This window comes from Solanum dulcamara, chromosome 8 (assembly GCF_947179165.1).
Source record: "Solanum dulcamara chromosome 8, daSolDulc1.2, whole genome shotgun sequence".
In the NCBI taxonomy this organism is placed as follows: Eukaryota; Viridiplantae; Streptophyta; class Magnoliopsida; order Solanales; family Solanaceae; genus Solanum; species Solanum dulcamara.
The window spans coordinates 3,892,015-3,964,103 of record NC_077244.1 but is presented as its reverse complement, the minus strand read 5'-3'; the positions used below and the strand labels follow the sequence as shown (position 1 = coordinate 3,964,103).

Below are 72,089 nucleotides of genomic sequence, written 5' to 3'. Positions count from 1 at the left end.
TGTTATTTCATCTTATTAGAAGCTCTTGTACCCGTTTAGACTAGTTCAAAGGGAAGATTTTCATAATATTTTGTAAAGGATTTTCATTGTATTTTCAAAGGTTTTTCGATTGAAAATCAAGGTTATGAAGTATTCAGTTTTATTTGAAGTGTTGTAGCATATTTTGAGTTTCCTTCGAAGTACCTATTTAAAATCAGGTAGTAAGGATTCTCCCCTTAAAATGTTAGAATAGGTAGTCGCATGGCTCGTTAGTTGGGTGACAATTTCTGCCGCTACACAATACGGTGGACACTTGGCATGAATCTACCTCCCCATTGAACAATATTTTCTCCGCTTTATATTTATTGTTTACTTTTTCTTTTTTACATATTTTTAAAAAGATGATAAATAAGATGAATAATTTTACTAATTTATCCTTTATTCACTTTTTTGAAAAAGAAACTTTTAGGAACCTAAAAAATATTAATTATAGAGATAAAATGAAAAAAAAAATTAATTTTATTCTGATTTGATAAAATGACTTGTCACTTTGAACATATCAAGAAAATACTTTTTTTTAATTTACCCTCAACATCAATTATTGTTTTCAAATAATTTATCAAAATTTAAGAATATACTTTAATTAATATGAATATTATAAAAAAATACTCATACTAAGTATTGTTTTGCAAAATTGAAAGTGGACAAATAAAATAATAGAAAAAGTATTTAATTTAAAATAACATAGAAGGTATCTAATTTCAGAGATGTGTAGTCAAATCTACGTGTGCCAACTGTCAAAACCTCATTTAATGATTAATTAATTACTATAAGTTAGAAAAAATGATTAATAATTTAATGTTGCATTACTCAAGGTGTTCACTCCTTCTACTTCTCCATGTCACTATCACTCATTAAATAGACTCAAAATTTTAAAAAGCAATGAGTTGTCATCAATTATAAATACTAGATGTGTTAGCGCATGTTTAATATATGTTATTTTTTTATTTTAATTTATGTGATATTAATAAAATATGGAGTCGATCATATTTTGATATTTTTTATGTTGTTAGTTAATATAATTTATAGTAGAGTTTACGCAATTTTCACATAATATATGTGACTTCACTTATTTTAATTTATCTCGTACAAATAAAATTTTGGGAGTAAGTCAAATATTTTCAGACACACCGCACATGATATTAAGTTGGTAATTATTGTCATTTATGATAGTTTTAACATAATTTTCACATAATGTATGTTACTCCCTTCATTCCAATTTATGTGGTTTAGATGAAATTTTGAGAGTTAATCAAATTTTTAAATTTTTTTAGATATTATAACTTGTTAATTATAATTATTATGATTTTTAATTTTTTTTGTAATTTCTAAATATATAAATTATTAAAATTTTCTTTTTAATAATTTAAAATAAAAATGACCAAATTACCCTTTCATGCAATTTTAATGGATAGAAGCACACATTTCGTTCGAGACTTCTTCTAGCCACATATTCTATACTATGAATGTTCATTTAAATACAAAACTTTTTGAAAGAAGCTTACCATCAAATAGTCAAAGCTATACAATTTATAAGTAGCTTTTTGAAAAATCCTTACATAGGAATAATTTTTCAGACTTACAATCAAACATATAACTAGTTCAAGCTTGTGGTATGGAAGACTAACAACAAATTTGTAGCACTTGGGAACAGAATGATACATAAATCATCACCAGAGCTAAAATGGATGTTCAATATTTGTACTTGTTTACTTTGTAAAATCAAAAGATAATTTATCATTATATTCTTAATTTATCCTTGTTACTCTCTCTGTTCCTTTTTACTTGTTACAATCCGCTTTACGAAAATCAATTTGACTAATTTTACAGCTAATTAATTGAATTAGAATAAGTCAATAATTAAAATTTTAAATTTAGATGTTCGAAAATTATATGAACAATATTAAGTTGCAATCTTTCGCATATTAATTTGATGAAAAATGCATCTTAAAATATTGATCACAACTCATGCAATTTGACTATTGAATAGCGAAATGTGACAAAGTAAAAGAAAATGGGGAAGTCATATCTCAATGCATTTTTCAAAGCATTAAATGTATTGTATTCAAAGAGTAATATAGTAAAATTATCAATTTATTTATTGATTCTTAAAGGCGATATCAAATCAATACTGAACAAATAAAAATGGACCGGGGAAGTATTAAGTTTATAAAAATGGCCTTGGAGAAAGATTATCTTGTTTGCCCATAAGTAAAAATTTAAGTTTACCAAAATTTTCACTTTAAGTGTTTGATCGTATGATAGTGAAGATCAAAACCTTCCGACCCCTTGTAATTGTGAATATAAATAAATAGATGAAATTAAGAAATAATTCAATTTTGCTTTTTTGCTAAAAATTTTGGAAAAAGTCTTCAAAGAGCCTTTGCATAGTTTATGAATTCTTACCGTTTGAACAAAGTTCAAAATTATTCATTTCGATAAATTGGGTGTAATTTCCTATTAATAAATACATTATGATCCAATCCCTAGTTTAAAAATTATTAGAATCAAGATAAGCTAGAATTACGATTAATTAAAACCATAACTCATAACCGTCTTTATATGTGTAAGCAAGGCATTCATTTAAAAAAAATTATATACTAGTAAGTTATTAGTCAACTTCCATATATGTATGTTACCTCTACGTGCACGTTTGACCATGACTTTTTTTAATTATTTTTAAAGTAAAAAATAATACTTGAAATTGTAAAATTGGCCATAAATATAAATTAAAGTTGTTTTAATTTTTTATAAGTAATTTTGGAATAAAAAAATATGAAAATACATTTTTAATTTTTAAATTCTAAAATTCGATTTTAAAATTTTATTGATCAAACGCCTCACGTTCTATCGAAACGTTTAAATTTGTCTTTCTTGTATGCTTATTATCTAATTGCTTCTGGTCAACTATCAACCTCTAGTCTAGATTCTAGAATTCTCCATTACTATCCATATTAGCATTGGGCTACTATTAATTTGCCATAACTCATTATACAATCAATTATCATGCATTTTATTTTTGAGATAACTATGCAAATTGGATTTATTAGATAAAATAATTATCTAAATTGAATTTAATCAAAATTATTTATTTATTCGAGATGAATTTACAGTCCAAATTGTTTATCTTCCTATTTCCTTGTTTTATTTATTAAACGACTGCTTCTTTATATATTTTGATGGTAAAAAAAGGATAGTCTGGTGCACTTAAGTTGTTGCTATGCGCAGGGTCCGAAGAAGGGTAAATAGTCTTTTCACTGAAATATCGTCTGTTATATATATACTCTAATGGTATCAATGAGTAAATGCGTAATGTTCTCTTTGATACCATCAGATTATATATATACTCCAATGATATCAAGCAGTAAACGCGAACTAACCGTTAATAATTCTAAAGTATTTAATAACTAAAGCTTGTAAAAAAATATAAAAAGAAAAAAACTAAATAAGGTAAAGAATATTTTTGCAAACAAACAAATTATTCTTAAAAATTATGTAATGAATATAATTTTAAATATAACCAACTAAACAAACAATAAAGACTACTTTAAATATAACTATTTCCATCATAATTTATCTTAAAATAACTTATTCAAATATAATTAATTTCAACATAACTCGTATTCAAATCAAATCAAACGTATAAGAGGTAGTTAAGGTCCCCTCCGTCGACATGTATGGCATTAGTCATAGGGGCAATTTGGACATTTTCCACATGACCATACTTCCACGTGTTACATACTCCTATTTTACAATGTGAACAAACATTATGAGTGTGGCCGACGAAATTAATGAACAACACATTCTATTCACACTATTGGATGTGGTTTTTCTCAAACTACGTAAATATGCTTTATGCATAAATGAATTATTGATGTAAGACAAAAATATAAAGGTATCTTTTATTATTATGATTTTGATTATACCCAAGTTATTTTTTTAAAGAAAATGTATAATAATTGAAAATCTCAAAACTTTCTATTCGTGATGGAATTGCATCAGAGATCTGCTCTTAGCATTTTTTATTTATCTTGATGAAGGACACATTGATGCGTCACATTCAAAAGAAGGTTTCATGATGCATGTTAATTTTTGATGACGTAGTACTAATTATAGATATGGAGACAGATGGTAAAATCTAAAGTTTATAATTTGAGCAAGACTAAGATAAAATAGTAGGAGTGCAATTCAATGGCGTGACTAATGAAGCAAACATGGATGTGAGGCTTGATTCACAAATTATGTCCAAGAAAGAAAATTTCAAGTACTTTGGGTAGGTAATTCAAGATAGTGGAGCGATTGATGATAATGTCACATATCGTATTAAAGCGCGATGAATAAAATAGAGTCCATTACTGATATTTTGTGTGATAGAAATGTGCCAAGGTTGAAAGCTAAATCTACATAATATTAGTTAGACCAATTTTGTTGTATGGACTGGAATTGGTTAGTCAAAAACGTTCACGTCATCAAGATGAAAGTAGCAAAAATGAAAATGTTGAGATCGATGTATGGACATATCAGGAGAGACAAAATTAAGAATGAAAATATTCGAGATGATAAGGTTGAAGTGACCTGTATAGTGGATAAGATGCAGGAAGAAAGATTGAGATGGTTCGGAGATTTGTAGAGGAGATACATGAATACCTTTAGTGAGAAGGTGTGAGAGGTTGGCCTTAGCGGGCCTGAGTAGAGAAAAAAATAGGCCCAAGAAGTATTAGAGAGAGTTTATTAAATAACGCATGACAACTTCAATTTATTGCGGACATACCCCTTGATAGGGTTGGGGGGGGGGGGTGAACTGTGAAGGTCAAGTATTAGAGTAAAGGGTCAATAGATTGTAGATCGTATTTCTTTTCCATCATAGGAGCATTAGTATTATTTTTAACTTGCTTATTCTTAAAATTTTAGTATTATCTAATTGTTTAGTTCGCTTCATTTATCTTATTATTTTGTTATTATTACAATATGTTGTTACTATTTTTTTTAATTCTTTCTTAAGTTGAGGGTCTAACAGAAATAATCTCTTTATCATTATAAATAAAATAAAATACATATAACATTATCCTTTTCAGACTCAGAGTATATTATATTTTTTAATTGTTCTTGTTGAACAATAACTTTAAATGTGGGAAAAATAATAATAATAGCTTTAAGATAATCATATAAAATATCTATTGCTTTGACTCTTATAGTAAATGATTAATGCATACTTATGGTCGTTTGGTAAAGTGTATTAGAAGAAATAATTGTGTATTAATAGTAATTTATTTGATATTTTTTTTAACATATGTATAACTAATGCTTGTATTAATTATACACTCTATTGTGTATTGATGAATGTATTCTTAATACATGGAAATACATAGTATTAGTAATGCAAGAAAATTTAATGCATACATTAGTATGGTTAAAGAATCAATTATTCTCAATTTTTTTATATCTTTTCCACCATATTTCTCAATTTTTTTACATCTTTTCCACGTCTTTATAAATAAATATTTTGTAAGAAAATTACATAATACATAATACTTTTAATACACAAAATCAAATAATACACAATAATAATAATAATATGAGCATAATTATTACAAATATTATGAATACACTTTATTTATCATTATTCTTATCATTATTCTTATGCATCTTCCCAAACTACCCCTTAAATCCAATGGGTATATACTTTAATACCAAAATCCAACAAGAGTACATGTCTTCTTCTAAACCAAAAACCCCAAAAAGAAAATATAATTGTCAGCAACAGCTCCCACTTTATTCACCTGTTCATTGACCCATCCATTGATATTATAATATATATGTATATATATCATCACCATTTTCTTTCATATACCTTATTAAAAACTAAAAAGTTAAAGACTTGGGGATCCAAGAATTTACACTTACTAGCTGATAAAGATTACAACTTTGGATTATCCCAAGAACCCCATTAGTCTCTTCTTTCTAATTTCTGTGTTGTAACTGAAAAAATTTAGAACTTTGGGGGTACCCCAAGAACCCCATTAATCTCAGATTTTTGTGTTCTAACTGAAAAATTAGAACTTGGGGTCAAGTGAAGAATCTTGAAAATGGGTAATTATAGAGTATGTGTGTGTTTTACACGAAAATTCAGGGTATCTGAGGCAGAGCCACCAGCAGATGTAAAAGAGGCATTCAAGAAATATGCTGATGGTGGTAACCAGATGAGTTCAGAGCAGTTGTTGAAGTTCTTGATTGAAGTTCAAGGAGAGACCCAATTGACTGGTGCTGATGCTGATGCTATTGTTCGACAGATCCTTCAGAAAAGACACCCCATTACTAAGTTAGCGCGCCAGGCTCTTGCACTTGATGATTTTCATCATTACCTCTTCTCTGCTGACATTAATCCCCCAATCAATTCAAAGGTACCTCCCTCCGTTTTGATTTGTTTGTTTGATTTTGACTTGACACGTTTAAGAATGTAAGAAAGGTCTTTGAATCTTGTTGTCTAAAAATGTACTAAAATGTCCTTTAATCTTGTCGTCTTAAATGTGTCATGAAAAGTTGGAGTTAAAAGTTGTCATAAAGGGAAAGAGGGAAGAGGATTCTTGCTTTTGTTGTGTTGATCTTTTGTCTTATTGAGAAAGATTTTAAGTTATGTGCACTGATAGTGTCAGTCTCAAATTGAAGTCTGATGTGATAACTTGAAAATAGAGCCAGTCAGTGACACTGTCAATGTATATAACTTGAATCATTTTGGGAAAGAACGTAAAGTTTGAGACTTTGAGTGAGATTTCCCTTTTTGGGTAAAAACTACTCTCGGCTCTCGCATAGATGAGCAACATAGTGAAATGAGATACTTGGTGTGAATTGCAGAATCTCGTGAATCATCGAGTCTTTGAACACAAGTTGTGCCCGAAGCCATTAGGCCGAGGGCACGTCTGCCCGCGTGTTACGCTTTGCGTTGCCCAAAAGAACACATTCTCGAAAGAATTTCCCTTCTTTGGTGTTGAAAATTACTACCTTTTACTAATTAAGCATTATCTGAAGTGTGTGCTTTTATACAATATTAACTTGCTAAGCTCTTATTCTTGGAGATTTCAATCACTATCTCTTCTCTGCTGACCTGAATCCCCCAATCAATTCCAAGGTAGTATTTCTTGCTATTGTTGTGTTGGATCTTTTGCCTTAATAAGAAAGAACTTAAGTTATTATGTGCACTGATAGGGCCAGTCAAATTGAAGTCTGATGTGATAGCTTGGAAATTAGAGCCAGTCCAATAGTCAATGGTATATTACTTGAATCCATTTGTGAAAGAATATTAAGTATTAGATTTTGAGTGAGATTTCCCTTTTGGATAAAAATGACTCTCGGTACTCGCATTGATGAAGAACTAGTGAAATGCAAAACTTGGTGTGAATTGCTGAATCCCGTGAATCATTGATTATTTGAATACAGGCACGTCTGTCTGGGCATTACGCTTTGCGTCGCCCAAAAAAACATTTTCAAAAGAATTTTCCTTTTTGGGTGTTGAAAATTACTATTCCCTCTGACCCATTTTATGTGACACCATTTCCTTTTTATTCCATACTAAAAAGAGTGTCACCTTACTATAATTAGAAACAATTTAACTTTTAAATTTCCCTTTTACCCTTAATGAAATGATTTACCGCCACACGAATATCTAAGGATTGTTTTAGACCACAAGTTTTCAAAGTCATCTTTTTTTTTTCTTAAGCACCGTGCCAAGTCAAACAGTGCCACATAAAATGGGACGGAGAGAGTACCTTTTTATTAATTAAGCATAATTTGAAGTGTGTGCTTTTTGTACAATGTTAAATTGCCAAGCTCTTATTCTTGTAGATTTCCATCACTATCTCTTCTCTGGTGACCTTTATTTGTCAATCAATTTTAAGTTACTCTTGCTCTTATTATCTCTGTCTTATTTGGAAATGCATAAAGTTGATGACTTAGAGTGACTTTTCCCTTTCCGGGTCTCTCAGAGGTTGAAATTTAGTCCTTTTACCAATTAAGCATTATTTGAAGTGCCTGCTTTCTACATATTATCCTTTTGGGAAATGGGCTAGCCAAAAAAGTTGGAACTTCGAAACCTGATTATTTCTACCGATGTGGAGAATGAACAACTTGTCCTTTTCTTTTTTGGATCTTTAATAAGAGTAAAGAGGCTTGCCTAACTACAATCAGGAAAGTGGAGACATTCTTCAATAACATGATTAATAGCTAGGTCGACACTTAGGTGTAGTTTTAAATGAACTACTGTGGACTGAATATAGCGGAATGGATATAGATGAATGCATATAGCCGAGTTCAATAATATTGGAAATGAGGCGTAGTTGATTGAATGATTGATGGTGATGTTTTTGTGCTTCTTGGAAGATCTTTAACTCGTTACATTTACCACTTTCAGGTTGTCCATGATATGAATGCTCCACTCTCCCATTATTTTATATTCACTGGACACAATTCTTACTTGACCGGGAATCAGCTGACGAGTGACTGCAGTGATGTTCCAATCATAAAGGCACTGAAAAAAGGTGTAAGGGTGATAGAGCTTGATATATGGCCAAATTCCGACAAGGATGACGTACACGTACTTCATGGAAGGTTTGTGCATCTCCTGCCCGTTGTAGCATTTTGTTGAAGCCTAGTTATTAGAGTGGTCTGTCTCCAAGCAAGTCTTCTCTTTTCCAGAATTAGTAGTCTAGACCCTCTGGCGAACTTAGAAGGTTTGGAAGATTGCATTGGAACTTTTCTTATTAAATGCACACCTTTCACCACACAAGTATTCAGACATTCTTATTGTGCGCGTAGAAGTTACATTTATGCTTAATTATGCTATGTTCTTGTGCTTGCATAAGTGGACTCAACTGTAAAGTCTAAAACTCATTAACTATAACGGCCCCACTACTCCAACGTCTCAGTGCACCTTCTCAAGCTCCAGGTACAAGCCTTGCAAGCTGCCTTTATCTCTTCTCTAATGATCCCTCTGTAATAGTATCTGATGGGATTGTGTTATGCTCCAAGCTCTTCTCAAGTTAAGAACCAGTGCTTCCTAATTCACTATATCAAATTTCTTCAGAAATTTCTTGCTCTTGGTATGAATGCAATTGTTCCAGATTATACTGCCTTCATTCTCCAATTATCGGCCTGTTTTCAAGTTTATCACTTCATTCATCTGCTTGCATGAATGTTGCTGACATAGATTTAATCTAGAGCATCAGGGAACCAAGTGAAACTAGTTGCTATCGTACTTCACTAGACTTACCCCAAAGCCAGATCAGACATGGCTTCCATTGTTTACTCTTCTGCTAGAAGCCAATCAAAATGAAGTTTTTGTATGGTCTTAGGTAATTAATTGTTTTATCTTCCTGGCATGTGGGCAAATAAAAGACGGATTATCATGGGGCTTAAATATACGACTGGAATAGGCTGTATATGTACATGTTTTGTCTGAAGATAGAAAAGGTGGCATTGTGTAAGTCATTGATTTTTGGAGATCCTATTACTTTCAGCTTACGCCAGTTCTCAATGAAAAGACATCAAGTTCTTCTAAAATCAATACTCTGCTCTAACCACCATGAAGGCTTTTTAATGCAATTAGGTTTTTTTATAATATAATATGAAACTGGAAGATGAAGGTACTCTCAACTTCAAATTGTACTAGAAATATTACTTAAAACAAGCCAAAAAATAAAATATACTTTAATTAACTCATACAGTAAACTATTACTAATCTTCTGAAAGTGAACAGAAATGTCTATAGACAACAACAACAACATACCCGGTGTAATCCCACAAGTGGGGTCTGGGGAGGGTAGAGTGTGCATAGACCTTACCCCTTCCTCATGGAGGTAAAGAGGCTGTTTCCGAAAGACCATCGGCTCAAGTTTATCAAATCAAAATGTTTATGAATGAGGAAATAAGGCAATGAAGAAAACATGGAAACCAATACAGGAAGAAAAACAAAGCATACAAAAAAAGAACAGTAACAACGTCTATAGACAGCTATAAAAAACGTTTGCATGCTTACAGAAGTTTCTGGGATGTACTCTGACTGGCACTACTCAATCTAGAGTCTTCCTTTGTGGGCTTTGAATAGAATTTTAATACATCATCTTGTACTTTTCTTGTGGAAGCAACAAAAATTCATGTGGGGTTTTGGATGATCTCACTGGCTGTAAGTGTAGGCTTAATTGAATGTTGATGGAATATAGTAGGTCTCTGTTTGGCTTGTCCTTTTGTTATGGCGTTATCTTTTGTGCTTTCCCAAACCTTGTACCCCTAGTAAAAGTAGTGTCTAAACCTTTACTCCTAGTGAAAGCCTTGTTGGTTATGCTAGTTTGTTGAGTAGATGTAGTGACTAGAAACTTTGCATAACAGGACCTTGAGAGTCCATAAACTTCTATAGAGTCGATCATTATATCGTACAACTGTACAAGTATTTTGCTATCTGCTACATATTCCGCCTTTTCCTTATTGTGCTAAACGTGAGTTATTATATCTGACAAATATAACGAGAAGCCTAGCTTTCTCTTATAATTCTTTTTCTTTGTTCATTTAGGTATTGAAATTAATTTTTTAAGCTAGGAGTTACTACAATGAGTTGAAGTGTAAAATTACTCTTCTATTAGAGTTTTACTGTTCTTGTGCTCAAAAGATGAAGCTCTGAATTTGTGTTGTGCTTAAGATTGGAGTTTTGGAGTTGAATGTACATGAAGATTATCAAATTACTAAATGACTTGTGCGAACTCCCCGCACTTAACACTTCCATTCCAAATCTGTGAGGACAAAAATGAGGAACAATAAGATGGCCCTTGTTGGTTGTAATCTATTAGATATTGCAGCATTTTCATTTACTAATTTTCTTGATTACTTCCCATAGAATTGTAAGTTGCTTTTTCGCAAATTGTAGGACAGTGACAACCCCTGTGGAATTAATAAGATGTCTCAAGTCAATAAAAGAGCATGCATTTTCTGCTTCTCCTTACCCTGTTGTAATAACGCTGGAAGATCATCTAACGCCTGAACTTCAAGCAAAAGTGGCTCAGGTGAATTTCTATTTCTTGCTTCTATGCCTTCTTTCGCTTCAGTTGTGCCATTACTCCTTTTATTGGTTATTGAGATGTTCCTTTTTAATGTTTTACTTGTAGATGCTGACTGAAACATTTGGAGAAATGCTCTTTGTTCCTGAATCTGATAGTCTAAAGGAATGCCCTTCACCAGAAGAACTAAAGCATCGTATTATTATTTCAACCAAACCTCCAAAAGAGTACCTTGAAGCCAGTGCTAGTGTTTGTAAAGACAGACGAAATGGCTCTCAGAGGTCAAAGGAGTCCGAGGATGATGTATGGGGTTCCGAACCTTCAAGCTTGACAGCTGATCAAGAAGAAAATGAAAAGGTCTGCTGGAATTAGGATTCTTCATCTTATTCTCCTTGTATGGTCTAACATGCAACTACTTATGATAGCGGTGATTTGGATTCATTTTCTGCAGAGCGACAGTGATAAAAGCTATGAAGATGACGATGACTCCACTCATAGAGGACAGGTGGCATCTGCTTATAAACGCCTTATTGCCATCCATGCTGGCAAACCTAAAGGTGGATTGAAGGAGGCATTGAAAATCGATCCTGATAAAGTAAGACGCCTAAGTTTAAGCGAACAGGCTCTCGAAAAGGCTGCTGAATCTCATGGAGCTGAAATTGTGAGGTTTGTATTTCAGCATAACAAAACAAAGACAGTTGAGGTTGGCTTTATTAAGCCGTCTGTGGACTTGTCATGGATTTATATCCTAATTATGCTGACTTGTTTACCAGGTTCACGCAAAGAAACATTCTAAGGGTGTACCCTAAAGGTACTAGATTTAACTCCTCCAACTACAAGCCACTAATAGGTTGGATGCATGGAGCTCAGATGGTTGCATTTAACATGCAGGTTTGGTTCTGAGTTTTCATTTTCTCACATTATACAAGTCTTCTTTTGTGGTTGATGCTTTTTACTATTTGTTCAATAACATCTCATTTCGTTAAAATGATGCTGATTCATGATCAGTGTTGTCAAAGGCTCTTAAAGCGCGCTTAAGACCGGAAGCGAGGCTCAAAATGTGTTGAGCGCTCGCGCTTAATGTGCAATTTAGTCCTATCATCAAGGTTCTTAGGCAGACTTTTCCTTGCCAATGAGCCTTTGACACTAAACAATTGAAATGTCACTTTATTGTATTTTTTTCCCATTTCTTTGTTCATATATTTACCACTCATGCTTATAATTATTAGTCTTGGACTAAACATATATATATATTTATGTTTTTTCTTCCTTTGTGCCCTTTTTTCTTTTGATAACACTCTTCTTGATAAAATATTAAGCTCATCACTCTGCTATTCTGCATTTAGTGCTATATAGTCGTATGAAATAAAACTTTGGTTCCTTAAATTGCATTTTGGGAGTTCTTAACCACACTTAGATAGCGCTTGATAGAACACAAGAACTGCAAAATCTGTGTCAAGTCAGTTGTGCTTCTTATCAGATATATGCTCGTTCGATATTCCATCTAGTTTTATTAGTATTCTTCACCCCCTTCTGATAAGAACGGTTAGGATCATTTCTGTTTTTCAGCATTATTGGCTGTCAAGACTTGAACTGTAGCATAGATCATAGTGCCTACTTAAGCATCTCCGAACTGGCATTATCCAACTAATTAAATACCTCTGCTTATTTTACTGTATTGTTTCTTTGATTCCTAAACGGATCATGCTAGCGATTATATCCTTCCCTAATGCTTTTTATGTATGTGTGCTATTTCAAACTTGCGATCAGCTTATCACATTTGAACAGATATTTACAAATTTTACTGAAGAGAATCACGTATTAACGACTGTGACAGGGATATGGTAGAGCATTATGGTTGATGCACGGGATGTTCAGGTCAAATGGAGGCTGTGGCTATGTTAAAAAGCCTGATTTCTTACTGAATGTTGGTCCTAATAATGAAGTTTTTGATCCGAAAGCAAAGTTGCCGGTTAAGAAAACTTTGAAGGTAAGCAAATGACACTGTAGATACAACCTTCTTTAATACGTGTGTGTACTTATGCTCTCATTATTGGACAGGTGAAAGTATATATGGGAGATGGATGGCATTTAGATTTTAAGCAAACTCACTTTGATTTGTATTCACCCCCGGACTTCTACACAAGGGTAAGCTGGTTGTGTTCTTTCTTCGACACCATTGTCTATCTAAGATGTCAGATTAATTAGAGGCAGATGCAGCCTTAGTTGAATCCAGTAATTCCGTCACGGAGTGAAAATTAGTAAAATTTCAATAAATACTGTATTTTGAATCCATAATTTCAAAAGTGCAATTGGATTCATGATAAGAACTTAGAGGTTGAACCCATCCAATCTAAATCTTGAATCTGCCTTTGTTTGCAGGTCGGGATAGCTGGAGTACCTGCTGATGAGATAATGAAGAAAACAAAGACTAAAGAGGACATATGGACGCCGGTTTGGGATGAAGAATTTACCTTCCCTCTGACTGTACCTGAATTAGCTTTGCTGAGAATTGAAGTACACGAATACGACATGTCAGAGAAGGACGATTTTGCAGGCCAAACATGTATACCTGTTTCGGAGTTGAAAGCTGGCATACATGCAGTTCCACTCTGTGACAGAAAAGGTGAGAAATATAATTCCGTGAGGCTACTCATGCGCTTTGAGTTTGTATGAGGGTTCTTTAGTGTTCTGTGCTTCTCGTGCTTTCGTGTTTTGGATGTTTGTAATAATGTCACAATGTTCTCTCCTTGGAGAAGCTTGTATTGCAAAAAAGATTTCCATGTGGCTTTGTAGTTTGTACAGTATACTCTACAAGTAGAACTAGGTTCAAGTTCCATTTGTTTTGTGATTTCTGTTGTCTTTGTGAACATGAGTTTAAAAGACAAAAAAATATAGCAGCTGCTAAAGGGTGGCACCCTCAAGTATTCCTCCAAATTTCGGGTTTGAAGGCGATATTTATGGTAGATACCTTGGTGATTTACCTAGTAACTGTGTTGGTGGGATGTAGCAGGTAACCCGAGGGGATGGAACATTTGAAGTACGAGCAGGCTAGTCGGGACACCATTATTGTTAAGAAAAGGTTGGAAGTTGTCAATTTTATGATAGTGGAGAACCTTGTGTTTGACATTTTTCTTTCATGTGTTCCTCTTAGATCTTAGTCAATCACACCTCATAAGGTGGCATGGTATGAACTGCCTAAATAAGAATTCCTAAACATTACACAACTAGTTAAGATATTATCGATCAAGAAGTATTGGATTCTCTTTTAGATAAGCCCCGAAAGAAAGAAGGCTTGAATACCACCAACAAACGCATATTATATTGAATTTACCGGATAGTCCATGTATTGGATCTATCACATAAATAATTGCATGCTATACAGTTCTTTTAGGGTCAAATAGGGACAAATGTACTTAAATAATTGCCCAGACAGACATAAGAGCAAAGCTTTTCTAATGTGGGAATCTCAATAAAAGAAAGACACCATCATTAGGAGATCTAATAGCATATCAAAAGGAGATTCAGCTTGGTATGTTGTGTTTTTTTGGGTTTCCTTACTAATTCTTTGGAACTTGTATTGTGGTTTTGACTAATTTGGATTGAGCCGCGTAAGACTCTCTTAAGAGGAAAACGTTCTAACAATTTTCTTTTTATATCCAAGGTTCGACTCCCTTAAGAGGAAAATGCTCTAACAATTCTTTTTTTTATATCCAAGGTTTGAATTTGAATTTTCTAACTAAGAATGAAAGGATGTTTAGACATTCATGTTCTATCACAATAGGATGTATGTACCATTTGTACATGAAAACTATTTATGACTTTGGAGAATCTAATGAAATATGATATAACAAGAGTTTATTGACACTGGCGTTTTAAATGGCGGGGTGTGAGGCGAGATATTTTATTTAACATGGGACAAGGCGTAAGCCGCGAAGCACATCGTGTAAGCCCTATGAATCTTTAAGTATTTCATTTATAAGATAGCAAAATAGTGCAATAACAAAAAAAAAATATTAGAAATACATTAATAGTTTTAAAACATGATTAAAGAAACACAGAGAAAATAAAAGTTCTAAAATGATTTTACAAATATAAATAATGCAATGATATGAAAATTATTATGAGATGTGAATCAACACTTACATTTTAACTTTCAAACAATAAAAGAATTACAATTTCTTAAAATATATTACTATCACACTATGCAATTAACCTCACTCAAAGTAAATAATAAGTTTTATTAGTATGATAATTAAAATATCACTTCTTCAAGAATAAATTAAGATTACTTCGAATAGAGAGGTAATAAAATATGATAATCTTGAGACGTTAAAACAAAAACATGACGATCAATGACATGTGAAGATGTAAAATTCGACTATATCTTTTATATTAAAAAAAACGTTAAGTGATGTTCATCCTTACGGTATTCTCAAATAACAAATATGCAATACTATGACTTGATGTTTGAGTTACTCTCAATTTTCTTATTTTTATAGATTAAAAAAAAGGTTAAGCATCATTTATTTATGAAGAATTATGAGAGTCAACAGTATCAAATACGGAATCTGACACATAATTTGTATAAGAAACGTTACGCGAACCCTGAGCGTTGGGTATTAAACATGTTTTGAGCGTACAATTAGGCGTTTAGGACATAATGCTCGCATAACTAAGTCTCACACGTGAGTCTCAAGGCGTTTTATCAGTGCTCCGCTCCGAGGTGAATCCCAAAATGACCGTTGTTTTCAGGACAATCTCGGACAGGATGTAAAAAAAATTTCGTCGCGCAAATAAAAGACGTAAATCCATAGGATGTACGCCTTAGAATTTGGGGCATAAGCCTCTAACATAGAAAGCATATGTGCCGTGTTAAATTTAATTTTATTATTTCAAAAATATTTTTGCTATAAATTGTGTGTTTTAGTATTGATGTAATGAAGTCTATACTATGTTGTGGTGCTTTTTAAAAAAAAATATATAAATAAAAAAACAACTCTCATAGAACGACTTACATAAATAAATTTTTAGATAATCATATCTAAAATTGATATGAAATATCATGAATATGAAAAGCAAAGAAAACATATTAATAAGAGGATAAATATTTCACTAAAACTTCAAAACGCCCTCTTAATATTCTTTTTCAATTGTTTGCAACAATTTGAAGTTTCCAAATAAAAGCAATATTTCTTGAAACTATTATAATAATAGTTTAAATATATTCTTTTAAATTTATTATATTTGGTGAAAAGTCACTCATTCTTTTTACCAGAAGAATTGAAGAGTTTTGGATCAGTCTGATAATAAACAATTTCTCCATTGTCACTAACATAATGATCCTTCTTCATGCTTTTCACTAAATTTCCAACCAAATGAAATGGAATTGCCCCTGATTTTTTTGGCTCTCTATAATATTTCCCAAATACTGGCTTTGCTGCTTTTGTCTGTAAAAAAAATAAAAAAAGATGCAAAAAATATTTATGTATTAGTGAAATAATTGAATATAATGAAACAAAAATAAAGAAATTTTAAGTATTTATTTATTTGGTTTCCTCATATCTGATATCTACATTAAAGGCCGACTGATTCAAATTTGCACTATGTAAAGCCAATTTTAGGAGGAAACGTTCTCAAACATGATTTTTTTTTTTCATGTATAAGACTTAAATCCAAAATATCTAATTAAAGATAGAAAAAGTATTTGAACATAAAATAATTTAGAGAAAAAAAATGAAATTTGTTAAAGGAAAATTAAGACTCATAAAACAAATTTTCAATATTTTATCAGTATTTTTGCAACTACTAAAACACTAAACTTTAGTAATTTGCAAACAGTTGTTCACCAAAATATTTGGCATTTGAAAAATACTAATTCCTCTGTAATATTTTATGTAACATAAGTTTCTCATTATTTTATCACACAAAAAAATGGCATCTTTTTGTATTTTTAAATTTTTTTATTTAATTTAAACTTCCATTATCTCATTCAATTATTTATACTCAAATAATATCACATAATTTAAGGCGAAGGGAGTTAACAAAATATTTTTTATGATCAAACGAGGTTAAAGTCTCCAAATTGAATTATTTTTTAAATATTTCATTAGGATATGCAGCAAAAATTGAGTACTTTCGAATATTGAACTTCAGTATTAACAAATAGTGATAATAAGTACTAAAATATTTTTTATAACACAAACGAAAAAAATGAAAAATAAAAAAATAATTACCGCTTCCACAAGGTGATAATGAGGTATCTGAGGAAAAAGATGATGAATAACATGGGTGCCAATATCATGGTGAATATTATTAAAAACACCATAATCACGATCAACTGTAGTTAATCCTCCTCTTAAATAACTCCACTCCTACATTTTTCAAGAAAAAAAAATATTACATTAATTATTAAAAAGATTTCACGATAATTTAAATATAAAAAATAAAAAAAAAATTAAGTTATATATATCGACCTTGCCACGATACCAAGGCAGCTTTTCTTCATGGCCATGGTGGTGCAAATATGTGACAGAATCCAACCACATCACAAAAATCTATCAAATAAAATAAAAATGTCAGGCCAAAGTGGGTCATAATAAAGGGACATCTCATAAATTTTAATAAAACTTTTGAAATTTTAAAATTTCAATAATTTAATAATAATTGAAAAAATGTTCCATTCTTTTGATATACATGAAGAGTTTACTATTATTGTTTCTTTTCAAATTTCATATTATGTTTCAAATATAAAGAACCACACGTGCAAGTGCCCCACAGACACGACTATGCTGTGTCACTTTCATATAATGAGAGTGAAAATAGGGATATTAAAAATTTATGATTTTTTTTTTTTTACGACTAACCATATAAGGAATTCCGTAAAGCTTAAGCAGTTGGAGAAAGCCGACGACGGAGCCAAGATAGAAGAGGAGAGCAACCATGAGTGTCCAACACAATGTTGATGTTATAATAAATTTTCTCTCATTAGGTTGAAACAAATCACTGTATGGATTAAAATGAGAACCTTTTTTTCCTGGACTTCTCCTCATCTGCATCACAAAAAATATATTTATAAACACAAATTCAGAGAAAAAAATAATTTCTAAAATTACATATTATATATGAAAAATCATCAAGAATATTATTACCAAGTATAATGGGTATGCTATCAAGGGAAAAGGAATTTTGAATCTAAAAAGTTTTGTTGCATAATCCAATTCCTTGAATAGCTTTTCTGGCATCTGCAAAAAATATATATATATATATAAAAAAAGAAAGATTTTTTATATATATATAAAATTTGAAATGTTTATATTAATTAGTGTAAATATTACCGGCACCCAAGATTCATCAGCTTCAACATTTCCATGATTTTGATGATGAGTTTTGTGGCTAATTCTCCTGCAATAATTTTTTTTTTGGGGAGAAAATGAACTTTAGTCTAAAGTATTTTCATATCGTCGCATGATATGAAAATCATTCAAGTTATGAAAACAATCACTAACAAACTCACGTGCTCCAATCCAACTCTACGAAAAGCAAAAACTTAATGTATCAGACTGTATCTTTACAAAAAATAAATGGGAGATGAGATAAAGAGAACCAACCATCCATGATAGGGCACAAGGATAAAAGAATGAAGAATGTGTCCAACCACACTATTTAATAATGCACTATCAGAAAAACTTCCATGACCACTACAAAAAAAATAAAATAATAACCAACATATCAATTAACATAAACAAATGATACATCAATTAAAATAATATTTTTCTTAAAAAAAAAATTAGTTTAACTTACCAATCATGACCAAGAACAAAGATTGCCCAAAACATAGTACCTTGTAAAGCCCAATAAATTGGCCAAAATTTCCAATTATCAAAGAAAATGGCCATGGTTATCAATGCAAAAACAATAACAATATCTCTAAGAACATAACTTAGGGATTTCCATGGATTTTTAACCCAACAATGCTTTGGAATTGCAGCCCTAATTTCAGATAACTTAAATGGAGGTAAAGCACTTGAATCAAATTCCAATTCCAATTCCAATTTTTCATTGTGAGAAACAAAATCCACTCCAAGAGATCCCATTGTTGTCAACAACCCTGCTTAAAAATGAACAAAAGAACAATGTGAATTTATAAATTAATTACAGAATTCGAGTCAAAGTTACTGTGTTTTGTTATAGTACATACCTTTAATTCAAGATTTACTTAAAGTAAATTTCAGATACAGACTAATAATAACATGTTTGACCAAACAAAACTATATTTATAATGTGAGTGTATTTTGCTAACAAACTATATCAATGTAAATGTATTTACTTTATAATTTACGAAGATACCCCTGTCAAATTCTCATATTTATATATAAATAACAAAATACGCTGAATCTAAATTTTGAGTTGATATAAAGAGCAGAATCAACCGACTCTAAAATTAGATTGGTCATATAAGAAAGGAATAAAAGAATAAAGCAAACTCTTTTGAGATATTTCATAAAAGAATATAATCTATTTTATTCGGAATTTTAGCAATAAACAGTGTGGTGTGAAATGAAAGGTCGTTATGAAACAGAATTTATAATATATAGTTCAAAAGGTCATATTCAGAGTATAAAACATATCTTAGTGGCCGACACGTGCAATGTTTTACTTTATCATATAACATCTTAGGGAAAAACACAAAGAATAATATAAACATGAAGTAATGGTACAATTTTAGGAAATAGTAAGTGATTTTTAACATATTTGATCCATCTGTCAAAATAATTACAATCGCAAGTGGTGTTTTTATTATAAGTCATACAGAAATAATATGAATATCAAATCAGTACTGTATTTAGGAGTCGTTTGGTGTGAGGTATAAAGTATAATAATTTCAAGCTAAAATATAAGATTATTTTATCCTGAGTTTGATTGAAGGTATTAGATAGTCATGAGATTATTTATTCCACCATTTATATTTTAGTAATGAGATAAGTTATCCCATATACATGATTGAAATAACTTATCCTAGGATAGTTAATTCCAAGATAACTTACTCCCAACCAAACGACTCCTAATAGATTTAAAAAAGAAGCTACTCTAAAAAAAATGGTCCAAATAGAATGTTGTCCCAAATGCCCCTCAGCTAATTCTTTCGTGAACAATGTAAAATTCTTGTTTAGGGTGAGTTATAAGGTATAATAATATCAGGTTATTCTGAATTTGATTTAAGGTATTAGGAAGTTGTGCGATTATTTATTCCACCATTTATAATATGTATTGTGGAATAACTGGGATAAGTTATCTCGGAGATAACTTGTTCCCAACCAAACAACAGGGGTTGTTTGGTTGAGAAACAACAAAATTAATTATCACAGAATTGTTATTCCATCCACAATAAGTTATCTCGCATTTTTATCTCAATCAAACATGAATAAACTCATCCTAAAATTAATCACAAAATTAATTATCTCTTATCCCCTCGTATAAAACCAGCCTTAAAAAATTGAAAAGAAAATGGCTGGATAATGCACCATTACCATATTTATAACAATAACATATTTCATAAATCGAATTCGAAAAAGATAATGTATAACCAAATTAAACATTAAAAATCGATCCAGTAAATTTCAAATACCAAAAATACCAATAAATGAAATGTCAAATTTGAAAATTATGATAATCAGATTCATAAATCATTAAAAAAAATGAAAATGTAATAGATTAAAACAATTTCATATTCCAAAAAATAAAATAAAAATAAAATAAAATTGGGTATTCAATTTCATGTACCATACAATTAATGCAGAAGAGCTCTCGGCTGTGGGGAGGGCGGCTGCTACCCTTATGCTACCAAGCTGCTGCCGCTGCCGCTGCCGCTGCTTTTTAATATTTAAGAGGCGGCTGATAGCTAGGGTTTTGCGGTTGATGAGAGGTTTTAGGATCTAACCCCTTCTCCCCACTTAGGTCTCTAGATCTCGTTTTATTTATAGTGTTTTTTATTTATTTTGGGTGAGCAAGATTAGTTCCTTTTTCAATATGACAAAAAATTAGCATAAGAATATTCATGTTTCACTCTGAAATTTGAAGAAAAAAAATAGTTTTTATTTTTAAATTAAAAAATAATATAAAAAAGTTAAAGTTGTGCTCAGATATGAATACATATTGGAATTATTGTTTTACTTTGTGTGAGTAGTTTGAAGTGAAAATAATTTTTTGTTATTTTATAAAATTTCTAAAAATTTCAAAATCTGGCTAAATGTGTTTTTCTAAGTTTAACTCGAGAAAAAATTAAATAATTTTATGGCTAAATTCCTCCCAATAACATGTTTGGCCAAGCTTACTTTTTTTCTAAAACGTTTATACGATTATTAACCATCTACTGACAGAAGAGTGAAACAGATTAGATATCAATTTAGATCACCAGATACCAATTAGAATCAAGGTGTAGCACGAAAGGAGAAAGAAGATTGAGAGATTTCCTAAAGTCATGTAGCCTCTCAAAGAAAAGTATATATGTCTTCATATCATTCCACAAGATTCTACTAGATTTGTTTTGGTACAATACAAACCTAGGGCTCAAATATCAACTTTATCACGATTCTGACCTGTCATGAGTGACACTCACATTAACCCTCCGATCGAAGAACCAATACTAACCCAATTACAACATGCGGTTAACAGAAACACACATTTAATAATTGGAAAATGGTTTAAATATTGTTTAAAGCTAAATTCTCATAAACTCGAATAATTTATCAAAAACGTATGGAAAGTAACTCTCTAAAATCTAAAAGTCATTTCACCCAAACTCTATCTAGAAGTTTAGAATAAGGGGATGTAACCCCGAAAATAATAATTATAAAAGTATCTAGAAGTTTGAGTCTGAAATGAAAAGACTAAGAACTGAAAGGAATTCACGGTAATCTGAAAGAATTGGCCCACCCTTGAATTCGAACGGTCACGAATCTCCTAAATGAGGTCTCTAAACAGTCGCCTAAATATATTCTGTACTCAATAAAGAAAAAGCAATTGAAATATTAGTGCACAACTACAGTGTACTTGAAGGATCACAAGATCATTTCCAGTAAATGAAATATGAACAAGAAACTACAAACTTAGTAAGGCATACAATATATAATCACATCACAATTATGTCACACTAGACTCTCAGTTCTTAACTTTTGAATCAATATACACGTGAGCATACTCAATCACAATACAACAACCAAACAATGGTTTTCTCATGGAACCCATACCCAAATTGTTAGCGTACCCGTGTAGTCACGATCCAACCCATCCGGGTGCGTGCGCACCCACTCTATGACCTAAGTAGGAGAACCCTTAACCCTTATATGAAATAAGCATTGCGGAAATTATAGAAAAATAAATAAATAATAAGCTAAGAAGTTCTACTAGGCCTAAATTAATCCAAAAACTCATTTTACACAAGATACTATCTGAAAATCCCCAAGGATACTAGTCTAAAACAGATACAAGAGCTCTACGGAACAAGACATAAGATAAATGAAAAGATAGGACTCCAACCACAAAGGGAGAAAAAGTAGGAGTTGCTGGAAGATCATCTTTGTCTTCACCTAGGGAACTCCACTGACCCTACAATCAAACTATGCCAAGTGGCATAGCAAGAGTAGTATGAATACAAACAACACGTATTAGTAGACATCATAGGTCAATCTGATATCCACCGCATAATATATATACAAGAAATAAGAGAGATCATAAACAATTAAGCTTTATATGCCTATTCACCCTAACTTACCAGTAACCCCTACTCTCACCTTTATAGTTCTTAAGCCCTCTACTAACCACGGGTTCACTACCAAATTTGATTTACGACATTGAGACTAGTGGGTTATGGGCCCCATACCTTTAAGGAACACTCTAACATTGGGCAAGTCGGCGACCTTACCCACTCACAAGCAACACAATTACCACAAGCCTTAACCCGTGTACCTTACCAAGCATGACCTAGTCATCTCATAACCACACTTCTTAACTAACCCTGGCTCTTATGTGACGAGTACAACGATCACTACCACCTGATCGAAGCTCCAATGAAACAACTCTCTGCCAATATGCGACCTCCCCTATTAAGCCCGAAGGTATAGATTATCACACTTATTACGACATGGCCTCATAAGTTTCTGCAATCTTACCCACGAATGAGTCTATACTGACCCTCAGTCCTTAACTAATAACACCCACAGGATCGACGAGGTTCTTTCATAAAAATCTTACTATTTAGTTCATTAACAATTATATTCATTATTACACAAATAACAGATATCATATGGTCCTCTATGAGACCATCCACACATACACTTGGCCCTCTCACGGGACCTAGACTTAACTATATATCTGTCAGAACGTGACACTCAATTCAATAATGTGTCGGAATATGAAACCCGCTCAAAGAATTTGTTAGGACGTGACATTCGATCCCCACAACCACAATAATCCATATTTATAATCACAATAGGCAAATAGAAATAATGCATATACAACCAGTCAGACTCTTGCATTTAATTAATAAAAGTTGCTAATGTCACGACCCAAGCCTAGGGCCTAGACGTGACATGGCGAATGAGGAACCCGAAAGTACCTCAATCAAGCCTCTTAGCATTCTTTTAGCCTTTCATAGGTAATGATGATAAAATAAACAAGCGGAAATCATAATAGTAAATCTTCAACTTATATATGTCCAACAATACCTCTAACTATTAGATTTAACGGGGCTAAGACAAGTCCCTAGCTCACCCTCAATCATAATAGAAGAAATGCCATAGTAAAATATCTTAACATATCATAAGCTAGAAAGATAAAGGAGTATTGTTCCCGGAAAATGGGAACTCACCAAAAGTAGTCTTCAATGGTATATCAACTAGCCACGTAGAGGAGAACGAGGAGGAACACTGATCCCTACATGGTGATATCATGTAAGCAAAAGAGTATGTGTTAGTACTTTGAATGTACTAAGTATGTAAGGATGCATGAACATTGGAGAAACATTAAAAGTTTATGTAATATGGAACATAATTTAATGTATGCATAATAAATCATATATATATCCTTTAAAACATTCATTTTGTGGGAAATTAACCATAACCGACATTTAAGACCATGCGAGCTATTACATGGAATCCAATATAACCCCCTACGTTGGCCGGAGAGACTACTTGCCAAGTAGAACTCCGTCAACTTCATTCATTTCTTTAACTTTAACTTTAAGGGCTTTCATGGATCCATTAGCCTAAGCCTACAAGGGCTCATATGTTGGCACATAGTTAATGAGACAAGGGGTTGCTACTAGGATTTCCTTACCGAATCCCACCTCAATGCCTCATTCGGTGCTAAGTCAATCCCATGGAATAGTTTAATACTTCAAAATATTCATAGCATATAACTTGAGAATTCAAACATCATATTCGGTAGAATAGCTCATTAAAACATTTGATAATTCAAATATGCAAGAATTGTCCTTATTGCATAAAGAATCCATGATTCATATCATTTCATCATTCTTTCATTTCATAAGACTCACTTTTTGACCATAGATATTGCTTTCATAAATATTTATTTGGAGTCAAAGCTTTTAAGTCAAACTTTGTTAAAAACATAGTAAAACTAGGTGGGTTCAAATCACTTCAACTTGCAAATATGTATGTAAATAAATGTACATAAATACTTTGAAATCCATTAATTAAAAATCATGCTTTAAACAACCCACCATGAATTTCAAGAACCTTTAAATAGATAAATAAAAGAATTACTTGTAAACCATTAATTCATACATATGAAATTATGTTGCATCAAAATAGAGCAATAATCATTAGTTTAACCATGATTCATACTATTAAGTAAAATTAAGAATTAACATAAGAAAATATTACTTGAAATCAAGATATTTAATTGAAAGAGTTTTTGGACTACATGGGTGGAAGAATCCATGGATAAACACCCACATAACTTAGAGTAAAGCTTAAAGAAAATAAACATATTTTATCATATAATCAAAATAATTTAGACATGAGAGTGGAAGGAATACTCTCATTGAAACCTTACATACCTGGAGACCGAAGCTTTAGTTGGTACCGAAAGACTTAATGAACACTCTTGAGTCCTAGCTTCTCTCCTCGCCGGAACGTTTTGTGTACTACCCGGAGTATATGAATCACCGGAATAATATTTCTTCACTACTAAGAACTAAAACTATATTTGAGAATGTCTAAAGGAGTGTATAGAGAGAAGATTTGCTTGAGAAAGCTTGATAAATAAAATGAGGAAATAAAATGGGTATTTATAGGTGGGAAAAGAGGGACCTAACAATAAATAAAATAATTATAAAGAAAAATCTGAAAATTTAGTGGAATATATTGATGTCATGGATGATGTTAAATGGAGGACAATTTATGTCATGAGTGTTGTCAAATGTATCTAGATCTTTTTATGGTTGGTGAAATGAGTTATCTTTGACAGAATACTCTTTTTGGGAGCTGCGTTTGAATAAGATAAATTCCTTATTAGGATTTGGTGTCTTCATAAGAATTGGAGATATGGAACTCTAGTTTCATATCGTTTAGGAATCAACCAATTTGGATAAACCTACAGTGAGATATGATTTTTCTTTTATAAACACTCATTTCCGTCACAGCATCCTACCTTACAAAAATTAATTTATTTGACCTACGTAACCTCCGAATCTTAAAATATGGTATTCATAAAAGTTGTAGGTAATGATCTTGTGGTTACGCAGAAATTTGAATCACTCAATTTGGATATTTCTATGAAAAGTTATGCCCAAAATACAGAGGTTGTATCATGTTTAGGTGAAAATTGAAACATCGTATACAACGTTTTTAGAGGATGTTACAATTAACCACTATGATTTATCATAATCCTTCTCATTTTTTCCTACCCATATACGTACGATTATGACTTCTCTCTTTGGACAAGAAACTTATTTGTCTCCCTTTTTGGCCTCCTTTTAATTATAAAATGACAATATTATTTTAGAGAGTTTCCTCTTTTTTACTGCATTATTATTCTGTTGTTGTAACTGTTTGTATGCTATATAATAATTTCTCTATTAAATAATTGTCATGACTGCTTTAGTTTTGCATTTTATCTTATAAAATTTCTTTGTTAGGCGTTATTTGAGCAGATAATTTTTCAAAATTAATTTTTCTATCTTCATAAATTAAAAATAAAATATGTGTACATTTTATTATCCCAAAATCCCACCTAATTGTGATACACTAGATTTATGACTATTAACATTTCAAAAGAGTCTTGGAGAGTAGTTATTAACATAATGGGTAGAATAACAAAGAAATATTATTTTTCTCTTAACATACTAAAGTGGATCCAAATAAAAAAAATTATCTTTAACTAATTGATTGTTAGTTGGATGTCCTATCCCATAACTAGTTGATTTGCATTATGGCTAGATGGACATAACTGTCTATAAGTATGGAACATATGAGTACAAGCCACAAGAGCAATCATTAAAATAAATAGTACTCCCTTAGTTAGCGTTTGGTTCCAAGTTTCTAAATATTCTTAATAAATAATTTTTGAGTAAAATTTTGATGAAGTTTCATCATGCATTTGACCACAAAATTTTTTAAAAATATTTGACTGTTTCAAAAAAATATTATTTTATACCCGTAAATTCTAAAAATTATTAAAAATAACAATAAGTTTGTGTTATCATTTTATAATAAACATGTTCCGTTAAAAAAATCTTATAACATAATTGATAACAATCAACACAACAAATAACAATATGGGCAAGAACAATATATTAATTGAATTAAAATCAAATTGTTCTTTTTTCCCAATCTTCTCACTCAAGCTATTCTTTTTCGGATGACCTAATAACAAACTATTTTTTTTATAAAATCTTCCCACATTCTACGAACAATCTCTTCCCAACGATAAGTGATGGGTGTTTTTATAAAATATAAAATTTTGGGGTAATTTTAAAATTTTAAAGTTTTCCAAGTTCTGTTTTTTTTTAGAACTTGGATGTTTGTCAAGTAACGGCAATTTATATGGCTAAACACTAGTTCCCAAGTTTTTTTCAAGTTTTTCCCAACAACTATTTGGGGCCAAACGACACTTTAGTTTATTTTTACTCATCCATATAAACTTTGCATATTTGTTTTTAAAAATAAAGTGTATATATTTTATCATAACATATTAATTCATATATAGTCATGAATATGAAAAATTATAGGAAAAATTACTTAATACACATCTTATTTTTTCATGATCTTTAAAATTCTCTACCATTTAAAAAAATTATAAAAATTCCTTCTCGGATACATCTCTATTCTCTCTCGTATACATCCTTATCATCTCTCGGATACATTCCTCACATTAAGTAATGTATCATTCACAATCCGTGAGCAATGTATCCACAAATTTCCTGATGTATCTGAGATCCTATAAATTTAAGGAATTTTGTAATTTGATAAAGAATAGGGATAAGATATAATTAACTTTTAACACTATGAGATTTATCTAATTTTTCAAAATTATAACCTAGTAAAAATAAAAACGAAAATGTCACTCTTACGATTCAGTAAGAATATTACTTAATAAAACTATTAATTAAAAACGTCATTTGAATAAATTACTCTTTATGTCTTCTTAATCTTTTTTTTATGTCTAATAATAATTATTGGTGAAATACCTCAGAATATTTTTGTCAAGTATTATGTCCTCGCTTCTATATACACAAATATTTACAAATATTGGATTTTTTTAAACATCCCATGGATGAAACTTTATGGAGAAAAACAATGCCATAATTAGACATATTTATAAGCAGATTAATGTATTAAATTTTTTAAAATAAATGAAAAATAAAATATAAAGATTTCAAAGAATCGAACATTCTTCTTGTTGTTGAATCTCACTTACATTTTCAATGTGTGATATTCCGAATACGCTCATTACTTATGAAATCTACAATTATAAAAAGATTTTGATACTCTGGAGTAATGTTTTTAAGAATATGAAATTTCTTCTACTACCTAACATAAGCCACAATAATTGTGAACAATTTTAAAATCTTTGATCTAATTAACTTTTTTCATTGTACCATAAATATAGCAAGCAAAACCAAGAAACAAAATTGAAAGAGAAATATCAATGATAATTCAAAGCAAGAGAAAAGTTAGACAAGGAAAATTGAAATATTACTAACTACATAATTATTACAATTAACTTCCAAAACCCCCTCTCAATATTCCATTTAATTGTTTGCAACAATTTGAAGTTTCTAAACAAAGGAAATATATATTGAAAATAATATGATAAATAATTTTATATATTTCTTTTAAAATTTATCTGATAAAAAGTCACTCATCCTTTTTACCAAAGAGTTTTGGATCAGTCTGATAATAAACAATTTCTCCATTATCACTAACATAGTGATCTTGTTTCATGCTTTTCACTAAATTTTCAATCAAGTGAATAGGAATTGGTCCTGATTTTTTTGGCTCTCTATAATATTTCCCAAGTACTGGCTTTGCTGCTTTTGTCTGTAAAAAAATTAAAAAATTAAGACATAAATTAATTACACATTTAGAAAATATATGGGGAGAAAAGTTAAAAGTGGAAACAATGTATTAGGAAATTGAAAATTGTATTAACACATGAATTTCACTTCAAGAAAAAAACTTGAAATTTGTGAGGGAATATGGAAAATGAAATACTCATAAAAATAAGTTTTTCAATATTTCACTTGTATTTTAAAAATATATCACTTTAGAGTTTGCAAAATAATTATTGGTCCAACAATACTTGTAAATAATAAAACTCAATGTTTTAAAATACTAATAAATATCGATTATGATATCACCAGTATACGTTTGAAATATCGAGTACTTTCAAATGTTAAACTTCAGTATTTAACAAAATGTGAAAAAATATTATTTATGACCAAACAAAAAATTATCGCCATTGTAATAAAAATATTATCCATGACCAAACGAGAAATTACCGCTTCCACCAAGTGATAATGTGGTATTTGAGGAAAAAGATGGTGAATAACATGAGTGCCAATATCATGGTGAATGTTATTAAAAACACCATAATCACGATCAATTGTAGTTAATCCTCCTCTTAAATAACTCCACTCCTATTTTCAAAAAAAAAAATACTTATAAAAACAAAAATATAATGTAAATATACAAATTAAAAATAAATAGAATTTAAGTTATATATACCGACCTTGCCACGATACCAAGGCAACTTTTCTTGATGGCCATGGTGGTGCAAATATGTCACAAAATCCAACCACATTACAAAAATCTGTGAACAAAATTAAAAAGACAGGTCTAGCGGGTGAAATTATAGTGACATCTCATCAATTTCAAAAAAAAAAAGAGTATTTAATTTAAGATACTTCTACATAATTTATGAAAATTAAAAATGTTCATGAACTTTTTTATGCCTTACGATATAAGGAATTCCGTAAAATTTAAGTAGTTGAAGAGAACCGACGATGGTGCGAAGATAAAAGAGAAGAGCAACAATGAGTGTCCAACACAACGTTGATGTTACCACATATTTTCTCTCATGTGGTTGAAATAAATCACTGTATGGATTAAAATGAGAACCTTTTTTTCCTGGACTTCTACTAATCTGCATTACCAAAATTAATAAATTTATAAACACAATTCAAAGAATAAATAATTTTTAAATTACATATTATATATGGAAAAATCATTAAAAATATTATTACCAAGTACATAGGGTATGCTAACAGGGGAAAAGGAATCTTGAACCTAAAAAATTTTGTTGCAAAATCCAATTCCTTGTATAACTTTTCTGGCATCTGCAAAAATAATAATAAAAAAATCAATATTAAAACAATTTTTTACTTTTAAAAAAGAAATAAAATTTGAAATATAAATGTTTTTTTACCGGCACCCAAGATTCATCAGCTTCAACATTTCCATGATTTTGATGATGAGTTTTATGGCTAATTCTCCTGAAATATTTTTTTTGGAAAAATAAATTTAGCCTAAAGTATTTTGCAAAAGACAATTATTGCCAATTTTTTTTTATTCATAGTTGTCGTTAGTGGCGGAATCAGAATGTTTAATAAAGGGGTTCAAAATCTAAAAAAGTAGACACACGAACTAGACGAAGGGGATTCAACATTTACTTTTTATACATAATTTTTTTTTAAACCATGTATAAATAGTATAATTTTTCGCCAAAAAGGGTTCGGATAAACCCTCTGGACACCATGTGGATCCGCCACTGGTTGTTGTCTATAGTGCTTCAATTTTTTGAAAATGTTATTAGGTGCATGTCGAAGAATTTAAAAGTAATACGATTTTGAAAAGGTAAACTACAATAAAATTTTGGAGATGAGATGAAGAGAACCAACCATCCATGATAGGGCACAAGGATAAAAGAATGAAGAAAGTGTCCAACCACACTGTTTAATAATGCACTATCAGAAAAACTTCCATGACCACTAAAAAAATAAAATAACCAACATGTCAATTAACATAAACAAATGATATATCAATTAATATAATATTTCTTTTAGAAAAAATAATTTAACTTACCAATCATGACCAAGAACAAAGATTGCCCAAAACATAGTACCTTGTAAAATCCAATAAATTGGCCAAAATTTCCAATCATCAAAGAAAATGGCCATTGCTATCAATGTAAAAACAACAACAATATCTCTAAGAACATAACTTAGGGATTTCCATGGATTTTTAACCCAACAATGCTTTGGAATTGCAGCTCTAATTTCAGACAATTTAAATGGAGGAAATGCACTTGAGTCAAATTCCAATTCAATTTCTTCATTGGGAGAAACAAAATCCACTCCAAGAGATCCCATTGATGTCAACAAACCTATTTAGAGTGGGAAAAAAAAAGAACAATACATCAATTAAGAATTTATAAAGAAAAGCAAAAGAATCAGATTCAAAATTTAAAATTTACGAATTTAAATTTAATCACTTACAAATAACAAAATTTGGGCCAAAACTAATGTGTTATGTTATGCTTTACATCCACCACTTGAAAATGTCAAATGTAGACTAGACATGTCATGTTTGACAAAACCCATAGCGGGTTATGCTAACTAACTATTGTGAATTTTTTTTATTTTTGTATTTTTGAAATATTAGTACAAACTACAAAGAATGAGTCTATATCTACTTATTAATTTACTAGAATATCCATGTCATTTCTCAGTTTTATACGTACTGACTCTAAATCTTGAATTTGCTCGCTAGAAAAAGGTAATATGAAAGGTATCACAAATAAAAAGACTATAAAATTAGATTCAAGAAAAAAAAACAGAAAGGAATAAAAGAATAATGCAAACACTTTTGAGATATTTTACAAAAGAATAAAATCTAAATTATACCCAGAATTTCAGCAATAATAAAAGCAGAGTGAAATGAAAGGTTGTTATGAAACAGAATAGATTTGGAGTATAAAATCATATCTCAGTGACCAACACATGCAATGTTTCACTTTATAACTTCTTAGGGAAAAACACAAAGAAAAAGTTAAACATGAAGTAATGGTATAATTTTAGAAAATATTAAAGGTTTTAAATATTATAACTTCAAATGAAATATATATAAAAATAACATCAATCATGTATATTAAATATTATATACAAAATCAATCTAAATGTAAGTAGATTATAGGAAGAAATATGAGAGTAGGAGCAACTAAGTGTCCAGACCTAGAATTAAGTGAAAATACAGCTTAAATCACTAGAAAAATGAAAAAAGATAAAAGTTGAGCCAGTAAATTTCAAATACGAAATAACCAAATAGAAACTGCTAAACATCCAAATTATTATAATGAAATTTCCCAAGCCCCAAAAACCACTAGAAAAATGAAAATGTATAGCTTAAACAATTTCTTGAAGTTAAAATGAAGGAATGGTACAATTTCATGACCAAAAATATAGATAAAACTTTGGTTCTTTTGACCAAGAGTTTGTGCCACACAACAAATGCAGAATATAAAATGTTAAGTCAGTAAACTTTAGATATCCAATACTTAAAAAACATAAAATTAATATACAATTTCTTGAAGTTAATGAAAACAAGTGGAAAGAACAAAGATGAATGTTCTTCAAACAAGAAGTTTTTTTAAAAATAAATAAATGAACATTTACCTTTATAGAACTCTTTTTTCTATTTGTCTCCACTTCAACTTGGTTGCGTATTTTTATTTATTTTTTTGTTGAAAGAAAGGTGAAGGAGATTTATTTATATAATATTTTAGTGAAAAGAAAAGCCAATTTATAAGGCTGTGAATTTGGAAGAGATCTGATAGGTGGGTTGAATATATTGATGCACAAACAATTCATTAAATAGCTTTGGTACCTTGTAGTTCCCTACTTGTACAAATTCTTTTGAATTATTTTAAAAAACATTTAAATTGTGCCTTTTTCCATACTAGAACACCATTAATTTGCTTCCCACACACATTCTCAGTCTATTTTTACTGGTCTAGTACTTACTTTATTTCATATTAATTGTTCATCTTTTTTTTACATTTCTTAAGAAATAATATATAAAAAAATTAATTTTATTAATGTAACGACCTACTCCCGTTGTTACGGACAACCCAATAGGGAAGGAATCCGGACCAGAAAACTTTGAGTAGTGACTTCGAAAAATTTGAGCCTAGATCAAACTTGGACAAATTCTGAGTAAGGCGAGGTCTAGGGTGACCCGGTAGTGGGTGGGGGATCAAATCCCTTATTTTGATCAAATCCCTGTACGGCTTCACGGAATCGCATTTGGGTGAGTAAAATTCCTGAAATTGATCTTGGCGCGAAAAGTTTAATTTAGAACGCCATGGGAAGAGGGTGTGTTGTGAAATGGGAGTTTGGAGCTCAAGTTCCAAGCTCTTTGTTTTCGTGTGTCCCACCCCAACGGGATTTCTCCCGTTGGCATGGGACAGTCATGGCATAAGTCGGGGAAAAATCCCAAATGCAGTAGTCTTTCTACAAAACTGTTTTTAAGAAGTTAGTAGGTGATCCAAGGCTCTGTTGACCATTTTTCCACGAAATCTCACGCCAAAGGTAAGATTATTACTCCCCTACTTCGTAATTCTATTCCTAACACTTAGAATCATGGTGGGTAATCTTTGGGGATGAGATTTGGCTTAAAATTAATGGTGGAAAATAGCCCTAGATAGAGGTTAGGATCATGGTTTGGTCTAAGGGAGAAATTATGCTATGATTCGAGTAAAGTAGACTATTATATTAATACTTCATATGTATTGCTGTCTTTAGGCCAAGAACAAGAGGAATAAACCCGGAAAAAAAAATCTCCAGCACTTTGGAGTTGTCAAAACTTGATTTTGAGGTAGGTGATGATTTGTTTCCCGTATGTGATTCATGTACTTGCTAAACTACTCATGCATATGTGTGTATGAATAGGGAAGAATGCTATGAATTATCTGAAATGATTATTTACTGGACATGACTTGTGATGATCCTGTTCGTGGGTGATATAATATTTGACTATTTATTTTGATTTGGGGTTGACTTGTATGTTTGGATCGGGTGTCACGTTTTGACACATTCTTGGATTGGGTGTCACGTTGCGATACATATTTAGACTAAGTGTCATGTTCTGAAATAATCTTTAGATCGGGTATCACATTCTGATACAAATATGTGTATTGTAGGTCCTATGAGAGGACCCTTCTGTAAAATTGCATGATAAGGAATCTGATAAACTTTGATAATGTTGAACACTGGTTATGAGTTGATATTAGTTAAGTATGTTCTATATATATGTATGCTTATTGTGTTGTGTTTAGCTGTTCATGACTCGCTTACCAGCTAACCGCGTGATCCTACCAGTACACTATTGTTTTATGTACTGATACTACACTTGCTCTGTTTTTGTTCAATATAGGGCATATTCAGCCGGTTGCAGAGAGATCTCGCATATAATACCACTAGCTTCCGAGAGTTCAAGGGTGAGCCACTTCTTACGGGCTATCATGAGCTCTTCCTATCTTATGTTCTTTTTTCAGGACTTAGACATTCCGACAATATTATGTTATATTGCTTTCGAGGTTGCATCCTCATTTAAGACTTGTTGGTAGAATGTGTTGGTACAATGACTTTCAGTTCCTAGTATTTTCCTCATGTTTTGGGTTGTTGACTAGACTTTGCTGAGTTATAGGACTCAACCTTATTTCTCTAATTAAGTTTCTTTTCCATTATTAAACTTCTTATATCTCGTGAATGTTGTTAGTTTGGGTTGTATTAATGGTTCTCTCATCAGAAGGTTAGTGTGGGTTCCAGTCATGTCGGGTCAGAGTCGTGAAAAAGTTGATATCAAAGCCCTAGGTTCGTTGGTCTCGTTATACCAAAAGGAATCTAGTAGAGTCTTGCAGAACAGTACGAAGATTTTTGTACTTTTCTTCGAGGGGCTATAGGACTTTAGAAAAAGTTTCTCTATATTTTTTCCTTCGTGCTATAACTTGATTCCAATTGGTATCTGGTGATTCAAATTGGTATCTAACCTCGTTCACTCTCTTATCCGCAGATGATTAATACCTTCTATAATGGTGTTCGGTCCATAGCTCTAGTTGAGCCAAAAGAGGAGCCAGCCATACAAAGACCGACTAAGGTAGGGGCAGGAGAAAGAGATGTGGCAGAGGCCGAGGGAAAGCAGCAACCGCCAGGACTGAGGCTCTAGTTAAGGATGTACCAGTAGATGAGGTCCCTCCCGCACCCCTAGATAAGTTAGAAGATGACAGAGAGGCTTATGAGGAGAATACTACTGAACATGTGGAAGACACCCAAGTTGGGGCTGTCGTTCCCCCCCGGACCCTATACTAGCATAACATATCATGGCCTTTATGAGTAGGTTGGCTGGCATTGGATCTATTTCCACCATGCTCGCAGTACCAACCCCTATTGTGCGTCCATTAGCTACTGCAACTCCTTTGGTAGATGAGGTGGTAGACACTGATGCCTTCTTTAGACCACTAATGGGCCCAGTTATGACTGGTACTAAGCATGACATGCTCACCAAGTTCCTAAAACTTAAGCCTCCAGTATTTCATGGTTCTGAGCATGAGGATGCCTATGAGTTCATCCTTGACTGCTACTGGGTTGTTCAAAACCGACCGCTACCGATAATCCAACCACAAAATTGACTTATTGACTTATTGGTATTGGGTTATCAGATTAACAGGTGGGAAATAGATTTAAATTTTATAATTAATGGCTTATTGGTGTGGGGGACGGATTACTCAATTTTGTTATTGGGTAAACTGTTAACCCGTTAAGAATTTATTATATTTTATTATATTTTTATCCCTAAATATATAAAATATGTATGGTAATTATAATTTGTAAACCTAAAGATAAGCCCCAATAGGCCAAGTCCATTTAGTTAAACATGCCAAGCCCATTTAGAGTATAAGACATTACTCATTAGACAACAACTATTATATTACTATACCCTAATTTTACCTAAACCTAAATAAGACATAATAGTATAAGACCCTTCACCCTTACCAGTTGCTGCTCTGTCTCATCTCTATTCTCTCATTCTCTCTCAGTTTCTTGTGAGGCCAAGAGGTGGCGCCGACGCGCCCTATCTTCTTCTCTACCAGACCTTCTCTCCTTTTTCTTAGGCCGTCGAACCTCCAAACCTACTGCCTTCCTCTTCTCTTTCCTCCCCTCAGCCTCTATCCTCTCTCTCTTATCTACTGTCTCCAGCGAAATTTCACTGCGGAGACAAGCAAGACTATTTCTGTCTCCGACGAAATTTCACCCTCATCTATTGTCTCCGCAAAAGATCTATTTAGGTTTTTTTCCTCATTTTTTAATTTCTCATTTCTATTTATTGATTTTACAATATGTTCTTTTGATGCATGTTTACTCTTGTTGTGAATTTTGGCTAAAGTATGAATTTCTTTGAGGTTTCAGATATTTGGGTCACTGATTCTTTATGTTAATGTGCTAAATCCTCACTTTATGTCTAAATCGGCTTCGAATCTGCTTTGATTATTTATGTTAATTTTGATATGTGCTTCCCTGATTTTGGCGTTATTAAACTATTGGTATAAAATTGATTATCCATATCGGAGCATATTTTTTATTGTTGATTGAAATATAGAGACTCAAAGTCTTAAACTTCTAGCATGGCTGAAGAAAGTGATAAGGTGATAGGTGGTAGGTGAAAGTGAGGCTTTAAATGCATCAAGTCATGTTGAGATAACTCTGTCAGCTAGTGCTAAAAGAAGAAAAAAAAAGTCTGTTGCTTTGGATCATTTTACAGAAGTTGAAACTTCCAAAGGTACGAAAGCAAAATGTAGCCATTGGTACGTCGACTATTCTTGGTCATTTGTTGACATGTCCTAAACTTCCTACTTCTCTTGTTGATAAAAAATAATCAACCATAGTGTCACGGACTTAGATTTCAACTAAGACTTTCGTGCGGCACTTGACAACTTACTCATGAATCTTTTACGATCTTGTAAGCTCAAGTAAGCCTTTAAGACTAGATCGCTAAGGGAACGCTAGATTGTAAGAAAGACAAGAGAGCTTTTATGAAGAAGGCTTTTGTATTGCTTTGGAAGAATGCTTGATTGCTTGATGATCTTCTACAAATGAATGCCCTCTCTATTTATACTACTCCTAAGGGGCCTAAGTATAAATAAAATTTACTATACAAGTCCTTCCATATTTACAAAGAAGTCCCTCTAGAACTCTCCACACACTCTAGAGAATTACAAGTCTTTCAAGACTTCTCTACAAGCTTCTACAAGAATCTAGAGTCTTCCACTAACCTCTCCAAGACTCTAGGTTCTTCTACCTTCTTCAAGAATTCTCTTGGACATTCTAAAGCCTTCTATTAACCTCTCCAAGACTCTAGATCTTTCCCTCGTCTTCATGATCAAGTGGCGGGTCATGACAATAGGCTTTAAATCTCTTCTGCAGGGTAGTCAAGGTAATGTAGCTAGTGTCTCTTGGAAATTTGACCAAGAAGGGTATAGGAAGGCTTTATGTCGTATGGTAATAGTTGATGAGCTTCCTTTTAACTTTGTCGAAAAAGAAGGTTTTAAAGAATTTATGAAAATAGATCAACCTCATTTTTGGATCGCTTCCCGTAGTACTGTAACTAGGGACTATTTTAATCTATTTAATGAAGAAAAACAAAAGTTGAGGAGGTATTTTATAGAAACAAAACAAAGAATTTGTATTACCACTGATACATGGACTTCTATACAAAGAATCAATTACATGTGTATCACTGCCCATTGGATCGATAGTGATTGGAACATATGCAAGAAAATACTTAATTTTTATCCTATTATTAGCCATAAAGGTGAAGATATGGCAAATGGTATTAGTAGGTGTTTGCGTGAGTGGGGGATAAATAAGATCTTTACTATCACAGTTGATATTACAAGCTCAAATGATGTGACAGTAAAAGAATTGTCTAATCAATTAACAAAAATGAAAACTAATTTAATGAATGGTAATCACCTTCACGTGAGATGTATGGCTCATATCATGAATCTTGTTGTCCAAGATGGTTTAAAAGAATGCTCTTTGTCTATTGAACGTGTTAGACATGCAGTTAGATATGTTAGGCAGTCTCCTACGAGGTTGAAAAAATTCCAAGAAAGTTATGACGATGAACAACTCAGTTGCAAAAAATCTTTATGCTTAGACGTTCCAACTAGGTGGAATTCCACCTATCTGATGTTGAGTAGGGATGTTGAATTTGAGAATGTATTTTCAAATTATGCTTCTCGTGAAATTGGCCCGATACATTATCTTGAAAATTCTTATATTGAAATTGGAATCACTGCTGTTGAACTTTTGAGTAGTGATTGGGTCCATGTGAAAATAATTATGAGATTTTTTGAGATATTTTATCTTTTTACTTTGAAAATATCTGGATCACATTATGTTATGTTAAATATTCATTTTCTTAAAATTTATGCGGTTACTGTTTATTTGAATCAATTGATGGCAAGCGAAGACACTTGTTTAAGCGATATGGCAAAAAAGATGCAAGAAAAATTTAATAAGTATTGGGGAGATCCAACAAAAATAAACAAGATCATTTTTATTTAGTATATTTTGGATTCTCGTTACAAGCTTGAATCAGTTAGCTATGCACTTGTAACGATGTTTGGGAAAAAGGGTCATCTAGACAAGCAGAAGTAAAGAAGTACATGACTTCATTATTTAACAAGTATGTAAAATGCAACTCAAAAGGCAACGTGCTTTTTCAATATTCACCTTGCTCTTCACTGGACACTTTTATTTCCGGGCTTTCTAGCAGTCAAGTAAGTACCCAAAGTATAGGACTTTTAGAATCACTCATGAAAGATCTAAAGAACTATAAAACAGCGAATGGAGGTGTGGATGCTAGGATGGAGTTAGATAAATATTTTGGTGAAGAAATGAGGATGATAGTAAAGAATTTAACATCCTATTCTTGCTGAGATGGCTCGTGATGCATTACCTGTACTAGTTTCAAGTGTAGCATCTAAATATGCATTTAGTATGGGAGGACGTCTTCTTGATTCATTTAGGAGTTCATTGACTCCTAATTTAGTGCAAGCTCTTGTGTGTCTTCAAAATTAGCTTTGAAGTAAAAAATTAAAACAATCTGTTAGCGTTGAGGAAGATCTTGATAATCTCGAGTAGCTTGAATAAGGTAATGATACTTTTTATTATATTTGTTGTATATTATTATTTTAAATAGTTTATACTTATTACATGACTCATTATGATAATTTTCTCTTCAGATTTAGCCAGCACTGGGAAAGACCCTACGCCTACTGTAGTTGACATATAGTACAAGGTGACTTTCATAATGTTCTGTTATGATCTTGGTTAGAGATGGTTTCAGGATTTACTTTTGAAAAAAAGTTCTAACTTTTAGTATAAATAGATATTGGTGAGAACTAATGCACTTGTTACTATTTTATAATAGTAAGTATTCTCTTTCTTTAACATACATTGTTGAAATTCTTCAGCATTGTGTTATCTAATTTGAAGCAGGAGTAGACATTTGAGAATTATTTGATTTAATATGATTTGTATTCAGTTGTTGAATATAGGAGAAGAATGTGCTTCCACAAGAAAAGAAAGACGAGCAGAAAGCTATGGACGGCTAGACGCTGCATTGCTCAAGGCCATCGAAGGAATTCCTGAATTGAAGCGTATTTGTCTGCAAGGTTTTCATTGAATTCAGGCATGAAACCACATGAGCTTGTCTTTTAAAGAAAGAACACACCTACTATATTTCTGTTGAAACTGATTTTTTGATAGTACTATTTTTCTGTTTTCTACGGTTTGAACTCGCGTTAAGAGATCATATTGAGTATTTGTTGAGTATAAACATTTTTAATTAGAATTCGCAATATGGGAATTTTCTTGTTTATGCAATTTGTTTTCTTTAATCTTCAAAGCTCAGTGATATGCTTTTTTGCCATGTCAAGATTTTCCTCTATATTGAAGCTATGTTACTAAGATGAATGTTAAGTTGTGTGTAACTGTGTACTCTTCTTGAATGCCATGGTGGCTATATCTATATATGAATATACTGTGAAGTTTAAGTGGCGGGTTGTTGTTAGTCTGTTCACATATCTGCTTACCTAACTTCTTACATTGTGCATGCCTGTTGAGAAGGGGAATTGAAGTAAATGGTAGAAATTTTATATGTTACCATCGATACACCGCTCGATAACTATCCGATAATTGCTAATCCAATACCAAACCAACTGATATCTTATAAGTTGGCTAGCGAATTAGTATTTTTAAAAGCCGATAACCGTTAAGTCAAACCATTAAGCATAATAATCCATCCGATCCGCCCGATAAGCAGCCCTAACTACTACAAGAAGTTGCATAAGTTGGGGATAGTACACCAGCACGGAGTAGAGTTTATGATATTTCAGTTGTAGGGTAAGGCCAAGTAGTAGTGGAGGGATTATGTGGAGTGTCGCTCACCAGTATTGCCCCCACTTACTTGGGTACAGTTTCATGCCTTGTTTCTGAAAAAGTATGTGCCACGTACCTTGAAGAATTACAAGAAGGATGAGTTTATAGCATTAGAGCAGGGTAGTATGTCGGTGGCTGCTTATGAGGCCAAATTTCATGTGTTGTCCAGGTATGCTACTCAGTTGATAACTACAGAGGAAGAAAGAATCTGGTTATTTGTAAAGAGGTTGAACTCTGAATTGCAGGTGTTGTCGATTCACATGACTTCATCGGGCAGGAGTTTCAATAAAGTCACTAATTTTGTAAAGAAGATAGAAGGTGTGAGGCGAGATGGGCAGGCCAAGACTTTGACTAAGATGACCAAGAGAACATGTAACTTCTAAGGATCATATTCTAGAGTGTCAGGCAGACCAGTAATTGGAGCCTGACCTATTCAGTCAGCACTACCTGCTTCTACTAACAGTTTTTAGGAACTCCACAGCAGGATCTGGCCCAGGAAGGTTAAGGAGCATCTTTTCTAGGTAGCAGATCATCTTTTAAGCGTGGCTGTTTTAATGGTGGAGAGCTGGGGCACATAAGGAAGGAGTATCCCCACCCTCGCAGGACAAATTCAGCACCCAGTAGGCTAGAGTTGTGGTACCCACAAGCGGAGGTGAAAGCAGTAGATGATGTCTACAAAGTGGGCGATAAGGAAATATAAGAAGTCGGGGAGCTCTAGGTAATGTAATGCAGGTCTAGGAGTAGCGCAACTAGGCAAGAAGATGGCCATTCAGGATGACAAAGCTCAGGTTTATGCCTTTTTGGGTAAAACTGAGGCTGAGGCCTTTAATGCAACGATCACAAATACTATTTTTATGTATGATCGGATGACTACTGTTTTATTTGATTCGGGGTCTGCTTATTCATGTATATCAGTGAGATACCCCTTGGGTTTTGATGCACTTTGTGATATACTTGATTCCCCCCATTCTACCCCTATTGGAGAGTTTGTTATAGTCACATATGTGTATCGTGCTTGTTCTATTATGTTTATGAGATTTCAGACTTGGGTTGACTTGGTGATCTTAGACATGACGGATTTTGATGTAATTTTAGACATGACTTGGTTGTCTATTTTTTTGCTGTACTTAATTGTAATACTAAGACTGTGGCTCTAGATATCCCGGAGAGGGAAAGATTAGAGTGGGAAGAGGTGTACAAGCCTAATCCAGCTAAGATCATATCTTTTCTCCAAGCTAGAGAAATAGTGGAGTAGGGTTGTTTGGCCTATTTGGCCCATATTTAGAATGTTGATATAGAATCTCCCTCTATTGAGTTTATTTCGGTAGTGTGTAAATTTTCAGGAGTATTTCCTACAGACTTTCCTGGTGTGCCTCCTAATAGAGACATAGATTTCTGCATTAACTTAGAGCCGGGCACTTGCCCAATTTTCTATTCCTCCCTACCATATGGATCTAACAGAGTTGAGAGAGCTTAAAGCTTAAATACACGAACTCCTTTATAAGGGATTTATCCGTCCTAGTGCTTCTCCGTAGGGAGCTCTAGTACTCTTTGTTAAGAAAAATGATGGTAGCACGAGAATGTGCATTGACTACCACCAACTGAATAAGGTCACCATTCAAAATAAGTACCCGTTGCTGCACATTGATAACCTTTTTGATCAGTTGTAAGGTGCATCGGTCTTTTTGAAATTAATCTCAGGTCTGCATACCATCAATTAAAGATTATGCCGGAGGATGTGTCCAAAATAGCCTTTAGAACAAGATATGGGCACTATGAGTTTTTAGTGATGTCTTTTGGGTTGAGTGATGCACTGCAACCTTCTTGAGTTTCATAAATGGGGTCTTCAAGCCATTCCTATACTCATTCGAAATTGTGTTTATAGATGACATTTTGGTGTATTTGAAGAGTGAAAAGGAACATGCAAACCATCTCTGATTGTTCTAGGTGTTCTGGGAAAGCAAAAGTTGTATGCAAAATTTTCTAAGTGTGAATTTTGGTTGCCTTCAGTTACCTTTTTGGATCATGTTATTTCAAAAGAAGGGGTAATGGTAGATCCACAAAAGATTGAAGCAATTAAGAACTAGGTTTGGCCTAGTTTTGTGATTGAAGTTAGGAGTTTTGTGGGACTTTTCAGTTATTATCGCCGGTTCGTGAAGAACTATATTTCTATCGCTACTCATTTAACAAGGTTGACTCAAAAAGAGGTACCATTCGAGTGGACTGACAAATGCTAAGAGAGTTTCCAAAAGCTTAAGACCCTCTGACCACAACACCTATCCTGACCCTATCGATCGAAGGTAAGGACTTTCTTGTTTATTATGATGGTTCACATTCCGATTTGGGTGTTGTGTTGATGCATGATAAGTGCGTTATAGTCTATGCCTCACAGAAGTTGACGGTGCATGAGAGAAACTACCTGACTCATGACTTGGAGTTAACAGCGGTAGTGTTTGCTTAGAAAATCTGGAGGCATTATCTTTATAGTATCAAGTGTGAGGTGTTTACTGACCACAACAATTCAGAGTATGCCTTCACCCAAAAAGATTTGAACTTGAGACAACGAATATGGATGGAGTTGCTCAAATACTATGATGTCACCATCTAGTACCATTCGGGTAAGGCTAAGGTGGTGGTAGACACATTGAGTCAGAAACCAGTTAGCATGGGCAGCTTAGCCTATTTGGGATTCTAGAAGCGGCCCTTGTCTAGAGAGATTCAGGCATTGGAGGCAAAGTTCATGAGACTAGGCATATCAGAAAGAGGAGGAGTGATGGTCAGTGTTGATCTAAGGCCCACTTTTATTAAATAAATTAAGGCCAAAAAGTTTGAGAAACTGAACTTGAATGGGATTAGAGAAAAATTTTTGATAGGCAAGGCCCAAGATGAAGCTCGTGATGTAGGTAGGGTACTCAACTTTAAGGGAAGGATCTGTGTTCCTTGGGTAGATGGTTTAATTTAGAAAGTGCTTTCTGAGTCTCATGGTTCGTGGTACTCTATCTAAACCGGAGTGACCAAGATGTATGAAGACTTAAAACGTCTGTATTGGTGGTCAAGCATGAAGAAAGACATAGTCGAATATGTAGTAAAGTTCTAGAATTGCCAAAAGGTGAAATATGAACACCAAAACCTGTAGGTTTACTACAAAGGATTCCCATTCCTGAATGAAAGTGGGAAAGTATAGCCATGGACTTCGTGGTGGGACTCCTCAAGACCTTGGGGAAGTATGATTTCATTTGGGTAGTGGTTGACAGATTGATGAAGTCAGCCCACTTCATCCTGGTTAGAGTGGACTACAATGCACAACAATTAGCAAGGATGTATGTGAAAGAGATAGTAAGGCTCACTTGGTGCCCCTTTCTATCATTTCGTACTGAGGTACACATTTACATCAAAGTTTTGGGGAAAGATACATGAGGAATTGGGCACTCAACTCCTTTTCAACATAACTTTTCATTCATACAAGGACGGACAGTTGGAGAGGACCATCCAAGTGCTGGAAGATATGTTGAGGGATGTATGATTGACTTTGGGGGATATTCGGATAAGTTATTGCCCTTGTATGAGTCCTCCTACAATAATAGTTACCACTCCAATAATGAGATGACACCTTTCAAAGTATTTTATGGAAGGGGATTTAGATCACCCATAAAGTGGTTTAAAACTAGAGATATGAGACCTTTGGGGGTTGATCTAGTGAAGGACGCTCAAGATAAGGTAAGAAGCATCAAAGCTAAGCTTTTGGTAGCCCAAAGCCGACAAAAAGAGTATGCTAACCGCAAGGTAAAGGACATGGAATTCCAGGAGGGTGAACAAGTAATTATAAAGGTATCACTCAGTAAAGGGGTAATGAGGTTTGGTAAGAAGGGCAAGCTCAGTCCTTGTTATATTAGTCCTTTTGAGATTCTTGATCACATAAGGCCAGTGGCTTATAGACCGGCTTTACCACCTAGATTTTCTTTAGTATATCCGATGTTCCATGTGTCCATGCTAAAAAGGTACCATGGAGATGGGGATTACATCATTAAATGTGACTCAGTTTTGTTGGACAAAGATCTTCAGTACGAGGAAGATCCAGTTGCAATCCTTGATCGCGATATTCGAAAGTTGAGGAATAAAAAGATCAACATGATAAAAATACAATAGAATCATCATACAGTGGAGAAATCTACTTGGAAAATCGAGAAGGACATGCGATACAAGTATCCCTAGTTGTTCATCAAATCAGGTACTACTCTATCTCTGTCTTAGCCCTGTTTTTCCTAGTTGGTCACTCAGGGATGAATGACAGATAAATTGGTATCTATTGTAACAATATGCTCCCATTCTAATGGACAAACCAATAGGTAAGGAATCTATCGAGGAAACTTTGGGTAGTGACTTCGGAAAATTTAAGCATAGGCCAGATTTGGATGAATTCTGAGTCATATGAGGTCTAGGGTGACCATTAATGGGTGTGGCATAAAATAACTTATTTTGATAGTTTGAGATGATATCCAAGATGTTAAAAAGCCTGTACAACTTTATGAAATTGCATTTGGGTGGGTAAAACTCACAGAATTGATCTTGGCGCGAAGAGTATAATTTAGAATGACATGGGGAGAGTGTGTTGTGAAATTGGAGTTTGGAGCTCAAGTTTCGAACTCTCTTTTTCCATGCATACCGCCCCAGCAGAATTTATCCCTTTGGCGCGAGGCCGCTAGCGCGGGACAATCGTGGCTTAAGTCGGGGAAAAACTTCAGAAATGGTATTCTTTCTGCAAAACTGTTCTTAAGAAGTTAGGAGGAGACCCAGGGCTCTGTTGATCATTTTTTCACGAAATATCACGTCAAAAGTAAGATTATTACTCCCCTACTTCGTAATTTGATTCCTAACACCTAGAATCATGGTAGGTAATCTTTGGGGATGAGATTTGGCTTGAAATTAATGGTAGAAAATAGCCCTAGATGGGAGTTAAGATCATGGGTTGTTCTAAGGGAGATATTATGCTATGATTCAAGTAAAGTAGACCATTATATTGATCCTTCGTATGTGTTGCTATCTTTAGACCAAAAACAAGCGAAATAAACTCGAAAAGGAAAAGCTTATGCACTTTAGAGTTATCAAAGCTTGATTTCGAGGTAAGTGATGATTTGTTTCCCGTATGTGATTCATGTACTTGCAAAACTACTCCACTGTATGCATATGTGTATATGAATAGAGAAGAATGCTATGATTTATCTGAAATGATTATTTACTGGCATGACTTGTGATGATCCTTTTCTTGGGTGATATGATAGTTGACTATTTATTTTAATTTGGGGATGACTTATATCTTTCGGTTGGGTGTCACATTCCGACATACATTTGAACCGAGTGTCACATTCTGACACAACCTTTGGACCGGATGTCACATTCCGACACAAATATGAGTATTGTAGATCCCATGAGAGGATTTTATGTGAAATTTCATGATAATTAATCTGATGAACTGCGATAATGTTGAACATTGGTTTTAAGTTGATATTAGTTAAGTCTGTTCTATATATATATGTATGCTTGTTGTGCTATGTTTATCTGTCCATGACTCGCTTACCGGCTAACCGCGTAATCCTATCAGTACATTGTTATTTTGTATATTGATACTGCATTTGCTCTGTCTTTGTTCAATACAGGACATATTCAGCCGGCTGCGGAGAGACCTCGCATAGAAGACCACTTGCTGCTGAGAGTTCAAGAGTGATCCACTTCTTATGGGCTAGCATGAGCTCTTCCTAGCTTAAGTTCTTCTTTCAGGACTTATACATTCCGATAATATTTTGTTATGTTTCTTTCGAGGTTGCATCCTCATTTAAGACTTTTTGGTAGAATATTTTGGTACGATGCCTTTCAGTTTCTACGTATTTTTACGTATGTTTTTGGTTGTTGACTAGACTTGCTGAGTTATGAGGACTCGACTTTATTTCTCTAATTAAGCTGCTTTTGCATCATTAAATATTTTATGTCTCGTGAATGTTGTTAGTTTGGGTTGTATTAATGGTTCTCCCATTGGAAAATTAGCGTGGGTGCCAGTCTCATCGGATCAAGGTCGATACAATTAATTTATCCCTTAAGAATATCTTTTTTGAAAATTTAGATATCTTGTTTGTACTTTCTCAAAAAAAATTAATTGTAAGTTAAAAATAAAAGAATAATTAATTTTATCTTGATTTTGTAAATTGACAAGTATTCTTTCTATTCACTTTTCCTTGTCCACTTTGAATTTTGCACGCCCCTTAAGATATATGATTAATATGAATATTTTACCATAATATCCACATTAATTGTTGTATAGTCTTAAATCTTAGTAAATGATTTGAAGAATAAGTAATTAATGTTGAGTGTAAAATAGTAAGAAAATAATTATTTTTTCTTGATATGTTAAAAGTATCTTCTTTCTTACGAAAGAAAGTCTTTTTCAAAGATTCTATGTAAATTTATCCATGAAATAACTCCGATGAGAAGAAAAAAGAAGGCGTTAAGAGACCTTTCTTGCCCAACCCTAGACACTCTAAGTCAACAATTCATCATGGAAGAAAGGACTCAATTTCAACTTCTGAATTTCGATTAATTGTATCTGTCGCCCGATTATTGTTTATCGTTGTTTTGTATATGAGCCTCTTCAAACTAGGCTACTTGCTATTAATTTGATGATTCCTATAGAACGTGGTCAACGAGAATGACAAGTAAAAAAAATATATATTTAAAATATTAGAGAAGTAAAAGCGAGTGGAGGAAATAATTTAGGACAAATATTTATAATAAGATGAGTAATCAATATGAGATGGAAGAAGTATTAATTTGGCACACTTCTTTAAAATAATAATTTTATCATATTATTTTCTTCATTTTATATTACTTGACCGACCTATCACATCCTTTAAAAATACTTTAATTGTACGTGTAATTTATTTAACAACCTTAGTACCTTGTAGTTCCCTACATGTATAAATTCTCTTTGAAAAACAAACAAACAAATTTTCCAGCCTAGAATGCCATTAATTTGCTTCACACCCTCTCTATTCTTGTTTGGATGGTTGTTAGTTGTTACCTATTGCATTCTATGGGGCGGTAAGATCAGCTCATTAAATTACGATTAGTAGTCAAATCTGATCCACGGGGAAAAGTGATTAAAAAATATGAGTATTTATGGTTATTAGTTCATTAAAGGTTTTAGCAATTCTGAATATAATGATATTAACTTAATTGTTGCTAAATCTAATATGTTATCACTTAATATCTCTTTTGTTGTAGTGATAAGCTCCTTCTATCCTAGATAGTGTGCAGTCCGGATTGTAGTGAAACTGAAATCATATTCATGTCTAGAATTCTAAACTTAGCAAGCGTTTGGATATGCGATTTTATCTCATGATTTCAAGTCATAAGATAAATTTTCAATTTTTTCAAAAATCTTGATCTCGGAATATCATATCATAATTTCACATTTTTCAAATACAAAAATTGAGCCACAATGTAACTCATGTCCAATTTTTTTTTTTTTATTGAATTAAGGCCAAGTTCGATAAATACATGTTTTTTCTTTAGAATAGTTTTGTGATAATGTATTATATTTTTTTTATGAACTTTTGCTTATTTGGTAAGATTGTATAAAACAGTTTATGGGTTTATTATGTTTATGAGCAAAAAATACAACTTAAAAATTTAAATTACATATCCAAACAAAACTTCAACTATATTATGATTTCATCTCACACAGTCCAACGGGTCCTTACACATATAATAAAGGGAGAAACTTACATAAATAGCTATAATTATAGAGTTATTGCATTTGAATCATTGTCAACTTTAATCTTGATTTTCTAAAGCGATAATTATTTTGAGACCATTTTTATTTGAGCAATTGTTGATGATGTATATAATTAAAAGATGTGACATATTTTATGTGATAATATAATGAGCGCTTGAAAACATATTTAATTGAAACAAATTATAATTTGAGTGTCTAAATGAAATATATAGACAAATATAAGAAATCGTTAATGTATCCAACCTTAATATCATGAAGCTAAATTTGGAGGAAGATTTCTCAAATCTTCTCTTCACATTCCATTTCTTTCATGTTCGTTTAATAACCGTAGTATACAAATCAACATCAAAACTAATTCCATGAAATATATGTCATTTTCTTCCGATAATATATATCAAGTAAATTCTAGCCATCATTGTTAAGATAAATGAGAAAAAATCACCTATATTTTTGTTTTTTGTTGAAATTTAAATCTGAAACCTAATAATTTTCAATCCACTTTATTAATCATTATATCATGCCCACCTTCGATACTAATCCTTTCACGTATTTTCTTAACATGAAAAATTGTTTAATCAAAGGTAAAGTTACACTTTTCTTGTACGATTAATATATGCCAATGCATAGTTAGTTTCATGAATTCAGCAAGTTTTTTAGGAAAATGCATAAGTCAATCCTAATTGGTTAATGATTTTTAGCAAGTTGTTTAGGGAATAATTAATTGCTTAATCCCCTCATTTATAATACATTTAAGATTAGTTCAACAGCGAACTACTCATGAATTAAGTTGCATTTACTCCTTTTCAAATTATCGGTTGTGATTTTTAAAAATAGTTGTTTTAAATTATCTTCTCTGCTTACTTTTGCTTGTTCATCATTTTAAAAATAAATTATCATTTTTATTTATAGTTTTTAACATATCAAATAAAGATAATATTTTTTTATATATTTTATCCTTAGTATTGATTATTTATTCTTCAAATCATTTTCTAAAATCGAAGTGTGTGACAAGTCAATACTGGACAAGTAAAAATGAACAGAGGAAAAAATAATTCTTGAAAATTATAAGTAATGAAAAAAATTATTTTATCTTAAACTTCTAAAATATAAATAATTTGAGATAATTATTTTTTAAAATCATGATAGATTATTTAAAACGAAAAAAGTAATTATCGATAGGTAGACCAATCATTTTGGAAGGAATTAAACATACCACAATTTCTATTTCTTTTTTTATATATATACCATTTTTTTAATAAAAAATATATCTATTCTAAATCACTTTTTCCCATATAAGAAAAATGGTATCTTATGAAAGAGACTTGGATTTCGTGTAAGTGGAAATGTCGGTTAGTATTGAAATACATGTTTTTTTCGTTAATGAAAAAGAGTTAAAATTATTCTCGAACTATTTAAAACAGTTTAATATATATTTTTAATTATTTTTAGGACCAAATATATTTTTGCTGTTATAAAAAAAGATCACAAATACCCTTACACTTAACGGTTAGCCGTTAAAGCTGATGTGGTAGTGCCACATGAAAAAAATATCCATATGGACGACCACGTCAGTTTCTCTCTCTCTTCCTTTTTAATTCAGGGATATTTTTGACCCTTTTTTTATAATTTTAATTTTTTTTCTAAATTTTCTACACCACCATATACCCCTTCCTCCACAACTCCACCCACTTTTTTTGTTAATTTTTAATTATTATTTTTAAAAATTTTCTACAACATCACATACCCTCAACCCTTTTCCCCCAAAATTGTTTTAAAGTTTTAATTTTTTTTTTGAATTTTCTACACTACTGCATACCTAGCTCTCCATCCCCTCACCCAAAAAGAAAATTCTTAAAAAAAGTTTTAAAAGTTATTTTTTTGGATTTTAACACCATCCACCCCAATGACCCCCCCTCCCCTCCAAAATTTTAACTTTTGAACCACTCAAACTTTTAATTTTATAAAAGATAAATTTAAATATGAAGTAGATTGAATTTTTTACCCCACAACCCTTTTTTTCCACGATCGATACCCCACCCCTCCAAAAAAAATGTTGAAAAGTTTTCATTTTTAATTCTCTATATCTACTTCATGAAAAAAATGTAAAAATTTTAAAAATAGTTTTGGGAGGGTTGAGGGTGGGGGAGGTGAAGTATGTGGTGTTGTAGAAAATTTTAAAAAATAATAATTAATAATTAAAAAAAAGTGGGTGGGTCGTAGAGAGAGGGAGTATGTGGTGGTGTAAAAAATTAAAATTATAAAAAAAGGGTAAAAATACCCCTGAACTAAAGAGGAAGAGGGAGAGAGGCTAACATGGCCTGTGAATATTTTTTTTCATGTGACACTGTCACATTAGCTTTAACGGCTAACTGTTAAGTGGAAAGATATTTGTGGTCTCTTTTGATAACGACGAGGGTATATTTGATCCCAAAAATAATTGAAGGGTATATTTGAGTTATTTCGAATAGTTAGTTATTTTGACCATTTTCCTTTTTTTTTAATTCAATCACATGATTTATTTATTTCATTTCATTTTCCTTATATTGTTTTTTCCCCATTTTTTCCTTTATAAATTATTGACAAAGTAACTTTTTATGGGTTTGCAATAAATTAAGATGATTGGAGTGTAAATCATTAAAAAAAAAATGCATACGTTAAAGGTGGAAATTCTAAATTACTCCAATAAAATGGTAGAAGTATTATAATTTGTTTGCAACTCTGTTGATAGATTAAAATCGAAAATTTCTCCCATAACTTTTAGTGACAAAAGATATGAATATTAGTTTGGACATATTCATCGTGGTTAATATTATATATAGATGATACATTTCACACTTGTTTCCTTTTAAAGGGTATTTATTACTTCCTCTGTCCATCCGGTCATCGGGAGCAAAGATCCTTCTCAATTTTTTCACCGCAGATAGCAAGCATCCAAAATTCGGAAATTTAATTATCTATTATTAATTTAACATATATCTTAAGAAATAATAAATAATAGGGGTAATATTACTATATTATTTTTTAAATATATTAAATTTAATGTTTTGGAAAATGTATTAGAGATTGAATAGTATCAATAGCAAGCATAAAATTGACACTAATGAGTAAATAATTCATTGATTTTTCAAACTGAACAAGTATTATTGAACATCTATTTTTACTACAATGGACAAGTAAAAATGAACAAAGGAAGTACTTTTTCGTGTTTTTGTTTTCTTCAAATACATATAAACAATTTTGCATGATGGGTTCGCGAGAAAATTAAAACTACCTTAACCTATTAGGTGTAGGCGCTTTTCAAATGTGAAATCTTTTAGTCCTTATTTGACCTAAAATTGATCGATAGAATTTTATAGGATCTCCTCTCTCCCACCCCCAAAATCGAATGTAAATATATATATACTCTATCTTAAAAGTATGAATTTCTTAATTTGAATGTTAAATTATTATAATACCCCCAACTAAAAATACCAAATTTAGTATATTTTCTATATTTTATATTTATATTATATTAAAAACAAGCATCTTATCACATTAAAGAGTTGAGACTTTTCCAAAGGATTGTGACTCTTTAAAGGGTTGCGACTTTTCCGTTGAATTATGACTTTTCAGAAGGGCTATGATTTTTCTGATCATACACAATATGCACATGTTCGTACTACTTTTTGTAATTGGCTATAAATAGAGGTTTACTCTCATTTTTAAACTATGATTTTTCTAAGTTTCTACACTTCTTAAAAAAAAACTCAAGAGTGATTTACAATCGTTGAGTGAGTTTGCAGTTCAACGAAATTTGAGGTACCGCTATTCTACTGAAGTAAATCATATTATTTTTTAATAATTCTTTGTATTGTCAAGAAATATTTTGATACTACTATTGGTTGGTCTTAGATATATCACATACAGAGGCAGACCCTCGTTTGAGGGAGGGGGTGCACGTGCACCCATTAATTTCATTAAAAACTTATGTATATAATATACATATATATACCTAAATAAGGATAATATATTTAATTGTGCATTCTTAAAATTAAAAACTCCTGATTTGGTGCACTTGTCCAATACTTATCTTTTTATTTTAATAAATTTATAAAAAGACTATTCTACTTATAATGTTAATAAACGTAAATAAAAATCTATATATACCTAGCATAATAAATAAAAATATTATTATAACGACCTAATCCGTTGTTACTAAAAATATCTGCGGTAAATATATACGAATCTCTTTCATCATAATACTAAGATCAATTCTTTGGTATGCGAATGCACTAGTTGTGAATTACGGTCGTACTATGCTCCTATCTCAAAGTTAAGTTGAAAGTATATTTCCGATTTAGTTTTGGACTTGTGTTCAAACTAGGGTCAACTTCAAACGACCATAACTCTCAACCTATAAAGAATTAGGTGACCCATGACCTATCAAATTAAAATAGTATGAGTCTTCTTTCCAACTCCACCAAATTTGCCTCATTTGGAGTGTGGAGTAAACGTTATCCCCATTTTACAGAGCAATGTCTGTGTTAGACTGTCAGAGCAGGATTTAAGCTGCTAGAGTGGGATCCGACGGGCCAGAAGCTAAAGAGGGCGTCTTTTTATTATATATTTCTTTTACTAAGTGCCAAAATATATGAGAGTTACCCTAGAAATCCTCAAGAAGCTGTTCTAGTATTGTAGAAAAGGGAAGAAGAGATTCCTAGCGTAAGGAAGGTTACAACCCACATATTTTAGGCCCGTCTCCATAGTTTTTCCCTTCAGAAGTCAAGGATCATGCTTTAATCCTTCTGCAATTGCTTAGCTCCCAGGTAGGCTAGGTTTTCTCAATTGAGTAGTTATAAATTCGTTACCATTGCTTAATATAATGTAGATTAATAGGAGATTTCATGTCTAGGCCTTCGGGTACGGAGTCTGAATGGTTAAATAATTGTCAATTGTTGTTTAGAGTGGGAATGTATGCTGTGGGTCATGATTATTATGTGACCACTGATAAAGGTCCAATCTTTGAATGTTAATCTTGGTGAAACTATTTAGAAGGCCAATGATTCTTATGAGATTAAGTGTAGACAATAGCTGGGTTATAACGACATCCTGAGACTTGGAAATTATGGGCTATTGATGTATATAGAGGGATGTGTTTATAAAATAAAGGGATGTGTTTATACAATAACTATGTGTGTTTATGCTTATTATTCCCTATGAATTACTTGAATAATGCGAAACATGAAATAAAGAATGAATATGAATGACTTAGTGTTGATAGTCTCTTGCCATGAACCTATTTGATTACATGTGGTTGTAGGTTATGGTGTAGTCTATATCATGGAGAGAGTCTTAATAGTATTTGAGTAATGTTGTGATGTCTACCATGCATTTAATTTTTGTGGTGGATTGATTGATATATTATGATTGGTCTACAATTTTAAGACCGTAAAATCTATAATCTTGAACTTGCTCGACTAAAAGTGATGCCTTGAATAAAAAAGACTTGATGAAATATTGTTAATGAAGGAAAAGATAGAATGAAACTAATGAAATGACTATTTATGAACAATTGCATGGAATGAATCCGTTACTTCATTATGCAAGTATGTGAACTATTTATTGTGGACTGTGATTGTGATTGTGATTATGATATTGGATCGGGTTTCATTTTCTGACACATATATTGGATTAAATATCACGTTCCGATGCATATATAGGATTGGGTGTCACATTTTGACTGACACATTTATAGTTTGTGTATGGGTTCCACGAGAGAACCATTGTGTGACTATCATCTGTGAATTGATCTTGACTATATGGGTGATGATCGAGAAACTGACCCGAATATAATTAAGCATGCCCATCTTATGTAATAATTGATATGAAAGAACCGAAGGTTCATATGTTATAATGTTGACTGTTGTATTTGAGATTTACCCTGTGAAACTGTATATTTCTCCTGAAATGATAAATTGATAATATGTTTCTGTATATGCCTATTCGAATTATGTTATGGGTGCTAGATGCGTCAGCATCATAGGTATGACATAATAGGTAAACAAGTGGAGAGCCGTTGATGTGTTGTTTAGTGGGATTAGTGACTTATAGTCAGTTATTGATGGTGTCCTATTGGTACATATGTTAAATGGGAAAGTGGAAAGAATTCGGAGATTCTATTTCCAAACAGGCCATCCTAGCGAGAGAAATCCCGCTGTAGCAAGGCTGTTAGAGTGGGATAAGTCCTGCTAGAGCGAGCCATTACGGACCACAGAGGAGCTTAGGTCCCTTAAATATTTACCTCTTCCAAGTGAGATGTTAATTATCTTAGGTCCATGTGTTGGTGTTAAAACTAAATATAGTAGACGAGTTACATAGAGTCAGTAGTGGTCCATAGTTTAGAAACTCCTCTATGTGATCGAAGGTCTAGGCATTGATCTATATCAGAGTTGGTAGCAGAACAATTAAAAGGGATGAAAGTTAGTCTTGAACTACTTTAATGAGGTTAATGAGAATGATAATAGTTTTTGCATAAAGGTTTGATGAGTATATTTTCTTAAGATCATGTCTTCTTCTTATTAATTTTTTATATTGTGCGGTGGGTATCGGGTTGACCGATGATGACTACCAGTACGTGTTGTTTGTATTGATACTACTCTTGATATACCACTTGGCATAGTCTAGTTGCAAAGTCAGTGATGTTTCTTAGGTGAAGACGGAAATGATTCTCCAACAGCTTCTACTTTTCCTTCCTCATGGTGAGAGTTGTGTCATTACCGTATTATACTTTGTATCTTTAGAATCTCTGGTACCTGTTTAGACTAGTATTTTTGGGAGTGTTAGATTGTTCCTTATAATAAACCATTAGAGTTTTAAGTTGATATAAAGTGATTTCATAACTCTTTTGGCCTATTATTGGTAATTGTTAAACTTTCACATGATATTTTGTAAGGTTTCTCCTATCTAGGTGTTAGAGTGGGTGCCTACACGACCCGGTGGGTTGGGTCTGAATATTATATATAATACAAAAAGATATTATAGTTATGGAGGAATGTTAATGTCAAAGGTAAATGTCACGATCCGACTTGTCATGACATAATGACACCTACTTCAACCCACCAATAGATAAGCCTAACCAATAGTCCGAAGACAAAAGCAACGGGCTATCAAGCGGAACAGAAACAAACGAAACAGAAGCAACACTAATGAGAAGAAAGAGGAGCCAACACATGTACATATCCAAAGAAGCATCCCCAAGATCTAACATCAGTCGATATTTGAGCATTTAACCAAAATATGAGTATATGGCTTATACAAATACAAAATAGATACAGAGAGTCTTAAAAAGGAAGTAAAGACTAGTCCTAAACCCAAAATAGATGGAAACCAGCAACTCCGAACTCTAGGAGCTCACCAAATCTCTGAATCCAAGCTACTCCGCACAAAGTCCAAATCACTAGGATAACCCATACTATGATCTGCAGGGTGTAGAAGTGTAGTATGAGTACCAAACGAATAGTACTCAGTTGGTATATACCTACTGAGCTCCACAGATAAAGCAAATATATATAACATATAACAAGGTAAATACACCACAAGTAGCAAATCAGAAGTTAACACAAGGTAGAACATAAAATAAGAGTGAAGAGATAAAATACTTAAAGAAAGAACCAAAGTCTGAAAGCGCAACCTAATAACCTATTAACAACAATGAAACACTATAGGAGTTAAGGAGTTAACTAGTAAAGAACAAAAGCCGATGATTACGGCTAATCACATAGTCACCTAAGAACTAATCCAACTCAGCCTAGCAGGAAGCACCAACAACAAATACAAACTAAGACCCCTTATTAACCAACAACAATTACAATATCATATAAGTACAATTATAATCAAATAATAACATATCGAAAGTCTATTTCCCTAGAAGGTACAATCAATACAAACATACCCCCATCCCCCATAATATCGGGGGACCAAATAATAAATAAGTATACTTATGATAGGTGATACAAATGAATGCAAGTTTATAGTAAAAATCAGTAAGATTATCGGTGGCTCTCTGAGATCATCAATAAACAAGTGTATAAACTCACCCCGGCCCTCGACCTACCATGTAGGACCCATGTAGCTCCCTCATTCGGTTTAGTGGGTCAGAGGGGCACATAGGGGACACGGAAAGTCCGTATACACTGCATGGTCCTGAATTAGGTTTTAAACATAACACATAGCATCCCCATCGTAGTATAGAAGAGTGAGTAGCCAAGCCGATGTACAAAAGAGTGATGCCGCACCAGATAGCCAAGTATAGGCTAAAAGCATTTCAAATGCAATCAATATTGAAAAAAGGCGACACTACGCCTAATATCGACAAAAAACTGAGTGCATCCATGATGCCTTTTATACTGCCAGTAGAAAAGGAGAAGATCCTCGATGCCTTGTAATTCTTAAAATCAGTGTCCAAATGATTTAAGTGGTACGACTCTCTTTAAAACCAGTTTTAAAAATAGTAAAAGTGTGAGAATGTCTTCTAAAAAATAGTAGTAAAAATCTATGAAAGAATAAGGATCGTACCACAAAATATGCGAAAATGTTCAATCAATGCAAGCATGCCATTACTAGCATCCAAATAAGGTCCATACAATCCGACATGTAACACCAAATCTTACCACACTACCAAGGCGAAGAAAACTAATTTGGAATCCAATCGCTTCTCAAACACGACCTTGGGCCCAACAATAGACAATAGTCAATAAGGCATCACAAGTCTACCCTAATTATAAAGCACAGTAATTGAGAAATGGCTCAAAATCAAATACGGGAGAAATATCTCTAGGTACGATGACCTTATCCTACGTATGCCACTCTATCTCCCAACGAGCACATCTAAGCCAAATCTACAGCTACGACAATCCACTGAGGTCTCAAGCCCTAGCATAAAGTACACCATTCAAAATAAGCCCTATCGGAAGCTATGCCTAGCTATAATGGCGAGAAAGCATACACTAAAGCACCTAAGGCTCAAACCTAACCTAAGGCCATCGATAAAAATCCTAAAAAAGATAGAAATGCTAAGGCAATACCACAAATAAGGCTCATAGCCTAAACTAAGGATTTAATGAGACCACTCTAGTCTAATGCTCAATCGGGAATCAAGAAAATGGAACAGAAGGAAGCAAACACTATTCTTGACAAGTACCAATCTAAATCGCATGCAATATATACTTAATCATATCTAATAAAGTTTAGTCAAAGTGGAAGACCATAGCCTACTTCAAAGCTGATCGTAAGAGCTCCCAAGTCCATGAATATGAAGCTTTCCACCTCCAAATTACCTCAAAATGCCACCACACTAGCAAAAGATTGTTCAACTTGTCATTATAGATATTTTGATACCAAAATTGCATTAATCAGAGATGAATTCAAAATTGGGTCTAAAATGGGTTTATGGGACCCACTCAAGGAATTCTAGAATTGACTTCGTTAAAGGATGTAATTCACCTCCCCGAATTACGTTCCAAAATGAAATACAATCCGAGGCTCAGAACAATAGAAAATCAGACATGCAAGGAAAACACTATCTAAGCTTATGAACACAACAATGACAGTAGGTTAAGTCTAAGTTTAGCCTCAATTGAAGGCCCCCCAACACTTTCCAAAGTCCCTAATACGTTCTCCTAGCAATTACCAACAAACTATCCTTTGAATCAACAAAATCCACCTTGAAATGAGAGACAAATCAATATTTAAAGTTGGGGAAAATAATTGAAAACGGGTTTGAAATAAATCCCCAAGTGTCACAAAAGCGACCAAAGAGATCGCTTCAAAAAGGCGATCCTCGCTAAAGCGAGAACCATACAGCTAAAGTAGGGGTCGCTTTAGCGAGGACCCTGTCGCTCTAACGACACCCGCCCTGGGGGCCTGACTCACTTTATCGATGCCCTAGTCACTTTAGTGAGAGTCGATGAGCTGCTTTATCGATGGCACCAGACACAACTGCACCAACTAAGTTTTGGAAGCGCCCAAGTCTCCGACAAGTTGCTCAGGATTCGTTCGAAACTCTATGCGTGCAAACGAGATATGCTACCCCATCAAATTCGATGTTTCAAGCTCAACAATGCAGTCAAAAATTTCATACAAGGTTATTTTGACAAAAAGTGGGTCTCACACCCAAACGTCATTTTAAGCTAAAATTCACAAGGGAGCTCAGAATGAGACCGAAAACTTTGGGAACCGCATGAAATATCGCTCTAGACCAAACACAATTTTTTGGAGCTAACCGTGCAAAAGATATTTCAATCTGAGCACGTTTATCAAGAATGTTGACCAAGGTCAAACTTAGGCCAAAAACTTAAAGGCTAGAACGCCTAATGATTCAAACTCGTGTCGAAAGCTTGGGAATCAAGACGACCATGTTACTAGCCTAAAATGACCATTTTGGATCTGATGGAGGTGTCAGAATTAAATTCTGAGGTATTCTTCTTAAATATTTGGCTAAAATCAACCGTCAAACTATAAGAGCTCCAAAATAAGGAAACAAGCATAAAATCCAAACGAACTACCAGGCGACCGAACTATCAGCCCCAACATGTTGTAAATGACTTGGGGTCGCTACGGGAAAGCTCTAAACGCTGAAAAGATCGAAAAAAGGAGGAAATGACCTGGAGGGTCATTATAGTAAAATAAACATTGTATAGGATAAAGGGAAGAGAATGTCTATTGTTAAAAGTTGAGGAAAAAAATTAATTTTAAAATAAAGTCGAAGAGTGTAAATGATTTTCACCCAAGTTCTTTTATCATATTGGTGCCGAGCTATTTTTTTGTAGGACTTCTCCTTTACTATCGTCATTGCAGTAAAATTTAACCACCAAGTTCAAAATGGATCCGATGAGTTAATTACTCCCTTCATTTTGGACGTTGCGTGCTTTTAAAATAATAATTAATATGATTATTTTATCATAATATCTATAATAATTGATGTATAGTCTTAGATCTTGAGAAATAATTTGGGGAAAACTAATTTGTCCTCACCTTAAATTTTAAAAAAACAATTGTCTTTTCTTAATATATAAAAAGTAAAATAAGTACAAATAAAAATATATTTTAAAAATAATGAACATGTAAAAAGTGAACGAATGAAGTAATTGTATTATGTTCATTAAAGGTAAATTTACACCTTTCTTGCACGATTATATATGCCAATTCCATAGTTAGTTCACGATTTCAGCAATTCTTTTAGGAAAATGCACAAGTCATTCCTAATTTGTTAGTGATTTTTTGCAATTTTTTTAGGGAACAATTAAGTGATTCCCATTATTTATACGTTTAAGATGAGTTACATTGGATCGAAATAATGGAGCGTCAAGCAAATAACATGTGCATTGTGAGGCAAACGTGTACTAGGTCACGTATACTGTTTTGTTACAAATATCGTAATTTTGAGTTGTTTCTTCTAAGAAACCATATTGATTTCTTTAAAAGCTAGCTTTGATTGATGAACTCAAAAATATTCCAGCATGATTTATAACTGATTTGCTAAATCGAACATGACATAATAGATGCATTGAATAAGAATCAAATTATGGCTCATATTATGTTTATTAAAAGCATCTAAATCACTCCCTAGCCTCTAGGGACCATTTAAACGTATCCAACTAAATCATGAAATGCCATATCGACCTATAAGAACTTTCATGTCTCAATTCTGAATCTGTTAACCTCAAATATCAACTTTAGTTAATTCTTAAGTTTTCAAACTTCTAATTTTGAATTTTTCTCTCCAACACATTCGAGTCCCTTGATATCTGTGTCATCCATCTTCATAAGTCATAAAATATATGTTAGTGTGGGCATTTTAATATTTTATTAAATTGCAATTTTAGCAATTGTCCATTGATGACATTTAATGTCATCTTTATTCTATTTTTCATTAGTGCATAAAATGCCTTTCATTATCATCTTTAGTTAGTGCAAGACTAAATCATTCCATTATATATTTTTAACATAATGATCACTAATAAGTGGTGACTAAATCATAATGGTGCACTAAATGATGATAATGATGACATTCCATTACTTTTTCATCTTGGTATGATTTTCTCTCCTATAAATAGAGAGGTCTTCTTTGTTTTGAAAAGTAAGATAAGAGAAGAAAAAATTGAGAGAATTAAGTTTGTCTAAAAAGAGAGTTCTTATTAGTTGAAGGGGGTGTTCTTTGTGTGGATCTTTAAACTTAACTCTTGTCCAGAGTTTGTTGAGTTACATTTTGTGATAAGGCTGTTGTATCCTGGAGGGGACAAGTCAAGAGGACTACTGCTGAACCGGTGAAAAGATTTGCTGCAGTGGGCTTGAATCTTCTTAAAGAGAGCGAGATATCCGCGCCTCAGCCAAGAAGAGAATTTATTTTTTTCATTTTATCTTTCAATTGTAATTTGTAATCTTGTAATTTCACCAACAATTTTAAGGAGATTCAAATGGCTACAATTGAAAAATCTGCGGATATCAAGATAGGAGATCTAAACAAGCCATTTCGGTTCAATGGTAATCATTTCAAGAGGTGGAAGGGTAAAGTACTTTTCTACTTAAGTCTTCTCAATGTTTCATATGTGTTAACTCAGAAAAATCCTAATAAAGTTGACATCCTCTCCATAGATAATGATGAACTTATTTCTCATCAAGAGAAAGTGAAAAAGTACAATAATGATTCCTATAAGTGTCGGTATTATATTCTTAATTGTCTATATGATAATTTTTATGATTATTATGATAGAACTTACTCCAGTGCAAAGAAAATATGGAAAGCATTGCAAAGTAAATATGATACCGAAGAAGCTGAAGCAAAAAAATATGTTGCTAGCCGATTTTTTCGTTTCCAAATGGTGGATGACAAATCAGTGATAGACCAAGCTCAAGATTTTATAATGATCGTTGGAGAGCTCAAGTCCGAAGAAGTCAAAATTGCAGACAACCTTATTGATTGTGGAATAATAGACAAACTTCCACCTTTATGGAAGGAGTTTCAAAAAACTATGCACCACAAACAAAAGAAAACCTCTCTTGAGACTTTAATAATGAAAATCCACATGGAAGAGGAGACAATAGGCAAAGATGCACTTTTACAAAATGAAGAGAGCAACATCACAACGAAGGTAAATTTAGTTACTTCAAAATATGCTACTCCAGAATCTAACAAAAATACCTCTTTGAAGCCTAAGAAAAAAAGTTCAAGAAAAATAATGGTAGACTTCCCAGAAAAAAAATGGTGAAAATAGCCAAGCACAAAATCAACAAGTTTATGATAAAGGACTGTGCTTTGTTTGTGGCAAGAGTGGGCATATTGCTCGATTTTGCAGATACCGAAAATGTGGTCCTATACCTCAGACAAACATTATCGAAGAGCCTTTTGTGGCAATGATTACAAACATAAACATGGTTGAGAATGTTGATGGATGGTGGGCTGATTCTGGTGCAAACTGTCATGTCTGTTATGACAAAGATTGGTTTAAAAAATATACTCCTTTTGGAGAGCCCAAAACCATCATGCTCGGTGATTCTCATACTACTCAAGTGCTTGGAACGGGAGATGTCGAATTGTGTTTTACCTCTGGAAGGATATTAACTTTGAAAAATGTACTTTATACTCCTTCCATGAGAAAAAACTTGATGTCTAGTTTTTTTCTTAATAAAGCAGGCTTTAAACAGATTATTGAATCTAATCAATATGTAATTGTGAAAAAGGGTATTTTTGTGAGAAAGGGGTATGCTTGTGATGGCATGTTTAAACTAAATGTTGAAATAAATAAAGTTTCTACTTCTGTTTACATGCTTTCTTCTACTAATTTTTGGCATGCTCGTTTGTGTCATATTAATGATCGTTATCTTAGAATCATGAGTAATTTATGATTAATTCCAGTGATTAAAAAGAATTTTGAAAAGTGTGAAACTTGTAGTAAAGTCAAAATCACAAAAAGGCCTCATTTTTAAGTTGAAAGAAAAACTGATTTATTAGAATTAATTCACACTGATATTTGTGAACTTAGAGGAATTTTAACTCATGGAGAAAATACATATTTTATCACTTTCATTGATGACTTTTCTAAGTTTACATATGTTTATTTGATAAAAAAAGTGATGCTTTTAAAAATTTTAAATTTTTTCTCCATGAGGTTGAAAATCAGTTTGGAAAGAAAATAAAAAGAATTAGAAGTGATAGAGACTGTGAATCTGAGTCAAATGAGTTTAATTATTTTGTTAGATCATTGAGAATAATTCATGAAACTCCTCCTCCTTATTCTCCTTCATCTAATGGTGTAGCAGAAAGAAAAAATAGAACTTTGGTTGAATTGACTAATGTCATGCTTATTGAGTCAAATGCACCTTTAAATTTTTGGGGTGAAGCTATTTTGATCGCGTGTTATGTGTTAAATCGAGTGCCTCATAAAAAGACTAAACTAACACTTTTTGAGTTGTGGAAAGGTCACAAGCCAAGTTTGGTATATCTAAGAGTTTGGGGTTGTCTAGACTTTGTGAGGCTAATGGATCTCAAGATTACAAAATTGGGTAAGAAAGTTACTACTTGCGTTTTTCTTGATTATGCTTCAAATAGTACAACCTATAGATTTTTTAATTTTGAAGATAATATTGTAATAGAATCAAGTGATACTATTTTTCATGAAAATAAATTTCCTTTTGATTCTAAAAATAGTGAGGGGTCAAAGGATTGAACAAAATATTTTATCACTACCTAGTTCTTCTTCTTTCACTTTAAAAAATAAAGAAATTGATGATTTTGAGTTAAGAAGAAGTAAAAGAGCTAGAGTAGAAAAAGATTTGGGTCCTAATTTTTATGTTTTTAATGTTGGAGATGACCCTTTCACTTTACAAGAAGCTTTATCTTCACATGATTCTATTTTTTGGAAAGAGGTTGTAAATGATGAAATGGAATCACTAATTTCTAATAAAACTTGGAAGGTAGTTGATTTACCACCAGGTTGTAAAATAATTGGTTGTAAATGGGTCTTACGAAAAAAGTTAAAACCATATGGATCAATCGATAAATATAAGGCTAGACTAGTTGCTAAAGGATTTAAGCAACTAGAAAGCCTAGAGTTTTTTGATACTTGTTCTTCGGTTACAAGAATTACATCCATTAGACTTTTAATAGCTATGACTGTAATTTCTGATTTGCGTATTTATCAAATGGATGTAAAAACTATTTTTTTAAATAGAGACCTTAATGAAAAAATTTATATGGAACAACCTGGGGATTTTGTTGAAGCAGGGCAAGAAAGCAAAGTATGTAAACTTACTAAATCCCTATATGGCTTAAAACTAGCACCAAAGCAATGACATGAAAAGTTTGATTCCTGCATGATTGAAAATAATTTTAAAACAAATGAGTGCGATAAGTTCATATATCATAAGTCTTGGAATAATACACATGTTATTATTTGCCTATATGTTGATGATTTATTGATCTTTGACTCGAATATGAATGTTATTGATGATACTAAGAACATTCTTAGAAGCCATTTTGATATGAAAGATCTTGGTGAGGCAAATTTTATTTTTGGAATAAAAATTACTAGAACATGTGATGGAATTTTTCTTGACCAGTCACATTATGTTGAGAAAAATTTGAAAAAATATAGCTTTCTTGATTGCAAGCATGTTTTAACTCCTTTTAATTCAAGTGTACACTTGTTTCCTATTCAAACTGAAAATGATGTGATAAATCAAAAGGAGTATTCTAGCTTAATTGGAAGTTTGAGATATGTGACTGATTGCACTAGGCCTGATATTGCATATGTAGTAGGAGTACTTAGCAGGTTTACAAGCAAGCCAGGTAATGAACTTGTGGTTTGTTCTATAAAAAATATCTTGCTGTACTTGAAGGCTTTTCTGATGCAGATTGAAACACTCTAGCAAGTGATTCCTGTTCTACCACTGATGATATTTTTACATTGGGTGGTGGTGCTATTTGTTGGAAATCAAAAAAAGCAAACTATAATTGCTAACTCTACCATGGAGGCTGAACTAATTGCTTTAGCTTCTGCTAGTGAGGAAGCGAATTAGTTAAGAGATTTATTATTTCAAATATCTTATTTTGAAAAACCAATTCCTTCAATTTTAATTCATTGTGATAGTATTACAACAATTGATAGAGTTCAAAATCGTTATTACAACGATAAATCCAGACCTATAAGGAGGAAACACAATAATGTAAGATCGTATTTGACAAGTAGTACCATTAATGTTGATTATGTCAAATCTTGTGAAAATCTTGCAGATCCTCTTACTAAGGCCTTAACTAGAGAAAAGGTCTGGAGCACATCGAGGGGGATGAGATTGAAGCCTATAAATTCATTAGTCATATATGAGGAAACCCAACCTGGAAACTAGAGATCCTATAACCAGGTTCAATGAGAAAAATGAATCATATGATGACTTGTTGTGAAAAAATGCACTATTTTTTGTTCTCTCCCTATGATGTGAGTGCATTGTTTCCTGTAGTGAATTGTGAAGGTTGAGTTTTTTTAAAGAAACTCTTAATGAAAATCTGTAGCCCGTATGGGTGGAGTGTTAAATTTACAGGAGCACTCTCGACAGATTTCACATAAATCATAAAATATATGTTAGTGTGAGCATTTTAACATTTTATTAAATTACAATTTTAGCAATTGTTCATTGATGACATTTAATGTCATCTTTATTCTATTTTTCATTAGTGCATAAAATGCCTTTCATTATCATATTTAGTTAGTGCAACACTAAATCATTCCATTATATATTTTTAACATAATGATCACTAATAAGTGGTGCACTAAATCATAATGGTGCACTAAATGATGATAATGATGACATTCCATTATTTTTTCATCTTTGTATAATTTTCTCTCCTATAAATAGAGATGTCTTCTTTGTTTCGAAAAGTAAGATAAGAGAAGAAAAAAATTGAGAGAATTAAGTTTGTCTAAAAAGAGAGTTCTTATTAGTTGAAGGGGGGTGTTCTTTGTGTGGAGATTTAAACTCAACTCTTGTCCAAAGTTTGTTGAGTTACATTTTGTGATAAAGCTGTTGTATCCTGGAGGGGACAAGTCAAGAGGACTACTGCTGGACCGGTGAAAAGATTTGCTGCAATGGGCTTGAATCTCCTTAAAAAGAGCGAGATATCCGCGCCTCAGCCAAGAAGAGAATTTTTTTTTTCATTTTATCTTTCAATTGTAATTTGTAATTTGTAATCTTGTAATTTTATCAACAATATATGTTACGATAAAATAATTAGCTAAGTTTCTTAACTATATATATTTTTAATTTTATCTTTAAAAGAAAAAGGGAAAACCATGAAGAAAGACAAAATACAACAAAGCTAGCTTTGATTGATGAACTCAAAAATATTCCAGCATGATTTATAACTGATTTGCTAAATCGAACATGACATAATAGATGCATTGAATAAGAATCAAATTATGGCTCATATTATGTTTATTAAAAGCATCTAAATCACTCCCTAGCCTCTAGGGACCATTTAAACGTATCCAACTAAATCATGAAATGCCATATCGACCTATAAGAACTTTCATGTCTCAATTCTGAATCTGTTAACCTCAAATATCAACTTTAGTTAATTCTTAAGTTTTCAAACTTCTAATTTTGAATTTTTCTCTCCAACACATTCGAGTCCCTTGATATCTGTGTCATCCATCTTCATAAGTCATAAAATATATGTTAGTGTGGGCATTTTAATATTTTATTAAATTGCAATTTTAGCAATTGTCCATTGATGACATTTAATGTCATCTTTATTCTATTTTTCATTAGTGCATAAAATACCTTTCATTATCATCTTTAGTTAGTGCAAGACTAAATCATTCCATTATATATTTTTAACATAATGATCACTAATAAGTGGTGACTAAATCATAATGGTGCACTAAATGATGATAATGATGACATTCCATTACTTTTTCATCTTGGTATGATTTTCTCTCCTATAAATAGAGATGTCTTCTTTGTTTCGAAAAGTAAGATAAGAGAAGAAAAAAATTGAGAGAATTAAGTTTATCTAAAAAGAGAGTTCTTATTAGTTGAAGGGGGGTGTTCTTTGTGTGGAGATTTAAACTCAACTCTTGTCCAAAGTTTGTTGAGTTACATTTTGTGATAAAGCTGTTGTATCCTGGAGGGGACAAGTCAAGAGGACTACTGCTGGACCGGTGAAAAGATTTGCTGCAATGGGCTTGAATCTCCTTAAAAAGAGCGAGATATCCGCGCCTCAGCCAAGAAGAGAATTTTTTTTTTCATTTTATCTTTCAATTGTAATTTGTAATCTTGTAATTTTATCAACAATATATGTTACGATAAAATAATTAGCTAAGTTTCTTAACTATATATATTTTTAATTTTATCTTTAAAAGAAAAAGGGAAAACCATGAAGAAAGACAAAATACAAAAAAAGGACAAGAAGGAAGATATAAAAAAGGAAACTTCCAAAAATAACTAATCCCCATCTACCCCACCCCGCAACCCCCCAAAAAATAAATATTTAACACGTTCTTTCACACACAAATACAGAAAAAGAGTCTTTTTAATCAGATATCTTGGATTCGAGTTCTGAGTATGAAAAAATAATTAGTAGAGAGCACTTCTTTCGGAATAGGGACCTAAGTGAAGCGAATCTGGATTAATCGGACTTTAATGGAGGTACAAAACATCAAATTAGAAACAAAAAAGGAAAACTTACATAAATATAATATATTAAGAAAATATTTATCATTTATAGCAATAATATTTTTTCACTGGACACTTATAATATATTTATAATACAGTTTTAATACATATTAGCGAAAATAATTTATAAAACACATATAATACAAGTTTTATTCAAGTATAACATATTTATCACACACTTTGATACACTTATAATACATTGTGTCAATTTCTTATCAAACAAACATAATATATTTTAAAATACTCATAATAAATTTATACTACATGCATAATTCAATTTTAATACATGACAAATTTATTATAATATTGTTATAGATAGTAATAAATAAAAAGTATCGCTAAAATTAGTAATTATTTATTAGAAACTATTCACCCAAGTAATTTTTCCACAAAAATACACGAAAAGAACCTCATTAACCAGAGCTACTGTTCTGGAATGTTTCTAACCTCCAAATCCGATCTCCACTGTTCAAATCAAACACTAAGATGTTAGTAACACTCAGTAAATATTTCAGCCCGATCCAACAGTTAATGAATCAGTAAATGCAATTAGAAGGTTTCTGGTCGGAGAGGCAAAACTGTTGCGGAAAACACTCTTTTCTTCTCTCTTTTCTCTTATTGAAAGCTCTCTCAAAAACCTCTCTTATGTGCCTAATGTCTCTCACAGACACTACCAATGAGCAATTGCATAATTCTCTCAAATCATCCTATTTATAGAGTGGTATTTTTTCCTAAAGTCAAAACCAACTTCAAATAGGATTATAATTCCAATCCTTTTCAAATAGAATTAGGAACCAAATTAGGAGAATTATTCTAATCCTTTTACAAATAGGATTAAGATATGGACCTTTGGATGGAACATAGGCCATATCCCAACAAACTCCCCCTTTATCCAAGGGGCCAAATGGACTTCAAGTGGAGAAACTCTTAACAAGCTTCACGCCTGCCGCTGTTCTACAAAACTCCTATTTCTTTGCGATCACCACTTTAGTAAGCATATCTGAAGGATTTTCATAAGTGTGTAACTCAAATAATTTCATAAATGTCTAACTCAAATAATTTCTCTTATGTGCCTAATGTCTCTCACAGACACTAACAATGAGCAATTGCATAATTCTCTCAAATCATCCTATTTATAGAGTGGTATTTTTTCCTAAAGTCAAAACCAACTCCAAATAGGATTATAATTCAAATCCTTTTCAAATAGAATTAGGAACCAAATTAGGAGAATTATTCTAATCCTTTTACAAATAGGATTAAGATATGGACCTTTGGCTGGAACATAGGCCATATCCCAACAAACTCCCCCTTTATCCAAGGGGCCAAATGGACTTCAAGTGGAGAAACTCTTGACAGGCTTCACGCCTGCCGCTATTCTACAAAACTCCTATTTCTTTGCGATCACCACTTTAGTAAGCATACCTGAAGGATTTTCATAAGTGTGTAACTCAAATAATTTCTCTTCCACGGCCATTCTAATCCAATGATACTTTCTACTAATATGCTTGGACGTAGAATAAAAGGTGGAGTGCTTGGTGAGATAAATAGCACTCTGATTATCACAGAATAAGATGAACCTTGACTACTCAAAGTCAAGATCTTTCATAAATTCCTTCATCCAAAGTAATTCTTTGGCACCTTCAGTGATAGCAATATATTCGACTTCTGTGGTGGATAGAGCTATGCACTTCTGTAGTCTAGATTGCCAGGAAATAGCTCCCCCTGCAAAAGTGATCAAATAACTAGAAGTGGATTTTGAATTGTCAAGATTGCCTTCCAAATCAGAGTCCATATAGCATACAAGTTCAGGCTTGCCACTACAAAAGTACAACTCCATATTTGAAGTGCCCTTCAAATATCTTAGTATCCATTTCATTGCATTCCAGTGTTTTTTTTCAGGATTAGAAAGAAATCTACTAACAGTACCAGCAATATGTACAATATTTGTTCTAGTGTAAATCATAGCATAAATCAAACTATCAACTGCAGAAGAGTATGGAATACATGACATCTCCCTATTCTCTTCATTAGTAGATGGACTCTGAATCGTACTCAACTTAAAGTATTTAGCAAGAGGAGTACTAACCACTTTTTCTTTGGTCATATTGAATCTCTTGAGTACCTTCTCAATGTACTGCTTTTGGGATAATGATAACTCTTTCTTCTTTCTGTCTCGATGAATTTGTATGCCTAAAATTTCTTTGTTGGCCTCAAGTCCTTCATTACAAATGATTTGATCAACTCCTTCTTAAGGAATACAATTCTAGATTTATTTCTGCCAATAATCAGCATATCATCCACATAAAGTAGTAAGATAATAAAATCATCATCTGAGAACTTCTGAAAGAATATACAATAATCTGAAGAAGTTTTCTTGTACCCTTGATTTTTTATGACAGATTCAAACTTTAAGTACTACTTCCTTGGTGCTTGTTTCAATTCGTACAAGCTCTTTCTCAATTTGCAGACATAGTTTTCATTTAATTTAACCACGAAATCTTCAGGCTGCTCCATGTAAATTTCTTCTTCTAAATCACCAGGAAGAAAATAAGTCTTGATATCCATCTGCTCAACCTCTAAATCTAGACTAGCAGCTAAACCTAGAACCATGCGAGTAGAAGACATTTTCACAACGGGAGAGAAAATTTCATCAAAGTCAACTCCCTTTCTCTGGCCCAAACCTTAACAACTAACCACGCTTTATATCTGGGTATAGATGTATGTTGCTCTTTCTTTACTCTAAAGATCCATTTATTTGTCAAAGCTTTCTTACCTTTCGGTAACTCCACTAACTCATATATGCCATTCTCATGAAGTGACTTTATCTCATATTTCATGGCTTCTATCCACTTATCTCTATGAGTATCTAGCATGACTTCATCATAATCTTCAAGTTCTCCCATGTCAGTCAAAAGTATATACTCATTAGGAGAATAACGTGCTGACTTTAGCTTCTCCCTAGTAGATCTTTTGCAAGAGATTTCTGGAGTATCTAGAGTAGTCATTTGAATATGAGTTGGTGGATGATCAACCATAACATCATTACTAGGAGAATATTAAAGTTCTACACTCTTGATGATCATTCTGATCTTGATCCCCATCGACATTTGTATCTTAGATTCCTTCATGTTCAAAAGATATGTCAGTACTAGGAACTGGATCAATATAAATGAAGCTCTAATCAATCTGAGAATCTATTTTCTTAGTCTTGTTAATATCTTCAATTGTTTGGTCTTCAAAGAACACAGTTGTCACGACCCAACTCTATAGGCCGTGACAGGTGCCCGAACTGGACACTCGTATGTACCCTTGCTAACTATAAGGAAACCTGTCTCCAATTTGAGTCATAGCGTGCTAACAGGCAAGACAATATATATAAGCCGACAAGGCTATCATAACATATAGGCACAACTGTTCACTCATACATATACAACCCACATACATGTCTACAGACCTCTAAGAGTAAAAATAATCATAAACATAAAGCGGAACAGGTCCTGCCGTACCCCTGAATAAACAACTATATACATTATATGATCACCACCAAAAGTTAGGCTCTGAAATAGTGGAGCACTTCCGACATAGCTAAGTGAGAGTCCTAAGCTGGCGGATCGCCAAAGTAAGTACCTATACCTGCTGGCATGAAATGCATCCCCCCCAAGAAAGGGAGGTCAGTATAATATATGTATATAGTATGTAAAATATAACACATCATAGCTGAGACCATAACTAAAACAAGGATGCAGGAGACAAGTGTAACAATTAACAAATTAATGTACCTGCACCTTAGGACACGTAGTCATATACATCATCATACACTGTGCCCGGCTCGCTAAGGAACCAGGTATCATAACTATTTCATCATATTACCATATCACCATATCATCATCCCTTCTCATCATGTATATTATTTCATCAGGTCATCGTATACGGCATCATATCATCGTATATGACATAATCTTATCGTATATATTATCATAGTACATTCGGTCCACTTTGGGGCTCAGGGTCACAAGTGTATCCCTATATTTTTATATGCATGCCTACGTAAGTATCCAGCCTTTTAGTGAGGGACTCGGTGAAAGAGTAGTGTACATAACATACCGCACTCGGCCCCTTTATGCGACTCAGTGCCATTATCACATAGTAAAATATACCAAGGAATGTTTGGCCCGATCCATAATTTTAAACAATGCCGAGGAATGTACAGCTCGATCCATATTTTCATCACATACGGCATCATCATATGCTTAAACTTCATCGTATACGACATTTCATCATCGTATACTTCATATATACATATATATAGCTGGCTCGAGACTCGATGAAGGAGTAATAAGGTTGTGCACGATAATGTTCTTGGCCCATCGTGGGACTTAGTGAAAAAAGGGTTATCGTATGCACAAGTAGAGTAGTAAGAAACTATATGCAACTACGTCATCTCCTGAGACTCAATGAAACAGTCAAGTGAACCACACTTGAAGACCATGAAAGTAATTCTCTGAGGTACCCTTTAGATGTTATTAGGGATTTTATCAATTAGGGCCTCAGGAACCACATGTGTGTACCAAGATAATGCCACATAGTTAAAGCAATCAGATACACAATTTATGCAATCAGACACATAGCTTATGCAATCATAGATACATCTTATGCAATCAGATACATTTATCCTCTCAGAGCCTTTCAGAATAGGAGCTTATATCTCCACTTACTATTCAATATATAAATGGCTCAGGAGTAGTAATCTATCTACTTTAGGACCTTTAGTATTCAGAAGTGACTATGAGTCACGGATTACATCTGAAACCTATAAATGGAATTACCTCTAAACTCATACCATACATCATTTTCCTCACTTTAAGCCCCTTTCAAAGAGAGAAATAGGCAAGACTTATATGTACTACTTATCATCCTACAGAAGACTTGAAAGGCGATGACTCCACTTATTGTAGGGGTTCTAATATCTAAAAGTGAAGGAAGGTCTTGACTCATACTCATAGCTCTATGAATGGAATGACTCTTAAGTTTTGCATACAAATAACGTAAGGCTAAGACATGCCAAAAGAAAAGAAAGAGTAAGCTTCACATACCTTTTATGGATTAACTGTAATCCAGCTCACCTCGTTACCTCCTTGACCTATTAACATGAGAGTAATACTGAGGTTAATAACCTTTCGCTTTCCAATTTCCATCTCTACAACCAAGTACCCATAGGAATCATTTCCTTATCCAATCTCCTCGACTAGTTTGTTACTAGTTCCGAAGTTATCGAAAATCGAGAAACATCTCCCTTATAACTTCAACATCTCCGAGATTTCAACTCGGCCACAATGTCAACAACCATACCAAAAACAACAACCATTAGCATATATACAATTAACCTACCTCAATATTCCACAATACAACTCCCAACAACTAGCTCAAAACTACGATACCAAAATAGAGTTTTTAACCTTTACTTCGTAAAATCTTTAACCATACTAAATGGGGG

At 32.6% G+C, this 72,089-nt stretch overlaps 3 protein-coding genes and 1 non-coding gene across 8 annotated transcripts; 2 read left to right on the top strand and 2 right to left on the bottom strand.

Moving 5' to 3' along the window:
* The first annotated feature begins 5,766 nt into the window (after positions 1-5,766).
* Positions 5,767-14,015, top strand: LOC129898964 (phosphoinositide phospholipase C 4-like). Its single transcript, XM_055973691.1, has 9 exons — positions 5,767-6,440; positions 8,444-8,640; positions 10,949-11,084; positions 11,187-11,435; positions 11,530-11,744; positions 11,852-11,969; positions 12,916-13,068; positions 13,140-13,226; positions 13,461-14,015. The coding sequence occupies exons 1-9, from the start codon at positions 6,126-6,128 to the stop codon at positions 13,752-13,754; spliced, it is 1,764 nt and encodes a 587-aa protein (XP_055829666.1). The 5' UTR covers positions 5,767-6,125; the 3' UTR covers positions 13,755-14,015.
* Positions 14,016-16,270: 2,255 nt separating this feature from the next.
* On the bottom strand, positions 16,271-21,046 carry LOC129901404 (omega-3 fatty acid desaturase, endoplasmic reticulum-like). Of its 4 annotated transcripts, none has more exons than XM_055976558.1 (9): positions 20,862-21,046; positions 18,882-19,191; positions 18,689-18,778; positions 18,416-18,482; positions 18,230-18,322; positions 17,945-18,130; positions 17,555-17,635; positions 17,315-17,452; positions 16,271-16,528 (listed from the first exon to the last, which is right to left on the bottom strand). In XM_055976558.1, exons 2-9 carry the CDS (start codon positions 19,172-19,174, stop codon positions 16,337-16,339), a joined length of 1,140 nt encoding a protein of 379 aa, XP_055832533.1. In that variant the 5' UTR covers positions 19,175-19,191; positions 20,862-21,046; the 3' UTR covers positions 16,271-16,336. The 4 variants fall into 4 exon arrangements, with proteins under 4 accessions (XP_055832533.1, XP_055832530.1, XP_055832532.1 ...); XM_055976555.1 differs by having other exon boundaries at positions 18,882-19,188; XM_055976557.1 differs by having other exon boundaries at positions 20,867-21,046.
* Positions 21,047-28,275: 7,229 nt separating this feature from the next.
* On the bottom strand, positions 28,276-32,414 carry LOC129901470 (omega-3 fatty acid desaturase, endoplasmic reticulum-like). 2 transcript variants are annotated; one of them, XM_055976660.1, is made up of 9 exons: positions 32,275-32,414; positions 30,686-30,986; positions 30,502-30,591; positions 30,030-30,096; positions 29,848-29,940; positions 29,562-29,747; positions 29,334-29,414; positions 29,104-29,241; positions 28,276-28,642 (listed from the first exon to the last, which is right to left on the bottom strand). In XM_055976660.1, exons 2-9 carry the CDS (start codon positions 30,970-30,972, stop codon positions 28,460-28,462), a joined length of 1,125 nt encoding a protein of 374 aa, XP_055832635.1. In that variant the 5' UTR covers positions 30,973-30,986; positions 32,275-32,414; the 3' UTR covers positions 28,276-28,459. The 2 variants fall into 2 exon arrangements, with proteins under 2 accessions (XP_055832635.1, XP_055832636.1); XM_055976661.1 differs by having other exon boundaries at positions 30,502-30,552.
* A 7,268-nt stretch (positions 32,415-39,682) lies between these two features.
* LOC129901779 (small nucleolar RNA snoR109) lies at positions 39,683-39,774 on the top strand. Its single transcript, XR_008769951.1, has one exon. It is a non-coding gene; the product is annotated as a small nucleolar RNA snoR109 (small nucleolar RNA).
* The last annotated feature ends 32,315 nt before the right edge of the window (positions 39,775-72,089 follow it).

Coding starts and splice junctions, on each gene's coding strand:
- LOC129901404 (XM_055976558.1), bottom strand. CDS start 19,174: ATGGGATCTCTTGGAGTGGATTTTGTTTCTCACAATGAAAAATTGGAA. Junction 18,483..18,688: donor CTTGTGCCCTATCATGGATG/GTTGGTTCTCTT, acceptor AAATTATTGCAG/GAGAATTAGCCACAAAACTC. Junction 17,636..17,944: donor TTTACGGAATTCCTTATATG/GTTAGTCGTAAA, acceptor TTTATTTGATAG/ATTTTTGTGATGTGGTTGGA.
- LOC129898964 (XM_055973691.1), top strand. CDS start 6,126: ATGGGTAATTATAGAGTATGTGTGTGTTTTACACGAAAATTCAGGGTA. Junction 11,970..12,915: donor TGGTTGCATTTAACATGCAG/GTTTGGTTCTGA, acceptor CGACTGTGACAG/GGATATGGTAGAGCATTATG. Junction 13,227..13,460: donor CCCCGGACTTCTACACAAGG/GTAAGCTGGTTG, acceptor CTTTGTTTGCAG/GTCGGGATAGCTGGAGTACC.
- LOC129901470 (XM_055976660.1), bottom strand. CDS start 30,972: ATGGGATCTCTTGGAGTGGATTTTGTTTCTCCCAATGAAGAAATTGAA. Junction 29,941..30,029: donor CTGATGAATCTTGGGTGCCG/GTAAAAAAACAT, acceptor TTATTTTTGCAG/ATGCCAGAAAAGTTATACAA. Junction 28,643..29,103: donor ATTATCACTTGGTGGAAGCG/GTAATTTCTCGT, acceptor ATTTTTTTACAG/ACAAAAGCAGCAAAGCCAGT.